This window comes from Bos indicus, chromosome 13, assembly GCF_029378745.1.
Source record: "Bos indicus isolate NIAB-ARS_2022 breed Sahiwal x Tharparkar chromosome 13, NIAB-ARS_B.indTharparkar_mat_pri_1.0, whole genome shotgun sequence".
Lineage (NCBI taxonomy): Eukaryota > Metazoa > Chordata > Mammalia > Artiodactyla > Bovidae > Bos > Bos indicus.
This window is the reverse complement of record NC_091772.1, coordinates 27,812,084-27,873,031: the sequence shown is the minus strand read 5'-3', so window position 1 is coordinate 27,873,031 and position 60,948 is coordinate 27,812,084. Positions and strand designations below refer to the sequence as shown.

At 41.1% G+C, this 60,948-nt stretch overlaps 1 protein-coding gene and 1 long non-coding RNA gene across 6 annotated transcripts; one reads left to right on the top strand and one right to left on the bottom strand.

The window, feature by feature from the left end:
• Positions 1-1,045: 1,045 nt before the first annotated feature.
• OPTN (optineurin) lies at positions 1,046-39,980 on the bottom strand. 5 transcript variants are annotated; one of them, XM_019973052.2, is made up of 14 exons: positions 39,792-39,980; positions 33,166-33,342; positions 31,225-31,427; positions 26,799-26,981; positions 24,486-24,559; positions 22,568-22,702; positions 16,657-16,759; positions 15,384-15,499; positions 14,058-14,207; positions 13,596-13,689; positions 12,629-12,787; positions 9,211-9,341; positions 5,770-5,849; positions 1,046-1,227 (listed from the first exon to the last, which is right to left on the bottom strand). In XM_019973052.2, the coding sequence occupies exons 2-14, from the start codon at positions 33,329-33,331 to the stop codon at positions 1,103-1,105; spliced, it is 1,719 nt and encodes a 572-aa protein (XP_019828611.2). In that variant the 5' UTR covers positions 33,332-33,342; positions 39,792-39,980; the 3' UTR covers positions 1,046-1,102. The 5 variants fall into 5 exon arrangements, with proteins under 5 accessions (XP_019828611.2, XP_019828607.2, XP_019828609.2 ...); XM_019973048.2 differs by having other exon boundaries at positions 5,770-5,852; positions 39,792-39,979; XM_019973050.2 differs by lacking the exon at positions 39,792-39,980 and adding an exon at positions 39,708-39,726 and having other exon boundaries at positions 5,770-5,852.
• LOC139186458 (uncharacterized) lies at positions 26,145-27,640 on the top strand. The gene is made up of 2 exons (XR_011570016.1): positions 26,145-26,421; positions 26,552-27,640. It is a non-coding gene; the product is annotated as an uncharacterized lncRNA (long non-coding RNA).
• Positions 39,981-60,948: the final 20,968 nt, after the last annotated feature.

Below are 60,948 nucleotides of genomic sequence, written 5' to 3'. Positions count from 1 at the left end.
GAGATTTTAAACTTTTCTCTTAAATGTTTTAGTATATAGATACATAAGGACATTAATAACTTCTAAGCATGGCCCAATATTAGCTCATCTTGGTAAACTATATTTATAAAGTATGGCAAAGCCCTATCTTTCCATCTTCCTAGAAAGAACAATTTCTAATTCAAACAACACTTACTGGTCTCTAATAAAGAGATTTTGCTTATATTCATGGAATTAACAAGACAGATCTGAATAAGTATTAAATTTATGTGAAGCTGAATACAGAAAACACATCCTGTGAAATTAGCTAACCATATATGAACAATGTGTAAGACTCATAAGCAAAATTTTGCGGTAACTATTTTTGTGACTATGAATATAGAGCCTGGTCCAGGAAGAAAATTGATAGCCATTCTTTTTAGACATTCATAAACTATCTACTCTATAGTAGATAACATGTACCTTCATCACAAGGGAAGGAAAAGGGGACTTCACACTGTGGATGGTTACATGAAATCCAGTAAACCTACTGTATCTGCTTTGTGTAGGCCAGTAGTTTTTCACTTGTCCTGATGATCAAGTAAAAGCTCACAGGGCTCATCTGAAAAGAGCCACATCATAACTTTGGTGCTGTGCTTGAAATAAAACTGTAAGATATATACACAACCCCAAACAGATCTGTCTTAAATGGATAAAGAAAGATAACAATTTATTTAAAAATACTTCAAAAACACTTTTCTCGACTAAATCTGTGATGACTTCATTTTTCCTGCCTCCTTAGAAGGTTCTAATCAGTGAGGTTCTAATCTAATCTAATCTTACTACCGCCTTTACTCCATCCACAATGTCACACGCTCATTACCTGCATGAACAGTTCAGTGTTCACATCAACTAAATATTAAAAACAACGAGCCTATTAGAAGAGTGGTACGCTAAAGATTCTATTTTGCGAATTAAGGAAATGTGCCCCAAAATGTCCTTTATAGAACATGATTTTTCTTTCTCCTAAAATAAAAATAATGAGCCAAAATAGTTGCATGAAACAAATGACACAAAAGTACAACTCTTGGAGGAAAAAAAAATGAGATTTACCAACAGCTTGGGGGAGGTAAAAGGTCAACACTTAAATGATACAGTCCGTAACATGAATCAGTAGTGTATCTATGTCAGGCAGAACTTCTCCACATTTGGGGCAAGAATGAATTGGAATATTTTGTTGCTGCTGCAGCCAGTTTCTATCCTCGGCTCCTGGGAAGAAGCATTAAATGAAATGTTAATCCATTCCTTCCATAGTGCAAGCAGTTTTTAATAACAGATGGTTAATTTTAATGTTCAGGTAAACTTTGTAATCAATACCTCGTGGGAAAGGAATACAGGTTTTTCAGTCTTTAACTGAAGTAATCTATACACACAGAAAAAAAATCTCCAGAAGCAGTGCCTGCTTCCCTGTGATATTAGGATTTAGCCTCTATTCAAGGTTCTAGGTATATGAAAACATGTGGTTTCAGTTCCAGGTACAGGACAATACATGTTCTAGTGAAAACTAGGATATTTGAGAGAAGAAAAGAGATGAGGATGTAAGCGAAAGGGAAGGAGAGAATGTGGAGAAGACAGCGAGCAGAACGCTGAGAGGGATCCGGGAACAGCAGGTACCTTCTCAGAAGCGGAGACAACAATTAGGGTCAATCAGCAGTTGTGTTTGAGCACCTGGGGCTGGGCCAGAGGGACACAGACATGATGGGGACATCAGGCAAGAAAAGTGAGTGATAGGGGTGGGGTGTGCGAGAAGCGCCATGGTTGGTTTCCTGGGAGGGCAGAGAAGGGCTCAGACTGCTTGATGCAAACAGGCTCCCCTGATGAGATCAATTCCACATGTGAGAGGAGTTTTAAGAATGAAGAGTTATCCAGGCAAAGGAAGTGAGAAGGGACTGAAGAAAGAGTCCTGTCATTTCCCTCAATTTTGGAGTGGGACTGAGGTTCAAGTCTAAATCAAAGAATGCTTGATGTATGACAGAAATCAAAACAATATTGTAAAACAAACATCAACAATTAAAAATAAATAAATATATAAAAAAAGAATGCTTTAAACAAGCCTTGACTGTTGGCAGGTCCCACGTGTGCGAACCATACTCCATGCAGGAAATGATTTCTGGCTCCTAGGACACCTCTTTGATCTGACCTTGCTGCACTGATGCAAACCATTTTTAGCTTTTTAGCACCTCTGCCCAGGTCTCTAGACTTGTTCAGGTCCCCCCAAATGTTTGTTTTTGCAGATTATAGTGGAGGTAACGTTTAACATTATTATCTACTTCTGAGCGTATTATTTGAATTGAATAACACGGGAGACTATTATGGATAGTTTGTGTCCAGCAAACTTTAGAAGCAACTTTGAATAGAAATTGTGATCACAAGGCATGATTTCTGGAGCAGTGGGCTTGCTAATGGTCTCATTGTTTTAGATCAGGGGCAGTAAACTTTTCCTGTAAAGGGCCGGATAATAAGTATTCCAGGCTTTACAGGTCATAAATTTCTGGCATAACTACTCAACTCTGCCATTGTTGCAAGAAAGTAGCCAGACAGTATGTCAACAAGAGAGTATGACTATGTTGCAATAAAACTTTACTTAGTCAAACAGCTGACAGACCAGTTTTGGCCTGTAGGCTGCAGTTTGTCAAAATCTGCTCTAGATGACAACTAGCCACTTATCAGGGACTGTTATTCATCCCTTTAAACTTTATGACATCCGTTGGCCCTTTTCTTTTTGTCCTGAAACCCTGTCTAGGTTTCAAGATGCAGACTTGGGCTGTTGTTATCACACAGCTAATGGTTCCCTCCACCTCCTGGCTTTTCACTGTAAAATAAGCTTAGTCAGTTTTCCTTATTTACACACCACACTCATTTCTGCCTTTGCCCTTTTATTCTCATACAAAAGTTATGGCTTCCAGGTGAAGCTTACAGTCACATCTTTCCAAGGCCTTTCTCAAGCCTCCTGGCCCTTTGGTGTCATCCTTTCCTCTTATTTCCAGCACTATTATTTCTGTCCTTTACTTGTTATATTATGAATTCATCTTGTTACATGCATATCCTGTCTAACTAGACCACAGGCTTTCACGGATCTGACCGTGCTTTATGCTTGCCTGTTCCCTCATGCTCAGCCAAGTGCCCTAGGCCAGAGAAGACACTTACATGGCTGCAGAAGACAACCATGATGAAATAACACTGAGAAGAGTTATACTGTTTAAGGCTGCTATGTTAGGAAACAAACCAAAAATTTTAGGACAATCTCTGTTTGGAATATTGTTACTTATATGACCAAAAACTTATTAGGATAATTATGAATACATTTGTATTTTGTGGCGAGTTTTAGATTATAAATAGAAGTCTTTGTGTTTGGTCAGTTTTTTTTTTTTTTTTTTCCCCTAAGTGTAAATAGATATTTGCCTTATATAGTTATGAGAAAGAAAAATTTTCCCGAGAAATCTAGGTGTAAGAACTGTCCTTTTTTTGAACCAAGACAATCGTGGAGGCACTTATAGATATATGGGTATTCCTAGGATATTTAAATTCAGGTTAGAGAAAAGGCCTGGCAGTGCACTAGTGGGTAGATGCAGCTTTCTCTTCTGATCCTAAAAAATGCCTAAGGCTAAAATTTAGACCAGTCCCTGTGCTCCTTCTGGGTATCTCCCCCCGCACCCCACCCCCCCACCACCAGGTGGTGCTAGTGGTAAAGAACCTGCCTGCCAACTTGGGTTCAATCCTTGGGTTGGGAAGATCCCTTGGAGGAGGAGATGGCAACCCACTCCAGTATTCTTGCCTGGAATATCCCATGGATTGAGGAGCCTGGCGGGCTACAGTCCTTAGGGTCGAAAACAGTGGGACACAACTGAAGTGACTTAGCATACACTGTGCTCCTTCTGCATATGCCCCATGAATACTATATGCACCTTTTTGGAATTTTTTTTTTATGTGTATTTTTAACCTGAATCACTACCTCTAATATTTACTTTAATCTATTTTTTCATGTAAAAGGACTTTGGCAGCGGCATGTTGGCAGAGACAGGTGGTAGAAGGGATGCTCAGAAAAATTTTGCTGTAATTTAACAGTTAACTATAATGGCACCCCACTCCAGTACTCTTGCCTGGAAAATCCCATGGACGGAGGAGCCTGGTGGGCTGCAGTCCATGGGGTCGCTAAGAGTCGGAAACAACTGAGTGACTTCACTTTCACTTTTCACTTTCATGCATTGGAGAAGGAAATGGCAACCCACTCCAGTACTCTTGCCTGGAAAATCTCATGGACGGAGGAGCCTGGTGGGCTGCAGTCCATGGGGTCGCTATGAGCTGGACACGACTGAAGCGACTTAGCAGCAGCATACGTACTATATTGCTTCCTTGCTGTTGATAACAACACTGATAGTTCCTTTTCAATAGTCAGTTGGTATGTGGAAGGGATTCAGACTGATCTAGCATTAAAATATTAAGAATCAGTTTTATGTAAAATTTAGATAACATCTTTTTGATAACATGTAATCAAATCACATAACATCTGATTCTCCTTAGTGGCATTGCTATTAACCTTTCATCTAGTTATGTCAGTCTTTGATCTTTTGACTATTAAGTTTTTTCCTATCTAGACTCAAGAATAATACTTCCCTTTCAGTGACATAATTTACTATAAATGACAGAACATTATTCCTGGAGTATTAAAACCATGTAATAAACACAGCACTATATTTTGTGTAAGTATTATGATCAATTTCACTAGGGAATTAAAATCTGGATATAGAACATAATGACAGGCTTATTACATGTAGTACTGTGTAGTGGCAAAGAGTAAAGATAACCTTGGGCTCCATGTTCAGTTATGCTCCTTAGAAGCCTTGTGATCCTGGGTTATTGAACCTTGTCTTCTGGAAGATGGTGATACAATATACCTGATGGAATTTTGTGAGGATCAGATGAAGTAATTTGCATGAAGGGATCAGCATAGCACCAGCACATAGTAAACTCTCAATAAATGGTAACCTTACTATGTGCATAACACCAGGTATTGGGTGAGGATATCAGCTCTGCAGGAGCTTATTTAATAGAGTACTTACATGCATATTTAGAACACATAAGTAACTATAAAATAGAAGATAAGTACTGGAACAGAAATAAAGTACTTTGGAAATTCAGGAGGGAAAGGTCACATTCTGTGGGATTCATGGGGATGGTATTTGAGATGGGTTTTAAAGATGGGATATTCTTGCCCAGAAAATCCCATGGATGGAGGAACCTGGTAGGCTACAGTCCATGGGGTCGTAAAGAGTCGGACACGACTAAGTGACTTCACTTTCACTTTCACTTTAAAGATGGGGTAGGAGTTCACTGGAAAGAGACTGTAGGAAGAGAGAGATGAATAAGGAAGGGCCTTTATATGAAGGATACCACATAAGCAAGTGCACATAGGTGTATAAGTTCAGGACAAGTTCAAGGAACAGGGAGTGATTCTGTTGGCTAATATCCATAGGGGAACAGAGTGAGAGAAGGCTCAGAATTTTGGCTATGCCAAGTGTTAACTGCCAATGTGAAGAGTCTGGTCTGGATTCAGGAGGGAATGGATGGAGTTTGGGGCACTCTGGAAATAAGCCTGATTTTTGCTGTATTTTTGGTAACTTGACCTGGAATGTATAGAATGTAGTGAGATTTTAGTGTATATAGAATGTAGTGAAATTTTCCTTCAAGCAACTTCTTCACAGGATAGCAAACCCATGGAACCTCTACTACTTGGTATCACACGTGACTCACCTCTTTGAACGAGATAAGCCTGCTGGTCAGCGTCACTTGCTCTCGCCCCGTGACGGCTCTGCATTTCCATCAAGGTCTGCCTGCTGGGATAAAAAGTAACGTTATCTGTGAAACCTTGAAATATGACAACATTAAGCAGGCATTCAACAGAAGTATGAGAAAAAAGAGGTAAACTACAAAGCCAAGGTTCATAGAAACCAGAACTTATGAGTAATTTGAGTTTTAAATATGACTGGCACTAGGACTGCTGCTGCTGCTGCTAAGTTGCTTCAGTTGTGTCCGACTCTGCGACCCCATAGACGGCAGCCCACCAGGCTTCCCCGTCCCTGGGATTCTTCTGGCAAGAACATTGGAGTGGGTTGCCATTTCCTTCTCCAATGCATGAAAGTGAAAAGTGAAAGTGAAGTCGCTCAGTTGTATCCGACTCCTATCGACCCCATGGACTGCAGCCTACCAGGCTCCTCTGTCCATGGGATTTTCCAGGCAAGAGTACTGGAGTGGGGTGCCATTGCCTTCTCCGGCACTAGGACACAATGTAGTAAATATGATTTTTTAAAAATCAGGAAATAAACAGAATGTCAATCGATGGGAAATAGGTTGGAAAAAAGTGGCATATTTCTAAAGCAGGACACAACAGAGCAAACAATGAATTAAATCTGCATATACACACAGATTTATAGATATATATATATATAGTTATATATATATATAAATAGTTCAAAATCAGTTATCTATATAAAACAAGTTGCAGAATAATACCTTTAGTGACAATTTTGTAACCTATGCACCTTGTTCTAAGAAATTAATATTACCTTGTTTTAAGATATTATATAGGTGTGTATATATGCAAAAATACAAAACAGCTGGAGATGCTACACACGAGTTCCAAGCACTGTGGGAGAGGGAGAGAGGATTATACTGAGGGGTAGGGAGAAAGGAGACTGCAACTTCATCTACAGTTCTTTTTCTTCTTTTTATAAAATATACTTTAAGCAAATAAAAGAAATATTAGTAACTGTCAATCCTCGATGGGTAAGTATTGGCTTCCCTGGTGGCTCAAATGGTAAAGAATCCACCTGCTGTGTTCATGGATCGGAAGAATCAATATAGTGAAAATGAGTATACTACCCAAAGCAATCTATAGATTCAATGCAATCTCTATCAAGCTACCAACAGTATTTTTCAGAGAACTAGAACAAATAATTTCACAATTTGTATGGAAATACAAAAAACCTCAAATAGCCAAAGCAATCTTGAGAAAGAAGAATGGAACTGGAGGAATCAACCTGCCTGACTTCAGTCTCTACTACAAAGCCACAGTCATCAAGATAGTATGGTACTGGCACAAAGACAGAAATATAAATCAATGGAACAAAATAGAAAGCCCAGAGATAAATCCACGCACATATGGACACCTTATCTTTGACAAAGGAGGCAAGAATATACAATGGAGAAAAGACAATCTCTTTAACATTTGGTGCTGGGAAAACTGGTCAACCACTTGTAAAATAATGAAACTAGAAAACTTTCTAATACCATACATAAAAATAAACTCAAAATGGACTAAAGATCTAAATTTAAGACCAGAAACTATAAAACTCCTAGAGGAGAACATAGGCAAAACACCCTCCTACATAAACCACAGCAGGATCCTCTATGACCCACCTCCCAGAATATTGGAAATAAAAGCAAAAATAAACAAATGGGACCTAATTAAAATTAAAAGCTTCTGCACAACAAAGGAAACTATAAGCAAGGTGAAAAGACAGCCTTCAGAATGGGAGAAAATAATAGCAAACGAAGCAATGGACAAAGAATTAATCTCAAAAATATACAAGCAACTCCTGCAGCTCAATCCCAGAAGAATAAATGACCCAATCAAAAAGTGGGCCAAAGAACTAAATAGACATTTCTCCAAAGAGGACATACAGATGGCTAACAAACATATGAAAAGATGCTTGACATCACTCATTATCAGAGAAATGTAAATCAAAACCACAGTGAGGTACCATTTCACACCAGTCAGAATGGCTGCTATCCAAAAATCTACAAGCAGTAAATGCTGGAGAGGGTGTGGAGAAAAGGGAACCCTCTTACACTGTTGGTGGGAATGCAAACTAGTATAGCCACTATGGAGAACAGTGTGGAGATTCCTTAAAATACTGGAAATAGAACTGCCATATGACCCAGCAATCCCACTGCTGGGGATACACACCGAGGAAACCAGAATTGAAAGAGACAAAAGTACCCCAGTATTCATCACAGCACTGTTTGTAATAGCCAGGACATGGAAGCAACCTAGATGTCCATCAGCCCACGAATGGATAAGAAAGCTGTTGTACATGTACACAATGGACTATTACTCAGCCATTAAAAAGAATACATTTGAATCAGTTCTAATGAGGTGGATGAAACTGGAGCCTATTATACAGAGTGAAGTAAGCCAGAAAGAAAAACACCAATACAGTGTACTAACGCATATATATGGAATTTAGAAAGATGGTAACGATAACCCTGTATGCAAGACAGCAAAAGAGACACAGATATATAGAACAGTCTTTTTTGGACTCTGTGGGAGAGGACGAGGGCAGGATGATATAGGAGAATGGCATTGAAACATGTAAATTATCACATGTGGAAAAAATCACCAGTCCAGTTTTGATGCACGATACAGGGCGCTCGGGGCTGGTGCACTGGGATGACCCAGAGGGATAGGATGGGGAGGGATGTGGGAGGGGGGTTCAGGATGGGGAACGCATGTACACCCATGGCAGATTCATGTCAATGTATGGCAAAACCAATAAACTATTGTAAAGTAAAATAAATAAAACTGAAAAAAAAAAAAAGAAAAAGAATCCACCTGCAATGCAGGAGACCTGAGTTCAATCCCTGGGTCAGGAAGATCCCCTCAGGGGACCTTGCCTAAGGAAATGGCAACCCACTCCAGTATTCCTGCCTGGAGAATTCCATCAGCAGAGGAGCCTGGTGGGCTACAGTCCATGGGGTTGCAAAGAGTCAAACATGACTGAGCAACTAACATACACACCTTGGTGTGTGTTATTTTATTCTCTGTATTTTTATGTTTCTTACTCCTCTATATTTTGTTCTCAAAGGAAATTTTTAAAGATAGAAGTAATTTTAGCAGTACTTTCTTGTAAAACATATTACAGAATTACTTAAAGTATTAGGAATATTTCATCTATGACAATGACAGGATATGACTGGAACCCAGATTATTATGTTTTTACAATTTATCTAGAAGCAGAAACTCAATCAGGTTCCCACAAGATACTGCCAAGCCTTTTAAAGTAAACCAAGTGTCAGGAACACCGTCAGGCCAGGTGTACTCAAAGCGAGTCTTGTAGCTCAAACAGCTAAAACACTGTGGGTCCCTCTCCCACAACCTGGGTAATCTGTACTCCAAGTCTTTCCCTCATTTACCTGCCTCCATCTTCGAAAGCATTGTTTTCTTTCAGTAGAACTGCCAGCTGCAATGCCAGCTGCTCCTTTTCTTCATGAATCTTCTCTCTTGCTGCTCTTTCAGCATGAAAATCAGAACAATAAACCTCCATCTGTTAGAGGGAAAAAAAAAAGAGAAGTTACTACCCAGACAAATGTGGATTCTCTACAGCCTATCTGCTGATAAGTAGAAGAGGCTGTGCTACATCCTGTGACACGTCTTACAAATATTAATAACAGGTACATGCTCCTGCTAGAAACCAGTGTAATGACCATGACCATGTGAGTGAGCCATCCTGAAAATAGATCTTCAAGTCCATCCTGAGTATAGCCTCATGAGAGACCCTGAGTCAGAATCACCCAGCTAAGCTGCTCCCGGATTTCAGATCCATAGCAACTGAGATAATAAAAGCTTGTTGCTTTAGCTGCTTCATTAGGAGAATAATCTGTTACCTCTAAATAAATAAATATTATGCTATAATATGTAATTTCTTCATTGTTACAAAATTATAAAGTAAAAATGAATGCCTTCATAGTGAACTGAGCATTATTTTAATACCAATTTTTAACTTTCTATATTTTCAATTAGATTTTCCTTTTCAGATTTAGTGGTTCTAGGATATATTTTTTATCCATTATTTTAAAAAGTTAATAAAAATTTAAATATTCTAATCACAATTTTAGTTGCCAGAAAAAGTATGAAACAGATCATTTTAAGGGACTTCCTACCATTTGTGAGTGCTCTAACATTTTATAGTTTTCATTGGTAGATCATGGGCTTTTTTTGAGTCAGACATAAATCTGTGTTAGAATCTCATTTCCATCAAGTCATTAAGTTTGAGCCAGTAAGAACTAGGCCTTTGTTTTGTCCATCTCTATATCGCCAACATTGCTTTTAATTACATAAGCAATGAGGTGGTAGGAAGACTAATTCTGCTGCTGCTGCTGCTGCTAAGTCACTTCAGTTGTGTCCGACTCTGTGCGACCCCATAGATGGCAGCCCATCAGGCCCCCCGTCCCTGGGATTCTCCAGGCAAGAACACTGGAGTGGGTTGCCATTTCCTTCTCCAATGCATGAAAGTGAAAAGTAAAAGTGAAGTCTCTCAAAGACTAACTCTACCAGACATCAAAACATTTGTCAGGCCCAATCAAAGGAAATATCTGAAAAAGCTCAAGTTGAAATTCTATTCCTGAAGAAATAAAACCAAAGCTGTAAAAAGTGAAAGTTGCCAGTCATGTCTGACTCTTTGTGACCCTGTGGACTATACAGGCCATGGAATTCTCAAGGCCAGAATACTGGGAAAGGGTAGGATAGCCCTTCCCTTTTCCAGGGGATCATCCCAACCCAGGGATTGAACCCAGGTCTCCCACATCGCAGGTATATTCTTTACCAGGTAAGACACTAGGGAAACCCCAGAATACTGGAGTGGGTAGCCTATCCCTTCTCCAGCGGATCTTCCCAACCCAGGAATTGAACCAGGGTCTCTTGCATTGCAAGTGGATTCTTTACCAGCTGCGCTACCAGGGAAGCCTATAACTACAGTATCAGGCCCAATCAAACAATCAAAGAAAATAACTAAAAGAGCTCAGGTTGAAATTCTATTCCTATAGAAAAACTAAAGCTGTAAGTCCATTCAACCACTTCTATGCCACTATGGGCAGCAGGTAATGAGTATGTATATAGGGAATAGTAAACTTCTGGTATTGTTACATTGAAAATAATCTGTTTATCAGTTTGGCAAATGTTTAAAAGAGTAATGCAAGGATATAGGGAAATAGGGGCTTTCAGCTACTTTTGGTGAGCAAAAAATTTTGATTAAGCACTTCTGGAAGACAACTTGGAAATAGTTATTTAACTTAAAAACAATCTAACCCAATGACCCAACCATTCCATTTCCGTATCTTACTAGAGATTCCACAAATGCACAAGGATATACATACCAGAATGTTCAGTTCAGCATTGTTGATAAAAAGCAAAAATATTGGTACAAGCTACATGTCCATTAATAGAGGGCTGGTTAAATATATCAGGGTAATGCACACTTTGGACACCATACAACTGTTTTAAAAAGTACATATGGCTGTGAATAATAACATGGAGAGATATCCAAGATAGGTCAGGAATGAAAAAGTAGTACAATATGTATGGCATGATCCCGGTTTTAATTACACAAGCAATGAGGTGGTAGGAAGACTAACTCTACCGACATCAAAACATTTGATTATTTATAATGAGACAGTATGTACCAGACCGACAATGTACAAACAGCCCAATGGAACAGTGTAGAATCCAGAAATAGACCTGCGGGTACATTAACATAATATGTGACAGAGAGGGCAACAGAGTCCTTAAGAAAAGACGACCTTTTAAATAAATGGTGCCAAATGGATATTCATGTAGGAAAAAAAATATGAATCTTTACCCTTACTTCATTGCATATAGAAAAGCTAACTTCAGATATTTTTGTATCTTAATGTAAAAGACAAAACCATAAATCTTTTAGAAGTCAACACAGGAGAATATATTCATAGCCTTGAGGTAATGAAAGCTTTTAAAACAGGACACAGAAGTACTATAATCAAATGAAAAGACTGATAAACTAGACTACGTTAAAATTAAGAATTCTGTTCATCAAAAGACATGCTCATGAGTGGAAAGGCAAATCACAGAGTGAAGAAATCTGCAAAAAGCACTGGAAAGGGCTTATATCTGGACTCTATAAAGAACTCCTATAAAATTAAGAAAAAGCCAGCAAACCAGAAGAAAACTGGGCAAAGACCTGATCAGGCACTTCACAAAAGGAGATCCTTAAAAGGCCAGTAAACATTTCAAAAAGTACACTTTCAAACCAGCAGGGAAATGCAGATTAAATGAGACACCATTATAAACCCACCAGAATGGTTAAAAATTAAAATACTGATAATACAAGTATGGGTCAAGGTGGATGTAGAGCAATAGGAACTCTCTGCTGATGGGAGTGAAACCTGGTAGGTAGATCCACTCTGGAAACCTCTTTGGCATAATCAATGAACACTGAGTAACCTGCCTACTCTAGGAACAAGCAGTTTTGCTCCTAGGTGTGTACCCAAAAGAAATGAGTACACAGATGAATAAAGAGACTTGCGTAAGAATGTCAGAGCAACATTAAACACCAAGCCCCAAGCTGGGAATGATCCAGCTGTCCATCAACTATAGAATGGATAAATTCAATGAGCAGTACACTTAGAAGTGTGGTATGCTTTCCACATGTGATAAACTTCAGTAAAAAGGTTTTTTTGAAAATATATTAGCATAAATAGTGTAAAATCAAAAAAATATATCTTAAGCACCACCACTTTCCTGTTTGAGAATATAATCAAGGTTGGCTTCCCTCAGCTCACTCTTGGGAACGAAGCCTACCTGAGCCCTGAGGACAGCCATGGTCTCCAGGTCCTTCTCCTGCTTGGCAATGGTCTGCTTCATCCCATCCATTTGGAGCTGCTTGGAAGCCAGGGCCTTCTCTGCCAGTTCTAGCTTTCCACTCAGTTCCTGCAGCACCACCTTATCCACTTTTTCTGACTGAAAAAGATAAGCTTATTCTGGACTTGGTTTTGAAATAATTCAACCTATTTTAATAAAATGTAACATGAAGGCTTAAATTAAAAATTTACTAGATCTTTAGAGAGGAACCATATTCTAGGAAAATTAAACAAAAAACAAAGTATATTTCTAAGAATATAAACTCAAAGACCCCTTCTAATTCAAAGCTCCCCTGGTCTTTACTTATTCCCACTTTTGTCAGGTAAAACTGACAAAATTGTAAAATATTTGAAGTGTAAAACGTGATGATTTGATATACATATACACTGTGAAAGGTTCCCCCAATTGGGTTAATTAACTCATCTCTCATTCTGACGTATCTATCCATGGTGTTTAAACTATCACACCATGCTGGGGACATTATTACTAAGTTAAGTTGCAGCCCAAGAAGTCCAGGGTCTCAAGTTCACTGACAGAGGCAAGCTAGCCTTGTGAGACCTCCCAGCAGCAGTCTTACTATACATCCATTACTCATGTAGAAGCCCATACTCGGCTTTCCTGCAAACTCACCCACCATTAGAAATGCTAACAGCTTACTCCATGACCATAAGGCATGCACCCCATCTTTGACTACATGGCACATTATACATATGCGGCAGGAGTTATGAACCCTTAGACACAAGAAATCAATTATAAATGGAAAAAAAAAAGATATAAAAGGAAAAAAAAAAACCTTTGAAACCAGACTTAGTTAAGGAGTAACACAACTACCTCACATATTTACATAAAACGTTCAATAGTTCCATTCACTACTAGGCTATGAAAATAATTTTTTTTCGATGAGTACCTCTCTCCTTTTCAGTTCCTCAATTGTCTTCAGTGCATTATTGTATTCTTGAAGAAGCCTGTTGTGTGTCAACTGTAGAGTGCCTAATCTGGACCTATTTAAAAAGAAATTAAAAAGGAAATCTTGGGGAAAGTACATCGAAACTTAGTCTTGCCTCCCAACTTTCTTCTGAATATTCAAGTAGCAAAATCTCTTCCACCTTTACAATCCCACCACCTACTAGCATATTCTTACTCTCAAAGAAAATGATTTTTCTTCAAATAATCAAGATAGACTACAAATAATTTTCATAATTGTTAAAATAAAACTTAAATTTTATCTCTTCAGAAAAGTCTACTAATTCTCCTTCAAATAAACAAAAGACAAAAAATAAATTTAATTTATTCTCAAATGATTCCAACTGCATAAAACTGCTCTTCTATCTTCTTTCAGCAAGTAGCCATCCAGTCATCGCACACTCACTTTTCATCTTCTGTTTTAGCTTGTTCCATTTTGATTTCTGATCGCATGCTTTCCACTTGGAGCTCTAACTTTTTGTTTTTATAAACCAGCTCTTGTTTTTCATTCAGTTCTGATGGGCTTGCAGAATTTTTCCTTTCAAGGGCCTGACATCTAAGAAAGAGCAAAATTTCATGAGGACAAACAATGTGCCTTCACATTTCTCAGTGGCTTTTAAACAGATTCTCAGATTATGTAGCAAATACAAAGAATTTCATGATGACATTCTTCAAAAATTTAACAGTACAAAATTAAATATTTTATCCTTCCTGCTTTTTTACTAGAAGTATTTCTGAACCGTTATGACTGAATATAAAAATATACAGATTTTTATAGAAGAAGTTTATAGGCTCTGTTAAGTACAAAAAATATGGTTTCTGATAAAGATTCAGGAGGAGAGAAGGAAGTGCTTTAAGTCCTTTTAAAGATCAGACTGAGAATTTCAATGTAATAAGAGCAAAATGAGCCAATGGCTGCTGTGTGTAAGGCATTAATGCAAAAAGCATGTTAAACATTAGCTTACTTAATACAAAATTTGAGTTATGACACACAGTTTACAAATGATAAAACTGAGGCACAGAGAGGTTAAATAAATAACTTGTCCAAGGTAATACCACAAATAAGGGGTAAATCTGTATTTCAACCTGGGTCTGTTTATCCAAAGTCCTTTGCATCAGCTGCTATGCTGTCCGTAATACTGTACAGCCTTGGTCAGTGTAAGTCCACAGAAACATACATTTGTATATTGTGCTGGAAATATGCTTGCCAATTAATCTAAGAGAACAACATCAACTTAGCTTTTCTAAATTTGGGGCAACTCCTCACATCAAGAGAAACAAGCAGATGCAAAATTCTCTCAATTTAGATATTAGCCTTTATAACTGATAGAAAATCAAGTTTTTTTTCCCCCTAAATCTCATTCAGGTTCTTCTTGCCCTTTGTAGTTTTCTTTTATGTTTGTTCACATCAATGCTGTCAGCTTACATAAGTCACAGGAAATCTGAATCACTGTTTTTTCAGGTCCACATATATGCTTAAAATGCCCCCGAAAAGCAGAATCAGAGTCCCCTGGGTCCATTCCCCCAAGGACTTCATGGTTATATATTAACCGGAACATTGGTGTTTTCTGAATTCATATTTCAATTAGGTGTCTTTTTCTTTTACTCAGTAATAACACAGTAACAAAACGATGTTTTTGTATATTTGTATATATACAAATATATTTTAACAAAATATGTTAAACAGTACACTTTTTGAAGGGGGGGGGTAAACATTATCTCTCATTCTTACTTTTCTTGAAGTCTCTTCTTCATTAGCTCAGCTTCACTGAGTTTCGTGTGAGCTTCCTGAAGCTCCTTAAACAGGGTTGTCACCTGAAGGTTCAGTGTTTCCACTTCACTTCCAATCTGTCATCCAGGAAATTCCAAACATGCACTTATTAGAACTTAAATGAACCTCTTTATGAGGAAACAGTGTGAACCAGTGGCGTCTAACTAAGCCTGTGAACTGATTGAACTTTTGGCACTTAATACCCCAAATATCTTGCATGGGAAAAAAAAAAAAAAGCTTTGGATACAACTCTGTTTCCTCATAGAGCATTAACTGATCGATTGGATACTCTTGTGATAATGCCTTTATCATAATCACAATGGACCCTGACCACACTTCAGGGGATCACAGATCACGGTGCTGTCAAAGCACAACCTACTTTACCCAGCTAGCAACTCACGCCCACATTCCCTGACTGTTGTGTGTTTCTAGTTTACTCAGCTGTTTTCACTGTACTGGCTTCTTCCTGGCAGCTCTAGAAGTTTTATCAATGAGTTTTACAGTGCCAGGGAAGTCTCAATACTTCTTTATAATTAGTTGTTCATTAGTTTTGGTCTCTTCATCTCAGTTTTTAACATATTCTCCATTCTCTTGAAAGTAGGGGACTCAGCTCAGAGCGTGGCATACAGCAGGCATCTGATACAGGCTTGTTGAGTAAGTTAGCTAAAGTGAGTGTTTCATGTAAAAGCCACAGTGGGCTACTGTGGGTCTTACAACTTCCTGCCCTCATCACCTTTCCCTAAGCTTTGCACTGTGTTCGCAGGTTACAAGGCATGTTTCTGAGTTGTCACACAAGTGTATATAAATATGTATGTAAACAAATGTCTTTTTTGTTCAAACTATTATATTCAAATGAGTAGTGGGAGAGAACAAAGACCCTTCAATTCTACCTGAAGTTTCTGGATCATATCCTCAAATGATTTCATTATATATTGGACAAAATTCCTTTCTCAATTTGTGGGCCTGTTCACTTAGGAATTCTGGAGAGGAAATCAGTCAGGAAGAGATAAAGGAGTGATTTCCTACAATCACTGGGATAGGAATACATCTCACTGCAATTTATAGTGAATGAAATTCAGATCAGGACAAGGAAACAGGAGAGAAATAGAAAATATTCAACATGACAAATTCTCCTCTATTTCTAAAGCCACAGAGCACACGACCTGGCTGCAGTGCCCTCACTACCCTCCATCCACTGAGAGTGTGGTAACAGTCTTAGACTCTGAGTACCCACAGTTTTGGTGTCTTTCTCCTCTTCTTTCTCTTGTTCTGTGTGCTCCTCTGTCTGGGTCTCAGTCTCAGAATGATCCTTGGCTTTCTTTTCAAAATCAGAAATTCTAAAAAATTACAGAATATAGAAAAGTTACTTTTTCTTTGGCTTCCAGAGGAATACAATTGCAGACGCATTAAAAAGAACATTGTCTAAAATTTGGATAAAGGATGAACGTTTTCAAAATCTCTTCATATGCACTGTATTAGCTGTGGTTTTGCTTTCAACCAGATACTGGCTGGAACCGATTTAAGGGATGAATGCACATGGAGGTATAAGATGGGTATACTTTATCTTGAACACTGAAAGACACTGCCTTTTCCACATCACTGTAATGCACAGAACTGTTTTTTTAATTTGTATTTTTGTGCGTGTATGCACGTGTGCTACATGAGAGTGGGTGCCTCTTTATAAGGATTCAGCAGAGAGGGAATCCTTATACTTGTTATAAGAAGATCCATCTAAGTTTATGAGGTCCTAAAACAAATATAGCAACATTCTGATACTGAATCAAAGTCATATGAAAACCATCTCAATACAAATGGAATAAAAAGAAACCTGTGATTAAAGATGGTAGATTAAATGTATGCATGTAATTTTTCTCCCACCCTGAATGCCACTAAAATGACTTTGAAAGAATGGAAGAAGAACATCCAAAGGAACTGCACCCTCCCTCCACCCCTGCCCAGCAAAAAACAGAAGATGAAAGTTGGTCAGATGTGTCAGAAAGCAGAAAAAGAAAGCAAGAGTGAAGGGTGAGGAGGCAGAGGGAGGAAGAAAGAGATAAGGAAAGAGAGACAAATGGCAAAGAGGAACACCAAGTTAAGAAAATGAGAGGACTGGTTCAGGAGTCCAGTTCAAAGTAATAGTCATTGCTAGAATGAGAGAATAGAGAAAACTGAGGGTAATTAAGTCAAGATCATTTTTCAAGAACTGAAGAATGAATGAGGCCAAGAGTGTCCAGAACAAATGGATGAAAACAGGCCCCTGACCAAAGCACACGTGAGATGTCAGAAAACTTGGGATGGAGCAAAGAACCTTTGGGGGAGAGGACAAACAAAAGAAGTTTTATGCCAAAAGATCAAGAATCAAAATAGCAATGAATTTCTCAGCCTCAACACCAGGAGCCAGAAGACAATCAAGTACTAATGCTTTCAAAATTTGGTGGGAAAATTATATCCAATATATCAAGAGAATTCTGTATCTAGCAAAACTATCTGTTAAGTAAAAAGGTAGAAAGAGAGATTTTCACATACGCAGATTTCAGAAAATAGCCTCCCCATATATTCTTTCTTAGTAAGTTAGTGGAGATATTTAAAGATATTTAGTGAGTAAGATGGAGAAGGCAATGGCACCCCACTCCACTACTCTTGCCTGGAAAATCCCATGGACGGAGGAGCCTGGTGGGCTGCAGTCCATGGGATCGCTAAAAGTCGGACACGACTGAGTGACTTCATTTTCACTTTTCACTCTCATGCATTGGAGAAGGAAATGGCAAGCCACTCCAGTGTTCTTGCCTGGAGAATCCCACGGATGGGGGAGCCTGGTGGGCTGCCATCTATGGGGTTGCACAGAGTTGGACATGACTCAAGCAACTTAGCAGCAGCAGCAGGATATGGGGTAAAGACTTACAATTCATAGCCATCATTCCTTTTCACCTTTGAAAAGAACTGACTATCAAATAAGTCATTGGAAAAACACTGATTTCTTTCAGATAACCCTCATTCTGAATAAATAACTTTTTTTCATATTTTAAGAACAGATTTTCTTATACTTTTTCAACTGCTTCAGTTAGAAAGTGCTATAGTTTTAAGATTAATGAAACATTTATAATGTCTGAGAGAATTATGTATGTATATTATATTTATGTATACTTTAGTATATGCTATATACAGTATACTGCTGCTGCTGCTGCTAAGTCGCTTCAGTTGTGTCAGACTCTGTGTGACCCCATAGACGGCAGCCTACCAGGTTCCCCCGTTCCTGGGATTCTCCAGGCAAGAACACTGAAGTGGCTTGCCATTTCCTTCTCCAATTCAGGAAAGTGGAAAGTGAAAGTGAAGTCACTCAGTTGTGTCAGACTCGTAGCGACACCATGGACTATTTATGACTAAATGTTGCAATCATTGGAACCCTAAAACTGTTTCATTATGCCCCCTTGTCTTATGTGGTTTAGCACTCTGCATTTCTAAGAAGTTCATTCACACATAGAAATTCACTGACTTCACAACTCTATAAGGTAAATAAATTTTATCTCAAAGTGTGTGTGAGTATGTCACATTCTATGAGGTCAGTATTTCTCTCATACCAGAACCAGACAAAGACATCACAAGAAAACTATAGACCAACACCCCTTAGGAACACACATGCAAAACTCTTTACTAAGAAGGCTAGCAATCCAAGCCAGCAATATAAAGCAGATCATATATCATGACCAAGTGTGATTTATCCAGGAATGAAAAGTTAGTTTAACATCAGAAAATCAATCAATATGATACATTAATAGAGGTTTAAAAAAACACACACAATCATCTTCATAGACTCAGCAGAAGCATTAACAAAATGTAAAACCTTTTCATGATAAACACTACAACCAGGAATAGAAAAGAGTGTTTCAACTTGACAAAAGCATCTATAAAAAACAAAGCTAATATCACCAATTTAGTGGTGAAAGACTGAAAGCATTCCCCCCAAGATCAGGAACAAGACAAGGATATCTACTATCTCTACTTTTATTTAACATTGTACTGGGCAATCATGGAAGCAAAAAACAAATAAATAAAAGGAATAGTGGTTGGTAAGGAAGAAGTAATACTATTTCTTTGCAAATGACATGGTCTTGTATAAAGAAAATACTAAGGAATTCACTAAAAAAAAAAGATTAGTGCTAATAAGTGAATTCAGCAAGGTTGCAGGCTACAAGATCAATATACAAAAATCAGTTATATTTCTCTACACTAACAATGGGACAGTAAGGATACCAAACCAGTCAATCCTAAAGGAAATCAACCCTGAATATTCACTGGAAGGACTGATGCTGAGGCTTTAGTACTTTGGCCACCTGGTGTGCAGAGCTGATACTTTGGAAAAGACCCTGATGCTGGGAAAGTTTGAGGGCAAGAGGAGAAGGGGGTGACTGAAGATGAGATGGTTGGATGGCATCACTGACTCAATGGACATGAGTTTGTGCAAACTCAGGGAGATAGTGAAGGACAGAGGCACCTGGCATGCTGCAGTTCATGGGGTTGCAAAGAGTCGGACATGACCTAGCAACTGAACACTAACAATGAAAAATCCAAAAATCAAATCAAGAAAATAATTTCATGTATTATAGCACCAAAAAGACTGGAATACATAGGAATTAATTTTGAATAAGAACTGCAAGACCTATATGCTGAAAACTATAACACATCATTGGAAGAAATTAAGGATGACCTAAGGAAATGGAAAGAAACCCATGTTCATGGATCAGAAGACTTCATATTGTTAAGATGGCAATGTTCCCCAAATTGATCTCCAGATTCAATGCAATCCCTAACAAAATCCCAGCTTAAAAATAACAAACTTATTCTAAGAGTTATATAAGAAAAACAAGGGACCCACCAAAAGAATCTTTTTAAAAGAAGAACAAAATTGGCAGACCTACATTTCAGAATTTCAAATTTTACTACTAAACTAATTAAGACAGTGTAGTATCGCCATTAGGACAGACACTTAGATCAACTGAACAAAACTGAGCATTTAGGAATTAATCTTTACATTTGTTTATGGTCAACTGATTTACACCAGGGGTGTCAGTGAGAAAAAAATTATCTTTTCAACAAATGGTGTCAGGACAAATATGTATCCACATACACAAGAATGAAGTTGGACCTTCACCTTACACCATGCACAAAAATGCACTCTCAACATAGAGACTTAAATGTAAGAGCTAAAACTATAATAAAACAATTAGGAGAAAACACAGGAGTGAATCTTTGTGGGTTAGGCGGTGGTTTCTTAGCTACAATGCCAAAAGCAGAAGTGACCCAAAAACCAAACAGATAAATTGGATTAGAGCAAAATAAAAAAGAATTTTGTGCTACAAATTATACCATCAAAGAAATGAAAAGATTATTCACAGCATGGGAGAGAGTATTTACAAATCATATACCTCACGTCATTCAATAATTAAAAGACAGTCTAAACTTTTTAATGGGCAAAGAAGAAGATGCACATATGGCCAACATGCATATCCATCACTGGGGAAACAGAATCAAAATCACAATGAGACACCACTTGACGTCCACAAGGATGGCCCTAATCAAGAAGTCAAACACCAAGTGTTGGTGTGGATGCTGGTGAGAATGGAAAATGGTGCAGCCACTGTGGAAAACAGCTGGGTTGTTTTTTAAAATATTAGACAGACAGTAACCATGTGACCCAACAATTTAACTCCCAGGTACCCAGCAAATTAAAAAACTATGTCCACACATAAAACTGTGCATGAATGTAGAGAGCAAATATTATTCATAATAGGAAAAAAGTGGAAACAACCCAAATGTTCATCAAATGATGAACAGATAAACAAAATGTTGTCTAGTCACACCATGGAATATTATTCAGCAACAAAAAGGAATGAAGATTGACACATGCCACACCATGGATGAGCTTTGAAAACATTATGCTAAATAAAATAAGCCAGTCACAAAAGACCACATGTTGCATGATTTGATTTGTATGAGAGTCCAGAAAAGGTAAGTCTATGGAGACAGAAAAGTAGATTACCATGAGGAAAGAGGAATGAGTGCTAATAAGGGACTTATTTGGGGGAAAAATGTTCTAAAATTATAATGTGGTAAAGACTACATAACTCTGTGACTATTCTAAAAAAAAAAAATAAAACGTACACTTTAAATGGATGAATTTTATGGCATCTTAATTATATTTCAATAAAGCTTATTTAACTTATATGCAGAGTACATCTTGAGGAACGCTGGGCTGGAGGAAGCACAGCTAGAATCAAGATTGTCGGGAGAAATATCAATAACCTCAGATATGCAGATGACACCACCCTTATGGAAGAAAGTGAAGAGGAACTAAAGACCCTCTTGATGAAAGTGAAAGAGGAGAGTGAAAAAGTTGGCTTAAAACTCAACATTCAGAAAACTAAGATCATGGGATCCAGGCCCATCACTTCATGGCAAATATATGGGGAAACAGTGGAAACAGTGTCAGACTTTATTTTTTGGGGGGCTCCAAAATCACTGCAGATAGTGATAGCAGCCATGAAATTAAAAGACGCTTACTCCTTGGAAGGAAAGTTGTGACCAACCTAGATAGCATATTGAAAAGCAGAGATATTACTTTGCCAACAAAGTTCCGCATAGTCAAGGCTATGGTTTTTCCAGTAGTCATGTATGAATGTGAGAGTTGGACTGTGAAGAAAGCTGAGCACCGAAGAATTGATGCTTTTGAACTGTGGTGTTGGAGAAGACCCTTGAGAGTCCCTTGGACTGCAAGGAGATCCAACCAGTCCATCCTAAAGGAGATCTGTTCTGGGTGTTCACTGGAAGAACTGATGTTGAAGCTGAAACTCCAATACTTTGGCCATCTGATGTGAAGAGCTGACTCATTTGAAAAGACCCTGATGCTGGGAGGGATTGGGGGCAGGAGGAGAAAGGGATGACAGAGGATGAGATGGTTGGATGGCATCACCGACTCAATAGACATGAGTTTGGATAAACTCTGGGAGTTGGGATGGACAGGGCGGCCTGGTGTGCTGCGGTTCAAGGGTTGCAAAGAGTCAGACACGATTGAGCGACTGAACTGAACTGAAAGCCATTAAAAAAGCAATGTATGCATTTTCCATGTTGCTTATTTCCTTCCTTATTACCTTTCTTTGGCTTCCTTGAGGGCAACTTCAAGTCTCTCCACCTTCTGGTTTCCTTCCCTTAGACAATGCAGGAGCTGGCTCACAGTTAATTCCTCAAACTCCACATAATTCCTGGTACCTTCTGCAGATTTGCTCCTGCATCAGGACAGCAGAAAGGTTAAAAGGTTTCAAGAGAATATGAAAATGTCGGAGTCTAAGGATATTACTGGAACTAGTTAAAAAGAACAGCTTTCCAGAACATTCTCCAGTTAATTCTCATTTACAGACCAAACACAGCTGGCCTGGTGACAACCAGCGTCTGGGTCCTCCACGCTGTCCGGGGAAGGAGTGAGGCTGATGAGTTGGCTGACCTTACTCTGCACATGCTCACTCCCTCCACGTGGTCACAGTGTCCACGGCACCAGACCCCAGGACCCACAGAGCCAGTGGAGCAGAGGCAGCCCCGGTTTCGGAGCCCTGCTTTCCTAGAGGACTCATTTCCAAGAAGACCACAGTCACACATGTGCTGCCTGTGGTGACATGCAGACCACTGGTCTTCCTCCAGCTTGACAGAAAACACCATATTCTCAAGTCAGGAGAAGAAAAAGCATTTTTGTTTTTGGTTTCTAATAACTACAGCACAGAAATGTAGGCCCTGTTGGTATGTCGAATATATTTCTTGACTTCAAACTCAGATTAAATCAAGAGGCAGTCAATGATGAAGAAAACCACGGCCATCACTGCAGTAACTAAACATTCTGGAAAGCTACACTGATGCTAATAGCAGCTATGCCTTCAGTAACCTACCCAAGTTCACACATCTAACAAAGAGCCAGGATTCAGGATTCAATCCCAGTTCCCATCACCAAAGCTCAAACTCCAACCCCAGAGATCAATCTCTGACTCCTTAAAATACTTTCAAACAAGGTAAAGAAGCTGTTATTAAAACACAGCTGTGTGGTTTAAAAGAAGAAGTAGTATTCACACAGCTATACATGGAGAGGAAGTGGCTTAGAAATTTCAAACACAGCTTTCTTCCTTCCCACCACTTTCAGGAAAGTCTTCTGATATTAAAAAGGCAATACGGGGGGCAGGGATAGTTATTTCTAACTAAAAAAGGGAGTAACTTTCATTTCTGCCAACTGCCCTGTTTGGTGAAAGAAATCTAATCCTGATATGCTTATAAAAAAAACATTTTTATAAGTCTATTCATCAAATTATAGAAAAAAGATATTAAAAGTCTCTGAAGGAAGAGATGCTTAGGGAAATTTCAGGTAAATCTTCTTAAGCAGATTCATACAGTAGTAACCTGCTTACAAGGGATGAGCTAATAGTACATTCTAGGTCACAGCTACTTGTAAGAGACTCAGGTGCCCAGATCCCCTGTCATCGCCTCCTTAAGGTCCCCCTACAATTTAAGATAGCTGTCTACTAGGCACAAGTCTACTGAAGACTCCCCAGGTAAGATATCTTGGCACTTTCAAAAAACAGCAATCACCCAGAGCAACAACAGTCATTGTGATGGAAGACTATCCTATATTAGTCACTTTGCCTTGTACTTGGGAATGAACAGGGAAGCGAAAAAGGAAACATTGCCCTTATCAGCGGGGCAGCCTGGTCCGGGGCAGACTGCACTCATAAACACATTAGGAAACATGGGTCTCTTAACTGAGGAAAAAGCTCATTTTCACTTCTCACCTGATGGAGAGTGGCGAGGGGTTAGTTAGCCTACCAAGGCACCAAACATAGTTTTTATTCTCTACCAGTGGGCTGCAACAATAAATATGAATAGCATTCAAACTGAACATTCTGGAAAGGCCCCAGTGTAAATCAGTAAGTGGCTTTTTCAGCCCACCATGTTTGGCCTCTCAAGGGTGAGCCCAAAGTGACAAGACTACCCAGCGTGCCTGTCTGACAGCCCGACTCTGTCTTCACGTACGTGTCAACGGAATCAGTTCTTGTGGGCCCAGGACTTGGCTTGATTTCTTTTGCTGCCACAGCTGCTTCGCCCTCCTGTAAAAGCAGAAATGACAGAGGTTTAACATAGCATGCCGGTAAGACAAATTCTCCAGCAAAAGAGAAAAAAGGCGAAAGATCAAGAATTTGGATGACACATAACCCAAGGAATCTACCAAACACAGAAATGTGAGATGCTTCAGTTCAGCCACTCAAATGGAATGGTTTAAGTTTATCCTTCCCTCAACCTGCGTGCCCAGTCAGGATTATAAATATCCAGACGAAGACGAGAAGGCCGGGCTCCTCTCATTCAGCACAGTCATCCTGACCCTGCATACAGGAAAGCTTATCTCCTCTCTCTCTCATTGGCAGTTCCCTTCTCTACAAGTTAAGGTCACACACAGCTAATGACAATTCCACATACTTTTCCCACACACTCCTTCAAAATGCAAAATGTGGGACTTCCCTGGTGGTCTAGTGGTTAAGAATCTACCTGCCAGTGCAGGACACGGGTTCAATCCCCGGTCCGGAAAAATTCCACATGTTGCAGAGCAACTGGGCACAAGTACCACAACCCCTGAGCTCATGCACCTACAGCTTATGATCCTCAACAAGAGAAGCCACGGCAATGAGAAGACTAGCTCCCACTCGCTGCAATTAGAGAAAACCCGTGCACAACCACAAAGACCCAGAGCAACCAGAAATAAACGAATAAATCTTTAAAAATAAAAAAATAAAATGCAAAATGCTAGAACTTGCTGGAGCCGCTTTGGAAAGAAGGCTGTCTTCTGTGGGCAAGGCTCACAGAGCAAAAGGCTGGCTCTCCTTTGAAATTCATCTGCTTTTGGGGCCACTTAGGGAGCAGTGGGGGCTAAGACCACTTCAATGATTTGCAAGACATTTCTAGTCCAGTGAGCTAGTGGAAAAATACAGGGGTGGTTTTAGATAATTCTGTATGCGCACACTGTTCCTAAGTCTTGGGCAGTGTTTTTCTGTTCATAGGAGCAAGGCAAGAAAAACATATTTACACTAGAAATAACTGTCACTCATCAGTGAGGGAGAACATTATGGTAACCATGCACCCCAAAGAAAGAAGCCTCATTTGGAAACTTCTGATACGCTCCTTGGACTTCCTGAATTTTATCAGCTATTTGCAGAAGGTGAAAGCTCTTTGATCAACGTTTCCATAATCTTTGCTCGTGTGCAGAATGAGTGCTCTGACACGGTACTTCCTGATTAGTATTTTCTCTTGACTTCAGCCCCTATTCATCTAAAATTTCTGAGAGGCATGGGTGGCAGGGTTATTAACAGCCATTTTTCACTTCTGTTCATCTTTAGTGCAGCAAATAAATGAGAAAGTAAAGAGAGTCATGCTCATATCCAGAGTCAGACATATCCAGTAGTTGAGCTTTTTGTAAGGTGCACTTCACCCCACCTCACCCCTACTTGTCTACATGTAGGGTTTTCTCTTCTAGAGACACAGTTAAGCTCTCTTCCTGTATCAGACGTGTGCTCTGACGAAGCTGGACCAACTGTACAGTGAAGGACTGGACTTTCCTGTGCTTGTCTCCCTCAATCTGTATTCCATTTTTTTTTTCTAGTAGCAAAGAAGGAGGTTTCCCTTCTAGCAGGACTGCCCACACACCAGCTACCCGCTGACACATGCTTCCCATCAGAACAGGCCAGCCTGTGGTGCCACGCCCAGCTTGCTTCATTTGGGGCTGGACATAAAAGCCAGTCAGACAATGCTGGCTTCAGAATCTGTTCTCGGCGCTTCCCTAGCAGCTGCTGTTGGAGGGGAGGGAGAAGCCGGGTATTCCCTGGGGCTACAACCAGAGCACCTCTGCTCTTGCTTTTCTCCACTTCTTATTTTTAATATTCCTCATAAGACTTTGCCTGAAAAGAGGGTTCTATGATTAGTAAGTGGCGAGCCTTTTGATTTTACTGCATCTGATCATGATTCTGCTTACCTAAGTGAAATGCTGAACACAGCTTTGGAACCTGGGCTGAACAAGTTTATACCCTTTTTTTTTTTTTTTTTAATTTTAGGTCAGCTAAATTATTCAGGATGTACTGGGGAAAAAAAGGACTATCTCTTCAGTCATAAAAGGTAATCAGTATTTTCCATTTCAGCTGTGATAGCCACAAGTATGATGTTTTATATTTATGCTGACTACGCTGAAATTTCCCCACTGTTTGGCTTTCCCATGTTGAAAGGAAGCGGTGATATTTCTAGCAGTTGTCCAGGTGAGGTTTTGTAACTTGCTTAAGACAAAACCAAAACCAATACACTTACAGCCATCCTGATTTCAACAAAGGAGTCTTCGGAGGAGCCGCTTGAGTTCAGCTTGAGTTGCAATTCAGACACGATGCCCAGCAGATCTGCCTTTTCAGCTTGGAGGCGTGCCACCTGGGTCTTCAGCTGTTCCACTTCTTGTTCCACTTCTGCCTTGGGGACCTTGGGGTCCCCAATGATGTCCTGGAAACAATGTGGAGCAAAGTGAACGAATGAATCAAGCCAAGGACTCAGCCATCAGACTCATGTGCCTCTATACCTACTGGTAAGCCAGCTGTGCTTTACAGTAGGGAGTTCTAGTTTTTCCTCGGCAATATATTTTGACATACCATTTAAAATGGAAAAATTTACTTTGTTGTGTGCAAATAATAGGAAGTTAAAATAAACTCAAACTAGGAACGTTTCCTCAACATGCTGAAAGAAATAATCTGATTATCATGAAAATAACCAACCAGACTTTGGCAATGGTTGACTAGTAAACTGCAGCCCCAAATCCCAGAAAATAAAGAACTGCCACAACTCAACCTCTTGCTTTTTTCCTTTTTCTCCTTCTACCCCCTCTCTCCTCATACTTGTCATTTCTCCTTAGAAGCCAAAGCATGAAGGGCATGACAGTACAGTGATAGCAAAACACAATGAAAGGTCCAGAATCCTCCCAGGCATGTAGGTTGGTTGTTACAATATTCTATGCTGGTGCTTTAAGGTTGCTAAAGGTAAATCTGTTGAGAAAGAAGAAAACTGAAAATTCAGAGGCTGGTACCAAGCGTGGAAAATTAATTTTGGCCTCTATAAACATTAATGGGCTTCCCTTGATAAACTAATAAACATTAATATTTTCCTAATATCGAGTACCTGTTGTGTTCATCCTGTTGCAATTACCACATATGACAAAGTCATAAAAGAAAGAGCCTGCTGACATGTGTTGTTTTTACTTGGGAGAAGGGAGAACAGACTCTAGTCTGCACTCTGCTAATCAGAGCATGTGTTGCCTTGAGCAGATTCCCTAAATGTCTTGGCTTCAGTTTTCTTGGATCAGAAAGACTTGGTACCATGTGGTCTCTGTGGTCTCCTCCAGCTGTGACCTTCTTGGCCTCCTGATTTCTTCCCTCACGGTTCTTATGGACATGGCACCACCAGAAATATGTATACTTGAGATTACCAGAGGACTGCAACATTGAAAATTCACCCACCCACTCACACACACACATACATACACACACACACACAAACACCCTCTGACAGATTTCATAAGGAATGGTAAACAGGCCCAAAGGCTCATAGTAGAACCAAAAAATTATCAGAAAGGCATGTGTATAAACCATAAACCAGCTAGTCTGTGAAGTGTTAAGAGAGTGAGGGCTAGGTAGTAACTGGCACATGCAAGTACCCCTCACACCAGTGGAATCGCGCTCTGCCTTCATCTGGACCATCCCCTTGCTAGGAAACTCTCACAGGCTTTAGGAAAAAGCAACTCATAAAACTGAAGAGTTAGGTCTGCAAGGAAAAGTTCAAAGCTTGTGCAATCTCTCCTGATAATGATTCAGACCACAGAAATATACATTTAAAGGCATAAAAATGAAAAAAAGGAAAGGTACTGCCTAGGCTGGAACCAGGAAGCAAGCAGGGAAGGGGAAGACCATGCCCTGTGAGAAACCTTCACATCCACCCTCTTGACCTTCCTGAGGACACTGAGTGGAATGGACTTCTAAAAACCATCTTTCCACAAAGGAAGGAAATAGAGTTTTAAACAAGTGTCTGAGGACCAGGGATATAAGGCCATGACTCTTGAGTCTCAGAAGTCAGGTTAATTTTCTTTTTTCCAATTGTGTGGATCTCTTCTTTATCCTTGGGCTTCCCTGGTGGCTCAGACAGTAAAGAATCTGCCTGCAATGCAGGAGATGTGTATTTGATTCCCATGAATCAATCAGGGATCAGGAAGATCCCCTGGAGAAGGGAATGGCAACCAACTCCAGTATTCTTGGGTGGAGAATTCCATGGAGCCTGGCCAGATAGAGGAGCTTACAGTGCATGGGGTTGCAAAGAGTCGGATACTGCTGAACGACTAACACTTAATTATCCTTGGGAAATTATGGATCTGCAAAACACCTTGTGAGGTGACACTTAAAATTTCTCTTCATTTCACTGTTAAGGCTCTGTCCATCATCTTCCTGGACGAAACTTCCAGGGTTAATGTTCTATGGGATCTCAAGCCCAACTAAATTATTTCTGCCTTTCATCACTTTTTGAGCACTTAGCATTGATTAGCCTTCGGGAAACAACAATTTCCCTTTTTCTGTGCTTCTATTGTCTTGGAAATGTGCCCAGGCTGATATGTCATCTTATAATACAAAACAAGTCTAATGACCTTTGCCTGGCAATCTGTAGTTAACAGTCAAAAAGGATTCTTTAGACATATGTATACCTATTGTGGCTTCCCAGTTGGCACTAGTGATAAAGAACCTGGCTGTCAGTGCAGGAGATGTAAAAGATGTGGCTTCAATCCCTGGGGAAGATCCTCTGGAGAAGGAAATAGCAACCCACTCCAGTACTCTTGCCTACAGAATTCCATGGACAGAGGAGCCTGGCGAGCTACAGTCCACAGGGTTGCAAAGAGTCGGACAGGACTGAAGTGACTTCAGTTCAATTCAGTCGCTCAGTCGTGTCCGACTCGTTGCGACCCCACGGACTGCAGCACATCAGGCTTCCCTGTCCATCACCAACTCCTGGAGCTTGCTCAAACTCATGGCCATCGAGTCGGTGACTTACCACCGCACAAACCTATGGCTGATTCATACTGATGTATGCCAGAAACTAATACAATATTGTAAAGAAATTGTCCTTCAATTAAAAATAAATGGAAAAAAAAAAAAAGGATTCTTTAGGGATCACCATGATGTCTGTGAAAAGTGAAGTCGATCAGTCATTTCCGACTCTTTGCGACCGCATGGACTATAGCCTACCAGGCTTCTCTGTCCATGGGATTTTCCAGGCAAGAGTACCGGCTGCTGCTAAGTCACTTCAGTCATGTCCAACTCTGTGAGACCCCATAGATGGCAGCCCACCAGGCTCCCCCGTTCCTGAGATTCTCCAGGCAAGAACACTGGAGTGGGTTGCCATTTCCTTCTCCAATGCATGAAAGTGAAAAGTGAAAATGAAGGCACTCAGTGGTGTCCGACTCTTAGCGACCCCATGGACTGCAGCCTACCAGGCTCCGCCGTCCATGGGATTTTACAGGCAAGAGTACTGGAGTGGTTGCCATTGCCTTCTCCAGGGGATCTTCCCGACCCAGGGATGGAACCCCGGTCTCCTGCATTGCAGGCAGATGCTTTACCCTCTGAGCCACCAGGTCTGTAATACAGTGAAATCAAGACAGAATCAGTCATATCTCAGCCTCACCCTGAGGATTGAAGGGCAGATCTCAGTGGAAACTCCCTGCTCCCTTCCCTGTGCCTCACAGAACACAGGGGCAACCCTAATGGCTTGAGGGGGTAGGGGAGGGGTGTCTGCAGAAGCAACAGCAAAGACAGGTCAGCGTGAGTGAGTGAGTGAGTGAGAGGTCTTGAGAGCCTCAGTAAATCAGGAAGATGAGAGGCTAAATTACAAATAAACACCTCAAGTGGTCCATGAAACAAAAATTGAAAGAGAGGTGGGAAGGGCAAGTGGGGGCCTGGGAGGCACAGCTTGCGGAGAAAAAAACTGATGACCAAGGGTTTTGAAGAATCCTCAGTGTCTCTTTGTCCCAAGGACTCATTCCTGAGTCCTGCCTATAGTTTGCTTCAGCGGATCTTCTACACTGAAAGAAGCTGTCCAGAGCTCCAGCTTCCGATCTCAACTTCTTCCAATATCGGGACCTTTCTGGAAAACCTACAGGACTTTTCATTCACATCTTTGATACCCGTTCTCAAGGGTATCAAAGCACATTTCTCAGGTTCTTTGAGTTAGTGGAAACGTGGCAACCTTACAGCCTCATATCACACAATAATATTTGTCAAACCATTTTTCAAAAGTAAATGTAAAACACAAAGTAAGGAATCTATTGTAGATGGAGAGAAAGGACAAGGTCAGTAAGTGAAAATTCTGAGCGACAGATTTTAAAAATGTAATTCTATATCAAGGACTAAAGACCAACATTTGAATGGTTCCAGGCAGAGGTCTTTCTGTACTATGTATAATGAATACAAAATATTGATTTATAACCATAACACTCTTTTGACTATAATCAATAAAGTCAAAGTTTGACCCATTTCTTTTCTTCACCAGAGATTACACACGACCCTTAAAATTGCAACCAATCTTCTCATCACTCTTCTTTCAAGATAATGCAAGCATCTAGCCGGAACTGTGAGTTTTGATCTCGAAGTCTAGACAGGTAAGATCCCACTGCAAATATGAACATGATAAAATTACAACTGATCAATCCACTCACCTCGAATGCCCTTTCAGTTTTCCCTGTTAGCGTTCCGAGTTCTTGCTTCAGTTTTTCATTTTCAAGGCTCAGTGCCGTTAAACGCTCTTTGGCTTCTTTGCTCTGAGTCTCAAAATAAAGGCGTTCTTCCTTCTGCTTCTCTGTCCAAGCTGAAAGCTCCTCAAATCGCCCTTTCATAGCTTGATTATTTAGCTTCATGGCTTCTGCATGAGGTTTAGAGGGAGAGTGTTAAAACACCAAGGGACGGAACTTGGGGTCATGAAGAGAACCTCCCCATAGATCACCTCACCACATAGCTATGAACCTCAAAATGCCAGGGTTGGCCTGGGCTCCAGGGTCAGCTGGAAAGACTACATAGCAAAAAAATGAGTAGTTTCTGCTTTCAAACAGGACTAGGAGGTCTAATGTCACCGACTGCCCTCAAGAGTCTCAAGAATATAAAACTGATTTTATTGATTTATTTTAACAAAATGCCTATTAATAACTAGCTAGACTGAGGTCCATACTCCTGGATTCCAACACTGGTTCTGCCAAAAACCATGGCTGGAGATATTAGAATCCTTTCTCTTAAGGTAATATTTAGGACTAATTCTGTAATAATAGCAGCCTTTTTATTTTTCCTTTTAAATTTAGGGCTAAATGTCATTCTGCCATTTCCCAGAAATACATAATTTTATTCTTACCTGTATCCAAAAGTAAACAATAGGAATAGCTTTAGCCTTGCTGTTGTTTAGTCACTAAGTCACGTCCAACTCTTTTGCTACTCAAAGGACTATAGCCTGCCAGGCTTCTCTATCCATGGGATTCTCCAGGCAAGAATACTGGAGTGGGTTGCCATTCCCTTCTCCAGGGGATCGTCCTGACCCGGGGATCAAACCCACGTCTCCTGCATTGGCAGGCGGATTCTTTACCACTGAGCCACCTGGGAAGCAGTTTTAGTCTTACTGAGAGCTAGTCCTGAGAAACGCTGGACTGGAAGAAATACAAGCTGGAATCAAGACTGCCGAAAGAAATATCAATAACCTCAGATATGCAGATGACACCACCCTTATGGCAGAAAGTGAAGAGGAACTAAAGAGCCTCTTGATGAAAGTGAAAGTGGAGAGTGAAAAAGTTGGCTTAAAGCTCAACATTCAGAAAACGAACATCATGGCATCCGGTCCCATCACTTCATGGGAAATAGATGGGGAAACAGTGTCAGACTTTATTTGTTTGGGCTCCAAAATCACTGCAGATGGCGACTGCAGCCATGAAATTAAAAGACGCTTACTCCTTGGAAGGAAAGTTATGACCAACCTAGATAGCACATTCAAAAGCGGAGACATTACTTTGCCAACAAAGGTTCGTCTAGTCAAGGCTATGGTTTTTCCTGTGGTCATGTATGGATGTGAGAGTTGGACTGTGAAGAAGGCTGAGTGCCGAAGAATTGATGCTCTTGAACTGCGGTGTTGGAAAAGACTCTTGAGAGTCCCTTGGACTGCAAGGAGATCCAACCAGTCCATCCTGAAGATCAGCCCTGGGATTTCTTTGGAAGGAATGATGCTAAAGCTGAAACTCCAGTACTTTGGCCACCTCATGTGAAGAGTTGACTCATTGGAAGGGACTCTGATGCTGGGAGGGATTGGGGGCAGGAGGAGAAGGGGATGACAGAGGATGAGATGGCTGGATGGCATCACTGACTTGATGGACAGTCTCAGTGAACTCCGGGAGCTGGTGATGAACAGGAAGGCCGGGCATGCTGTGATTCATGGGGTCGCAAAGAGCTGGACACGACTGAGCGACTGAACTGAACTGAACTGAACTGAAGAGCTAGTCCTGTGCTCTATCTCTCCCCAGGGAACCAGGTGCAGAGAAAGGGATTCACCTACAAGCTATTACCAAAGGACTGTGTTCCCAAAGGCCGCGGGTGAATGGAGAAACATGGGGTTAGGTTTCGCTTACCTTTCAGCTGATGGTTCTCGATTAGAAGCTCTCTCATCTGCTGCAGCAGCTCATGTGGGGTGAACGTGTCCAGGTTTGGGTGAGCCAGATTGGGGGGTCCATTTCCTGTGGTTTCACTGGGGCTGTCCCCCTTCTCAGTCAGGCAGCTAAGTGGTTGGTGGGACATGGTAGCAGTTCCTATAGAAAAATCACAAACTGAAAATATAACCATCTCCCTCTGCATTGGGTCCCCAGGAGTCCACAAACCCATGTGCAAGTCCTAAGAAGTATTCTAGAAGGGGCTGACTTTCTTTCCCATTACATTTTGAGCAAGCTTGATTCTTCCGTTCAAACAAGAAAGATACATCCTTGCTTCAGTCTGTATGTACATGTCTGTGCATAAGAATATATAAAGGAGTACAGTGAGGAGGTGGATGATGGAGGAGGAAGAGATGGGAATAATATCAAGATGGTAAGAAATCCTAATATGAAGTGTTCAAGAGGGTTTCTGTGTATGTATTTGTAGATGTGGGCAAAGTATTATGAAGTTGATTTTTTCCCAGAAAATGTTTTAAGCTCAAATCTCCATATTTTGGGTGAACTGTATGGTATATGAATTATATCTCAATAATTAACTGTTACAGAATCTCCATATTTTATTTCTCATATTTTTGGCTAAGAGGAAGGGGAGAACTAACATATTTCAGATAATTACTATGTGCTCAATCATCACACCAGAGTGTCAAGGTCTAATCCTCACTAAAACTCAACTAGATGGGTATTTCCTGGGTGACAGAACTGAATTCATGGAGCTCATCCAAGGTCACTTAATGAAAGGCACAATCGAGCATTAAGGATGATTCTAAAACCCAGCCCTGTCATACAATGAAGGTACCACTGAATACCTAGGCTTTCATAGTTTACTTTTGCAAATCACGCTAAAAAGACTGAGAAAATCTTGCTTAGTTGTTGCATATTCTGAGACTATTTTAAGCATATAATTTGTAAAGGGGTCACTGTGGCCACAAATAAAATGCAGGGTTGGTTGCTCAGCTGTGTCTGACTCTCTGCGACCCCAGGGACGGTAGCCTGCCAGGCTCCTCTGTCCATGTGATTCTCCAGGCAAGACTACTGGAGTGTGTATGCCCTTCCCATAAATAAGATAGATGGGTATATCCCAACTGTATTTCTGTATGGCCTACCACACTTCAGCAAGCACAGAAATCAAAGACTGTGGGCAAATGTTTTCATTTCCACATTTCACAAAGATGATGATTCGTCTTTTCATGAGGCACTGCAGGGTCACTGGAAGCTGAGGGGAGAGAAGTGCTCTCTCATGTAGCACTGTATCATAACCTCTGGGTGTGTGCTCTAGATGAGCGTGCGAGGCTGCCCCATTCAACTTACCCAAAGTTCAGATTCTACCTCATCCATCCATCCTGCACTACCAGCAATCTTAAACAAATAACTAAGGCTTCCAGAAGCCTTTTTCTTCCTACTTCTTAGCAATGAATTGCTTACAAACAGGTTACTTACTACTAACTTACATTGTCACTGTGTCCCAAGAACCACATCCTTGTAAATAGCTCCCACACGTGCCAAAGGAACCTGGCACTGCTGGTAGGAGGGCCAAGTACAAACGACTGTTTCTCTAAAAGACTACCAGGGACACTTTGGTTATGGTTTTTGTTAAGTTCCTCAATGTGTGAGGGGAGAAGCTGGGGAAAGTACCAGCTATTAGTGCTCGTAAGTGAATGCAACAAACCCTCGGAGGGCAGAGCACTGCTTCTTCCCCACTCTGGCAGGAGGCAATTCCTGGGCTCTCTGGAGCCCTCCCAGAACTGAGAGCCTACTGATCTGCTCTCGGTCTAAAGGCACCTATAGGATTAGAGACAGTGCAAGATACCTGTAGGATTAGAGACAGTGCCACTGCTGAGGGGAGAGCGGGCCCTGGCACTGACGGCCTGCTGACTTCTCTAGAGCAGCCAGCACAGGAAAGGCATCCTTGGAATTCTTTAATGAGGATGGCGATTCTATGAAGTGTTAAACATGGATAAAGCATTCTAAGTCTTTTGAAAGCAGCTGTGTTTTACATATCCTGATTATTAAGAAAGAGGTACACTGCCGAAGTGTGCTGTTTCTTGGCATGAGGTGACCAGAAGAGACTACTTTTGTTTTCCCCAATAAAATTATTTGGGTTATTTTGCATAAAATAATTTGGATGATAATAATTTGGAAAAAGCCAGTTTCTGGCTTTCCATAAAACTCACTTTTTCACAGAACTATGCTGGAGCTGAAATTTCATAAAAATGGGTTTTTACTAAATAAAAAGTGCTCCTATCTATTTTGCAGAGAATTCTAAATACCTGACAAAGGCAAAATCCTTGTAACATGTTTTATTCACTTGTCAATATTAAATTTCCTCAAATTTTCAAGGATTAGACTATACTTTTCAAAAGTAAAAGGAAACATTTAACAGATTAAAAAAAAGTATCTAAAGCAGAGGGAAAGATGAGGGGAGGGGATGCATGAACAGAAGGGAGGAGAGAGGAGGGAAGGGAAGGGGAAGAAGTACGGTTCCTTTAGATACTTTTCATCCTTGACTTTTTGTTATATCTCCACCAAGACTTGAGATACAACCATAACAATTAAAACCAGTTCTGCTTACCAACTTTCTGGTTGCCCAGGTTTTAATAGAGCATGAGGAAAAAAAACAAAACAAAAAACAGAGTTATAATAAGGGAGACAATACAAAAATAAACTGGAAGACACTAACCAGATGTGTGACCTTGAGAAGACCTCCTGCGATGGTTTACTGACTTGTCTAGCAAATGATGATCATTATGGTTGCTTTTGGCTCAAAAGAGCTGTAAAAAGTATTTTTAAGGTTCTATCAAGATCATGGTCTAGTTCCCACTGTTCTACACATATATCCCAGTACCCTCATGGTCATGCTACCCTCTCTCACTAATACAAATGCCTGTCCCAATTATAGTGAATTCTTTGTTATGCAGCATTGCTAGAAAAAAATTATTTGGTTATTTAAACATCATAGCAATAAGAAGTTAGCATAAATGCCAAACATAAGCATATAAATACTGTAACCAAACTTTTGCTAAAAGCAATTTAATTGATTTTTGGTGACTCAAAGTGCATTTTATGACTTTAAATATTTGAGGGGCCATCATTAGAAGCTGTCACAATACAGTGTATATGTGTGATGTCTACTTGTAGAATGCCAGGTAGAGAAAGCTGAGTTCTCTAAATGTTTAGCATCCCCTTGAACTATTTTCAATTGAGAAAATGCAGATAGGATTAAATCCTTAAATCCTTACATACAAACATCCTTAAAGGTAATGGAAACTGGACCTAAGCCATTTACTGCAAGGTTCTGCCTGCTTAGTAACTGAATTTCTCATAAAAACCCAACCAATCTGAATCAGAAATGCATCATTTCTAGGCAGAAGGGTGAATTAATAATTAAGCATGGATATGTCAAGATTTCACCAATGAGGAAGAATGGGAACCACCTGGAAGGTGGAAATCAAAAGCAAAATCTCTAGATTTTATTGCCAGATTCGCTATTTGAATTCCTGATTATAATAATCCTTCTTAATTCCAGAGGTCAAGTAATTATAGCAGTGACTTGGCTTTGTAGGCATGAGCTTGAATTGCATTCCTGAGTCGGTCTTAAAAATGACCCTGCCCAACTTCTTATTTGATGCAAGAATGTCCTGCTGGTTTCCATGGCAGATGGGCATATAGACCAGGCTTGAATGACTTCAACGACAGAAGAAATAGGCACATGACCTTAGCAGGCAACTGCCCATTCTATTCCAGGATGGCTGGTGACTGCCAGAGTCATTTTGTATCCAACAAAAATCTGCCTTATACTGACTTCCACCCACTGGACTTTGGACTAGCAAGAATAATACAGAATAAACCCATGCCCTTACCCTGGTGTGGCTGATTCTCTGAATTTGCTAAGTACTCCCAGGTTTACCCCTCACACGCAAAAATTAGTTTTAAACAGTGAAAACCTATTTCCTGACCGTAGAGAATAGTTGGCTATTGGCAGATTCGGGCTTGGCTTTTCAAGGGGATTGAGTAACATTCTAAGATTGCACCAACAAAATTCTTCACAATCCTGGAAAAAGAACTCAAAGTACACACCCTATTACGGGGCAAAAGAGGCCTTACCTTTTATGCCAGAAATGGCAGTCTGACTTTTGGACATACAGAAAATGGAAAAAGACTTAGCCTCATCTACCAGGGCAGGAGCTACACTTGATGACTCCTATTTCCTCTTCCCGCGAATCTAAAGGGTCACCCAGTCCTGTCACTCCCACTTCCTCTCAATCTCCACCAGCTTAGGTCAGGTTCTCTTGTCTTATCTGGCCTACGGCAATGTTGTCTTCCATAGAGGAAAGGGCTTTTGTCTATTCTGTTCACTGCACTGTCTCTAGCACCCAGAACATTCCTAGAAACATATGGGGGTTCAACAAATAGATGCTGATCAATTTACATAGCTTCCTCCATTGTCTGACTCATCTCTTTCCATTGCAGCCCCAGTACCTCCATGGTTTCTTCCCCAGCATAAGAGCATCCTCCTACTTTTACCCTTCCCATACAGACAGAGCTCCAGCTCCCGAGCAAAGCAAACACGGCTTTTCAGAGTCTGGCCCCCACTTACCCACCAGTACCATCTCCTGTCACCAACACCACTCATGCCTGGGGCACATTAAAGAGTTCACAGTTTCTGGCCTTCTTTTGCTTTTCTATCCTTCCTCGAGATGCCTAGACTTGCTATTACCCTGGCAAACGTCTACTGGACAGTTTAACGTCCAGCTCAAATAGCTGTCTTATGTAAAAAGACCTACACTTTCCTCTGAGTACCCAGTAGTGCTTTATGTATTTCAGTCGCTTGGTTCTTTTATGCAAAGTACTATATTATCCCATGCCAGTCAACTTTCCCATCAAACCTAAGTCAAGGTGTTTATTGTTCCTAGAGACTGACACACCGAGAGCAGGCTCTCAGTAAACATTTGTTGAAATCAAATGAAACTATCAAGTTATGAAGTAAAAGCCTTACACTTGTAAAACACTTTCTGCTCAGTAGGCAACAAATCCAACATAACTAGTATTACGAGTTTTTCCTACAGTTTTTCAATGGCACTCATTTCCAGATTCTTGAACTAAACTTATTTTGAAAATTACTATTTTAAAAACATCACTACAAAGGTATCTGGGCATCATTTCATAACACGTATTTCATCACTCAACCCATATATACATATGTCAAAATGAAAAAGAAAACTTAATTTTTTTTCTGAGTGAAACAGATTTTATTTTCAAAACACAGTTTAATTTCCCTCTTTTCCTTTGAATTTACTATTCCATAAATTCCAAAGAACATACCAAACACTCCAAGTCTTTATAAAATTCAGAAAGAGTGAGGCTAGGAGAAGAGAAGACACCTGTGCCTCTACCTAAGGTGGGGGATCGCATGGGAAGGTAAAACAATGACCAGTTCCTTTCAAAAATACAGTCTGATTTTTTTTTTTTTTGGTGTTTAGTCAGAGTCCACAGCATAATATGCAACTTGTGGTCAATTACCAAAAAAGAAAAAAAAAATACTACACCTGGCCAGTCCCTTCCAAACTGGGCCTATCTTGGAGTTGGGGGAGGTGGCCAGGGCCCCCTTGCTCTTCTCTCCTTCAGTCAAGGAGCAAGCATGAAAGGTTCTTCTGTTAATAATTGTTTAGGATTTCCCAGGCAAGGATACTGGAGTGGGTTACCATTTCCTTCCCCAGAAACCTGCATCTCCTGCATTGCAGGAGGATTCTTTACCACGGAGCCACCACGGAAACCCATTGCTAATAGTGACGCTTGCTTAACCAGATCGATCCTAGGCTTTTGATGTTCAAAGTTTCGGTTTCCCACTTCAACCTTACGCAGTTCTGTGGCACATAATTTCCAACAACAGTTTTCCTGGAGGAGGAAGGAGCCTAGCTGGAACCTGAGTTACATTTTCTCTTAGTGATGCTTACTGCCTACTGCTTACACAACAGAAACAACCCCTCTGAGATTCTCGCCTCAGCAAATATTCATATTCTCTACGTATGTATCTATACCTACACACACACACACACACACAAGCTCCCCCAGACACAACGGTTTATGAAGATTCCTTTCAGCTGTTCAGTAATCCCATCACCTTAGAGAGCGGCCACTGGCTCTTCAGTGTACTGGGTCTTCTCGTGGAGCTAGTTTTTACGTCTCTCGAAGGTGTGTCCTTAACCCCTTCTCTTATAATGAAGAACCGGCTGTATAATCATCCCCAATCTGCGGAAGCATGTCACCCTTAAACCACCTTCATGACCTACAGAGGAAGTCACCTGCGGCCAGCCTGGCGGGTAAAAAAGGGGGAAGGGCACTTTGGGATGGACGCCCCTGCTGCCCTTTGGCACCAGGTCAAGATCGCCAGGGCCTGGAAACCCTCCTAGCAAGCGCCGCCGTCCCACTGGAGGAGACGCCCCACCCCTCGCCACCCATGTCCCTACCGGCTCCGGGTCGCAGGGTAGGGGGCTTCGGAACAGCTTCCAGGGCGGAAAGGGAGACCCTGCCCGCCCCACGCCCTAGCTCACCGGCGCCCGGCTCCGGCCTCCCTCGGGTCACTGCTTCCTCGGCATGATGCCCGCTGGGAGAGGGCTCCGGACCCAGAGGCAGACGCCAAGCAGGAGACCCGCTGGGGCAGCGGCGGGGGTTGGGGAGCTTTAGGTTGATTTGCGGCCTCGCGACCCCGCCCAGCGCTGCTCAGCTGACCGCCGCGCCAGCCTACTCATCTCCACCCGGGAATTTCCCAGGCCCCGCCCATCAGGCCCTGCCCCTCAGGCCCCGCCCTTCGGTAGGCCAACCCCGTAGGCCCCGCCCCAGCGCTCCGCCCCTCCTTTTTCCTCCACCAGCCCGTGGTCAAGGCCCCGAGCCGGGTTAATGCGGACTGCGCCAAGGTGTTAGTGTGACGGCCGTGAAGGACGGGGTTAATTAAAGCAAACTGTTAAGTAAATGAAGTGTGAGCAATCGGTCGTCGTCGAAGAAAGTCCTTTTAGAAGTCGAGCCACAGGGGGTCGCTGCATCCCACAGAAAGAGGGAGATGAACCCTCAGTCTCTTGTTAAAGGGCTTACATTTAGATACAGTTAATTGAGCACGCACTGCTTTCCACCCGATTTTGCCCTTGAAACAGACTTTTAATTAAAAACACAGAGCCAGCAGGATTTTTCTGAGGCTTTTGTTGCCGGGGAACAGGCCAACCGTTGACACTCAGAGGCTTCAAATGCTCCAGACAGGTGGGATTCCTGGATTAACCTGGATTGTATCTGAAAAGCAGTGGTACTGATTTACTGAACTAGAGGAGGGTGGATGCCTCTGGACACGACAGAGTGAAATGGGAGGAAACAAGACACAGAAAGAGGGAGAGCCGCCCTGGTTTGCAAACTAAACACTGCAAGAAGGGATTAGCAAGGGCGCAGACACAGGCGTCTGATCCCAAGGTCAGGGTCTGGGCCAAGCCAGTGCGGCCGGTTCTCCCGGTAATAGGCCCCCGGTGTAAGATAAGAAAACAAAAATTAAGGGAGAGAGGGCCTAGGGGCAGGTTTGTGCCGAAGACCAAGAAGGACATCACAAGAGAGAACTTAATTTATGAATGAAGTGGCTGACGCCGCTTAAATCAGCGGGATACCAAGCACATTGATGCACATCGAAGCTGCTCTCTGGTTAGAAACGAAAAAAAAAAAAAAAAAAACAGACAAAAAAACCCCTACACACAACCCTAATCCAAATAGAAAAAAGGGAAACGCGCCCTCTCCTGGTATCCTGAAGGATTCAACTCCTCTATTTAGAGATTCAACTCCTCTATTTAGACGGCCTGCTCCAGGCCAGCTCTTCTTACCCGGCCCTTAACACCATCCTGAGATTTAACCTCCTGCTCAAGGTAGAAAGAAAGTAAAGTCGCTCCGTCGTGTCAGACTCTTTGAGACCATGTGGACTGTAGCCTACCAGGCCCCTCCGTACATGGGATTCTCCAGGCAAGAATACTAGAGTGGGTTGCTATTCCCGTCTCCAGGGGATCTTTCTGACCCAGGGATTGAACCCAGGTCTCCCACATTGCAGGCAGATGCTTTACCCTCTGAGCTACCAGAGAAGCCCACTCAAGGTAGAGAGGACAAGCAAATCAGGGCCTGCCCCACACGCAGTTCCAGTCCCTCCTGGGCTTGTTAGGGGCAAGTCAACTCTGCTGCCTTACTTCCATTATTTTAAATAGAATCCATCTGCAATGCAGGAATCCCAGGTTTGATCCCTGGGTGAGGAAGATCCCTTGGAGAAGGAAATGGCAACCCACTCCAGTATTCTTGCCAGGAAAATCCATGGACAAAGGAACCTGGTGGGCTACTGTCCATGGGCTCCCCAAAAGTCCACACAACTTGGCAACTAAACCACCAAGGAGAGAGAAAATGAGTATCAGAGAATCTAATACTCATTAGAGGGGCAGGGGGGAGATGGGATGGGTGGGGAATGGCTGGTGGGGGTCGGTGTTATACACAAGACTGTCCCTAGTTGTGGAGTGCGAAGGTTGGGAGTGGATGAGTTTCTGGTAGGAAAACTGATCAGAACCACTTGTTTCAGAAACATTGAGCATTCCCACCACATCATAGTTGTGTGACCCTGGACAAGCTACCTAATCTTGCTGTGCTTCATTCTCTTTATCTGTAAAATGGGGCCTCTAATACAGATCCTAAATTCCAAAGATCTCAGAATTCAATGCCTTCCCCAGTTCTTTTGGTGGCAAAACTGACCCAAACTAATGTAAAGTTACTGTCTATATTTGCACCACTTGATATGATTGTTTCATTGAAGGCACCTTATTTAGTTTATATGAGATCTGTTTTGGAGCCTCTTGGGGAAATTATGTTTTGTAAATTACATGCACCTTATTACCTTGTAAAGTCCAAAAAATTCTGGGTTCAGGAACAGCTTGTGCCAAGGGCTTTAAATAAAGGATTTGGATACACAGAGCTTACTGCCTAATGTCACTGTGAGGATTAAGAGATAATACATGTAAAACACTAAGAACCATGCCTGATGCACAATGTGAGTTGCTATTCTTACTGCTGGGGTTAGAACCAACTCTGTTTCTTAGCCTAAGTAGTTCAGAGGGGTGCCTCCTTCCTCTCTCATGCTTCTGTAAGTAGATAGAATCTAAGTGCAGCTAAGAAAACTGAAATTATGATATGCTTTCCGCTGTTCACTGATGTGGTTTTGTGGTAGGTGAATGCAAAGCAGTGTGGTAGACTATTTAGCGAGATACTCATTTGTTTCATGCTTTCGGTGCCCCTCCTTTTTTTTTTTTTTTGAGAAGGCAGCTAATCACTTTGTGTTTCCTGTCATAGGAGTGTTTGCAAGATCAACCTTTCTCTTGTCTTTAGAGAAAGCCCAACCCCAGTAAATACATCATCTACCCCAGGTGTCCTGGAGGTAGAGTGCAGAGAACCCAGGTGGGGGGGGGGGGCTTTCATGGCAGTTGAGAGGAAGAGTGAGTCCCCCAGAGTGGGAGTTGGGTGGAGGCTGGTCGTCTCCTGAGCATCAAAGAGTGACGCCTCAACCTCTACACTATTAGGACCATAGCCAGCTCTGGGAGTGACACAGCTGATGAGGCATCTGTTGGACCCTGGAAACTGGGTCCACAGTTCACAGTCTGGGTCACAGCTTCAGCTGAAACAGGGTCACAGCTTCAGCAGGCTCTGGAATCCAGGCTTGTTACTGGAAATAACAGAGTGACCTGCCTTCTCCTTAGTAGAAGCTTTATGGTAGATGGTGAGGGTACCAGCATCAATGGGCTGATCAAGTTAACGTGGGCTGAAGAATAACTGGCCTGAACTCCAGTGGATACCAAAAGCCCTCTTGGATTGTTCCATGACCCCATGAAAGGAGAGCCTTCACTCAAGGCCTCCAAGATGTTCAAGAGTGGATTTTCCTACACTCCTATAGGGCCAGGACTGGCTGGAGAGGAAGTAAAGATATATTTTAATGCACATCTGAGCTAGTGGTAGAAAAATATACACACTTGGGAACCAGATCCAAAGACTATCTAAATTATGATCTCCCTATACCGTGATTCCATATATATGAAATGTCAAGAAAGGGGTAGCATAGACACAAAGCAGACTTGTGGTTGCCTGGGGCTGGAAGTAGCTTTGACTGCAAATGAGCTTGAGGAGATTTTGAAGAGTTGATGGAAATATTCTAAAACTGGGTTGATGAATGCAAAGATTGGTAATGAGGATTGCACAGCTCTATTAGAATAAACATGATTGAATTGTACACTTACAATGGGTGAATTTTAAGGCATGTAATCCTAAAGGAAATCAACCCTGAATACTCATTGGAAGGACTGATGCTGAAGCTGAAACTCCAATACTTTGGCCACCTGATGCAAAAAGCCAACTCATTGAAAATACCCTCATGCTGGAAAAGATTGAAGGCAGGAGGAGAAGGGGCGACAGAGGATGAGATGGTTGGATGGCATCATTGACTCAATGAACATGAGTTTGAGCAGACTCTATGAGATAGTGAAGGACAAGGAAGCCTGCTGTGCTGCAGTCCATGGGGTCGCAGAGTCGGACATAAGAGACTGAACAATAACAAGTTATATCTTAACACAGCTGCAAAAATAGCGCCAAGGGAATTCTTTGGTGATCCAGTGGTTAGGACTCTGATTTCACTGCTGAGGGCTTGAGTTGGGTCCCTGGTTGGGGGAACTAAGATCCCACAGCTGTGTGGTGTGGCCAAAAACAAATGAAAAAACAACCCACCGAAAATAATGCCAGAAGTAAATCATCGTGCTGTCTGGTAAAGTGTATACCCCTTCTGCTGTTGGGCCAGCATTGTAATGGCCACATCAGTCATCTACTGTGTAACTGAGCTGAGTCTGCATTTTGTTTGAGCTTTAGTTAGATTCAGTTCACCATTGGCTCCAAATATTCTGAGAATGAGTTCCTCAAAAAGTTCAACAGAATTAGCACGTGACCCAACAATTCCACTCCCAGGTATATACCCTGAAGAACTGGAAACAGGGATTCAAACAAGTGCATGTAAATGCCTCTAATAGATTGCTTTCCTCTTATTGATACCTGGCATTGCAGTGTCTCCCAGGATGAGAAGTGAGGCTTCTGTTCATCAGAGCATCCTCAGACAAGCATCTGGATACTAAGGCCAATGGCTCTGCTTTTGAAGAGCCAGAGCAAGTGTGTGTGTGTGTGGGGTCTACACTTCCTTCCTCTCTTTTGCCTCACAGCTCTAAACTTTGAAATAGTCAACTCCCTGGGAAGAAGCTGAGGGTTTATCTTTTAGATGATCTTCAGTCCTCTGTGAACACTGAATAAGAAGACCATAGTTCAGTTCAGTTCAGTTGCTCAGTCGTGTCTGACTCTTTGCGACCCCATGGACTGCAGCATGCCAGGCTTCTCTGTCCATCATCAACTCCTGGAGCTTGCTCAAACTCGTGTCCATCGAGTTAGTGATGCCATCCAACCATATTGTTCTCTGTTGTCCTCTTTTCCTCCTGCCTTCAATCTTTCCCAGCATCAGGGTCTTTTCCAATGAGTCAGTTCTTCACATGAGGTGGCCAAAGTATTGGAGTTTCAGCTTCAGCATCAGTCTTTCCAATGAATGCTGCTGCTGCTGCTGCTGCTAAGTCACTTTCAGTCGTGTCCAACTCTGTGCGACCCCAGAGACAGCAGCCCAACAGGCTCCCCTGTCTCTGGGATTCTCCAGGCAAGAACACTGGAGTGGGTTGCCATTTCCTTCTCCAATGCATAAAAGTGAAAAGTGAAAGTGAAGTCGCTCAGTTGTGTCCGACTCCTAGCAACCCCACGGACTGCAGCCTACCAGGCTCCTTAGTCCATGGGATTTTCCAGGCAAGAGTACTGGAGTGGGGTGCCATTGCCTTCTCCATTCCAATGAATATTCAGGACTTATTTCCTTTAGGATTGACTGGTTTGATCTCCTTGCAGTCCAAGGGCCTTGAAGAGTCTTCTTCAACACTGATGAAGAAGATCATTGATGTTCAAAATGTTCATCATTGAACATTTTGAACTGTGTTCATCAACATGATGAATCTTGATGCTCAAAAGCATCAATTCTTTGGCACTCAGCTATCTTTATAGTCCAACTCTCACATCCATACATGGGTACTGGAAAAGCCATAGCTTTGACTAGATGGACCTTTGCTGGCAAAGTAATGTCTCTGCTTTTTAATATGCTGTCCTTGTCTAACTCAGTGAAACTATGAGCCATGCTGTGTAGGGCCACCCAAGACAGACTGGTCATAGTGGAGAGTTCTGACAAAACGCGGTCCACTGGAGAAGGGAATGGCAAACCACTTGAGTATTCTTGCTTTGAGAACCCCATGAACAATATGAAAAGGCAGAAAGATATAACACTGAAAGATGAACTCCCCAGGTCAATAGGTGCCCAATATGCTACTGGAGAAAAGTGGAGAAATAACTCCAGAAATAATGAAGAGACAGAGCCAAAGTGAAAACAGCACCCAGTTGTGGATGTGACTGGTGATGGTCTGCTGCTGCAAAGAACAATATTGCATAGGCACCTGGAATGTTAGGTACATGATCATAGTAATACTACTTATTAATTACTTCCTACTTCTTCTCGTTGTGTAAACACAGAAGCTGTCATAGTCCTTGCCATTTGATTTTCAAATTCTTGTTTCTTCATTTTGCTGTAAAGCTGCTAAGAATTCCTGGTGCAAATTTTTCTTGTTAAAGTATTAATTACCCATCACAGTTGATGGGGGCTTCCTTTGTAGCTCAGTCAGTAAAGAATTGGCCTGCAATGCAGGAGCCTGCCTGCAGAATCCACCTGCAATGCAGGAGGCTCCAGTTCAATTCCTGGGTCAGGAGGACCCCCTGGAGAAAGAAATGGCAGCCCACTCCAGTATTCTTGCCTGAGAAATCCCATGGACAGAGAAGCCAGGTAGGCTACAGTTTATGGGGTCACAAGAGTTGGACACAACTTAGCAACTAAACCATTACAGTTGATTTGGGAAAATAGTCACTATGAGATGCCACAATTCTTTGTAGTGGTCTGAAAAGCATTCCTGTTTTCTTTGTCTGCCTTAGTGAGAAATGGCCTTGGTATCTCATTTTCTAGACAGTTTTTTGCTTTTGATTAAGTAATTCATCTGTCAGTATTGAAGGACATGATTTTTCTTGTTCTTATCTCCCTTATTTTTTCCAAAACAACATGTCTTACTTCTCAGAAGAATTGTATGGTGGAGTGAGGGACACAGACCTGGGTGTCAGACTACATATTTTATATTATGTTGTATATCATTGTTATATTCTATATTTATAGTATACATTGCATATTATATATTATACTATATTATATTAATATAATTATGCTATATATTATATAATATGATTATATTATGTTTATAGCATATACTTATATATTACCTATATGTTATATATATATACACATATATATTACAGAGGATGAGATAGTAGAATGGCATCACTGACTCAATGGACATGAGTGTGAGCAAGCTCTGAGAGATGGTGAAGGACAGGGAAGCCTGGTGTGTTGCATCCATGGGGCTGGGCATGACTGAGTGACTGAACAACATTATCCTTATAGTATATATTATATTTATGGTATATACTTATATATTACATATATAAGTCATTTTGATTTTATGATTTGAAATACATATATGTAGAGAGAGAGAGAAAGAGAGGGAGAAATACTGACTTATTATGAATAATTGGCTCATACAATTATGGAGGCTGCTGTTGGTAAGCTGGAGACACATGCAGGCTTGGGTGTGATGGAGAGATAATATTGTGATTCCAGGCCCAAAACTGGCAGTTTTGAGACCCATGAAGTTGTTATTTCAACTTGAACCTGAAGGAAGGAATAAAACTGATGCCCTAGCTCAAGGCAGGCAAACAAGAAGAATTCCTTCTTATTAGGGGGAGAGTCAGCCTCCAGTTCTAGTCAGGCCTTGAATAGATTGGATGGGGCCCACCCACTTTAGAGAGGGCAATATGCTTTTTTTTTTTCAGATCAATTTAAATTTTAAATTGATCCCAAAACTCCTTTATGAAAATACCTAGAATAATGTTTTTCCAAATACCTGACAGAAGAAGGGAAAGGAAGTGGGAGATGGTAGAGCTGAAAGATCATTAGGAATAGGAGACAGAGGGCAAGCTACAGTTTCATTCACACTTGGCGTTGATGGCACAGGTTGTGGTTCCTTGCTGGATTCAATTCTATCTACCCTCCTGAAAAAATGAGCCAGGGATGTCTGGATGATAGCTCTTTTTTTCCTCATCATAGATGACATGGTAACACTGGATTGCATGCAGAACACATGCTCCAACCTTCATCTACCGTTCTATGTTTTTATCCTCTGCCTCAAAAACACAAGCCTTGTTTCTTGTTTGTGGGGTTGCTTGGGATTTTTTTTTTAATCGTGAGATATCAGGAAGGGGCATATTTCCAGTGTGAGTTCAACAACAGCTTAAATGTTGTAAAAGAAAAAAAGATGAGTAGGCAACTTCAGAACCCACTCTAGTGTTCTTGCCTGGAGAATCCCAGGGACGGTGGAGCCTGGTGGGCTGCTGTCTATGGGGTTGCACAGAGTCAGACACGACTGAAGCGACTTAGCAGCAGCAGCAGCAGGCAACTTCAGGGAGAAAAGGTTACTTATGATTCTATAATCTTGTCCCCATAAATGTATGGACTATCACTGTGGCTTCCTTTTTATCCTTGTACTTCAGCACTTTTGGTTGTAATCTCTATGTACATGGAACCCGTTTATATGAGATTTCAGGAATGAATTGTCCTGTATGTGGGAATGCTTAAAGAGTACTTACAAAAAAATTTTCTCCTGATTCTTTTCTCTAAACTATGGAAAATGTTTTTAGGGCTGTCTAACTGTGAAGAAAGCTGAGCGCCGAAGAATTGATGCTTTTGAACTATGGTGTTGGAGAAGACTCTTGAGAGTCCCTTGGACTGCAAAGACATCCAACCAGTCCATCCTAAAGGAGATCAGCCCTGGGATTTCTTTGGAAGGAATGATGCTAAAGCTGAAATTCCAGTACTTTGGCCACCTCATGCAGAGAGTTGACTCATTGGAAAAGACTCTGATGCTGGGAGGGATTGGGGGCAGGAGTGAGAGAGTCAGTTCCTAGGCAGGTTGATAAGGAGTCTAGGGGTCCCCAAGGAAAGAAGGGTCTGGAATTCTCAAGGAGGAAGAAAGGACAAACCTTTTTTTCCTTCTCTACATTCCTTAGGATTATATAACAATAATGTATCCTGCATGAGGATAGTCTCTGGATTAAATTTTCTGGCTAATTCTGTAATCTTAAAATGTAAATTATGGGAGTAGGTCTGGTGAGGTCTTTACAACCTCCAGACGTTCTTTGGATTCATTGGAGAGTATATAACTTCATTGCTAACACTAGCAAGCGGGTACTCTTTCTGCCCCCTTCTGATGCCTATATCAGAAGCTTTCTCTATCTCTTTTATACTTTAATAAAACTTTATTACACAAAAGCTCTGAGCGATCAAGCCTCGTCTCTGGCCTCAGATTGAATTCTTCTCCTCCGGGAACCAAGAATCCCAGTGTCTTCGCGTGATTCAACGACAACCTTTCAGGAGGAAAAGGGGACAACAGAGGATGAGATGGCTGGATGGCATCACTGACTCCATGGATGTGAATTTGAGTGAACTCCGGGAGTTGGTGATGGACAGGGAGGCCTGGCGTGCTGTGATTCATGGGGTCGCAAAGAGTCGGGCATGACTGAGTGACTGAACTGAACTGAACTGAGTGAACAATACAGTGCTGCACTCAATATGCCAGCAAATTTGGAAAACTCAGCAGTGGCCACAGGACTGGAAAAGGGCAGTTTTCATTCCAATCCAAAAGAAAAGCAATGCCAAAGAATGCTCAAACTACCACACAATTGCACTCATCTCACACACTAGTAAAGTAAAGTAAAGCTCAAAATTCTCCAAGCCAAGCTTCAGCAATATGCGAACTGTGAGCTTCCAGATGTTCAAGCTGGTTTTAGAAAAGGCAGAGGAACCAGAGATCAAATTGCCAGCATCCACTGGATCATGGAAAAAGCAAGAGAGTTCCAGAAAAACATCTATTTCTGCTTTATTGACTATGCCAAAGCCTTTGACTGTGTGGATCACAATAAACTGTGGAAAATTCTGAAAGAGATGGGAATACCAGACTACCTGACCTGAGTCTTGAAAAACCTATAAGCAGGTCAGGAAGCAACAGTTAGAACTGGACATGGAACAACAGACTGGTTCCAAATAGGAAAAGGAGTACGTCAAGGCTGTATATTGTCACCCTGCTTATTTAACTTATATGCAGAGTACATCATGAGAAATGCTGGGCTGGAAGAAGCACAAGCTGGAATCAAGATTGCTGGGAGAAACATCAATAACCTCAGATATGCAGATGACACCACCCTTATGGCAGAAAGTGAAGAGGAACTAAAGAGCCTTTGATGAAAGTGAAAGTGGAGAGTGAAAAAGTTGGCTTAAAGCTCAACATTCAGAAAACTAAGATCATGGCATCTGGTCCCATCACTTCATGGGATATAGATGGGGAAACAGTGGAAACAGTGGCTGACTTTATTTTTCTGGGCTCCAAAATCACTACAGATGGTGACTGCAACCATGAAATTAAAAGACGCTTACTCCTTGGAAGCAAGTTATGACCAACCTAGATAGCATATTAAAAAGCAGAGACATTACTTTGCCAACAAAGGTTCATCTAGTCAAGGCTATGGTTTTTCCAGTGGTCATGTATGGATGTGAGAGTTGGACTATGAAGAAAGCTGAGTGCCGAAGAATTGATGCTTTTGAACTGTGGTGTTGGAGAAGACTCTTGAGAGTCCCTTGGACTGCAAGGACATCCAACCAGTCCATTGTAAAGGAGATCAGTCCTGGGTGTTCATTGGAAAGACTGATGGTAAAGCTGAAACTCCAATACTTTGGCCACCTCATGTGAAGAGTTGACTCATTGGAAAAGACTCTGATGTTGGGAGGGATTGGGGGCAGGGGGAGAAGGGGATGACAGAGGATGAGATGGCTGGATGGCATCACCGACTCAATGGACATGAGTTTGGGTGAACTCCGGGAGTTGGTGATGGACAGGGAGGCCTGGCATGCTGTGATTCATGGTGTCGCAAAGAGTTGGACATGACTGAACAACTGAACTGAACTGAACTGAACAATACAGTGCAGTGATTTTTTTTTTTGGTCACAATCCATTTCCAATAAAACAAACGGTACTTTCACTTTTTCTTGCTTGTTCACATGGCATGATATTGTTGTTGTTCAGACTCCAAGTTGTGTCCAACTCTTTGTGACCCCATGGACTGCAGCACACTAGGCTGCCCTGTCCCTCACCATCTCTCAGAGTTTGCCCAAGTTCATGTCCATTGCATTGGTGATGCCACCCAACCATCTCATCCTCTGTCACCCTCTTCTCCTTACGCCTTCAATCTTTCCCAGCATCTGGGTCTTTTCCAATGAGTTGGCTCTTTGCATTAGGTGGCCAAAGTACTGGAGCTTCAGCTTCAGCATCAGTCCTTCCAATGAATATTCAGGATTGAGTTCCTTTAGGACAGACTGGTTTGATTACCTTGCTGTCCAGAGGACTCTCAAGAATCTTCTCCAGCACCACGGTTTGAAAACATCAGATTTCGGCACTCAGCCTTCTTTATGGTCCAGCTGTAATGTACATACATTACTACTGGAAAGACCATAGCCTTGACTATACAGACCGTTGTTGGCAAAGTGATGTCTTTGCTTTTTAATATACTGTCTAGGTTTTTCATAGCTTTCCTTCCAAGAAGCAGTCTCTTTCTAATTTCAAGCCTGCAGTCACACTCTGCAGTGTTTTTAGAGCCCAAGAAGAGGAAATTTGTCACTGCTTCCAACTTTTCCTCTTCTATTTGCCATGAAGTGATGGGGCTAAATGCCTTGATCTTAGGTTTTTTTAATATTGAGTTTTAAGCTGGCTTTTTCACTCTCCTCTTTGTCACCCTCATCAAGAGGCTCTTTAGTTCCTCCTTGCTTTCTGCCATTACAGTGGTACATCTGCATATCTGAGGTCATTATTGTTTCTCCCAGCATGCTATTATTTTTATGTTAATTCAAACAAGACTCTTTAGATAAAGATTTCATGCATTCATTCCTAAGCCTCCCTTCCTTTGGAGCATGCTGACCCTTGACTAGATTGTGGAAATGAATGTTGCATAAATGGTCATAGTGTTTCCTTTGACCTGAATTTGGCCTTTTTATCTTTCTTTTAAACAAAACAGTATACTTAGAGCACTGGTGAATGACCAAACAAATTGAGTTTCCCATCCATAAAAATCTATGTGGTGGTTTTGTAAAGAGTTACATGTTTCTCTACTTAATCTTATCTTCATTAACTCCCCAAATGCTATTTCTGAAAGATTATAAATCTCATATTCTCTTTTCAAAACCATTTCCTTTTCACACACTTAAAAAATCTCTGGCTGATAAAGTAAAACAGCAGCTGCATAATTCACACAAGCAAATCTGCCCTTGGGAATAAAAAAAGAGGTTTATTTTGGCTAAAGTCAAAGTGTTAGTCTCTCTGTCATGTCCAACTCTTTGTGACTCCATGGACTGTAGCCCCTAGTTTCTTCTGTCCATGGAATTCTCCAGGCAAGAATACTGGAGTGGGTATTCCTTTCTCCAGGGTATCTTCCCAACCTAGGGATTGTCAACTAAAAAAAAAATGGACAACTTGAGAGTTGTGAGTTAAGCTTTATGTGGGGCAAAATGAGGACTGCAGCCTGGGAGATAGCTCTGAGAGACTGCTCCAAAGTGGCAATGGGGGAAAGTCAATATACAAGATTTTGGTGAAGAGGGAGTTCAATGCCACGAAGCACTCATTTTACAACAGGCTTTTGTTAGTCATGAGGATCTGATGTCACCATGAAGGGATTTAGTGGTTCTCTAGATATGAGGAGATGCAAGGATTGAGATCATAAAATCTGTTCCTAAAAGCATCTAACTATCTAAAGACTTGTCCCACCAGATTCCCTGGAGCCAGAGTGCCTCACACCACCCTGAACTCCCTCAGGGATTGTTGAAGGGCCACAGCTATAGCGGCATGGGGTTCAGTCTCCAGAGAGGCAGATGGCAAATGCCTTTGTTGTTTGGTTGTTGGCAAAGCTCTTGGTAAGTGCCAATTTGTAGTTGACAGGATTAAACCTGGGTCTCCTGCATTGCAGGCAGATTCTTTCTTTACAGTCTGAACCATCAACAAAGTCCTAAGATGACTTTAATTGGCAGTCTTCATTGAAAAATTTGCAGATGATATACCCCTTTACTGTGTTAGCAGAAAAAAAAAATGAAGAAAACCATTAGTATCAAGAAAGTCATTTGTTTGTAAAAACTCTGCTTTATCTATTTTGTTCTTAGGGTCTAAAAGGCAGTTGTCTTCTTGTCTTCTACTTAAACAGAAACACACAGCATAATTCCCATGTTAGCATTTAGCCTTCCAGTTGTTGCTTAGAGTCATTCTAAGTGTTTTGTTGTGATGTGTGCAAAAACTTCAACTGATCAAAATGGGCTTGGAATCATTGCTGCTAGCGGAGCAGGTTTAATTTTTTTGTTTGTTTATTATCTGTTTGATGCTTCCCGGGCTGCTAGCATTTCAGTTGTCTAGTTTCCAGGCAACCCTCAGCTTCCTCACCCCCCAGCCTACTTTTTCTGTCTCCCACATGTATTTGTCAGTCCATTTGCCAGGAAACAAAGGCTGTGCTTCCTCTCCTCCTTGTCTCCCTAAACATCAGGATAATACAGTGAAATCATACTCTTTGCTCTATTGTTTAGAAAGGAAATCCAGTTCCCAAGTCCAGGCTTTCCTGAGGGAATAGCACACAGGTAGGAGGAGTGGACTTGTGATATAGTGAAATCCCATATGCCCTGGCGGGTGACCCATGGACTGGATAATAATTATATTACAGAGACTCTCCCACAGGAGTGAGAGTTCTGAGCCCCATGTCAGGCTCTCCAGCCTGTGGGTCTAGGACTGGGAAGAGCCCCTGGAACATTGAGCTTTGAAGGCTGGCAGAACTTGACTGCAGGAGCTCCACAAGATGGGGGAAATAGGCGCACACATTCTCGTGTGCACCAGGACCCAAGGAAAAAGCAGTGATTTTATAGGAGCTTTGACTGGACCTAACTGCTGGTCTTGGAGGGTTCCCTGAGGAGGTGGGAGATAGCTATGGCCCACCTTTGGTTCATAGACACTCATGGTGGACATGTCAAGGAACATTCATCTGCTTGAGTTCTCCTGGAGACTGACTTTTTGACATCGAGACCTGGCCCCTACCAACAGCCTGTAGGCTCCAGTGCCGGGATGTTTTAGACCAAACAGAAAACTGGGCAGGGACAGTCCCACGCATCAGCTGACAGGCTGTTTAAAGGCTTCCTGAGCCTACAGTTGCTTCTAGATGTATTTCTTGACATGGCCTTGTCCACCAGAGGGTCAGGACCCAGCTCCACCAGTGGGCAGGCACCAGTCACTTCCATCAGGAAGCCTTCTTTTCTGAAGCTATTTCAAAAATTGCATAGGAAGGAACACTTCTAAACTCATTCTATGAGGCCATCACCACGCTCATACCAAAACCAGACAAAGATATCACAAAAAATAAACTTATAGGTGAATATGACTGAGGAACATAAATGCAAAAATCCTCAACAAAATACTAGCAAACTGACTCCAACAAGACATTAAAATGTCATACACCATGATCAAGTGAGATTTATCCCAGTGATCCAAGGATTGTTCAATATTGGCAAATCAACTGACATGACTATATTAACAAACTGTAGAATAAAAATTATATGATCGTTTCAATAGATGAAGAAAAAGGTTTAGATAAAATTCAAGATCCATTTATGGTAAAAAATCCTTCACAATCAACGTGATACACCACATCAACATATTAAAGAATAAGAACCACCTCAATAGATGCAGAAAAATCTTTCAACAAAATTCAACAACCATATATGATAAAACCTCTCCAGAAAGTGGGCACAGAGAGAATATACCTCAGTATAATAAAGGCCATATATGACAAATCCACAACTAACATCATACTCAATGGTGAGAAGCTGAAAGCATTTCCTCTAAGATCAGGAACAAGACAAGGATGTCCACTCTGGTCACTTTTATTCAACATTGTTTTGGAAGTCTTATCCATAGCAATCAGGGAAGAAAAAGAAATAAAAGGAATCCAAATTGGAAAGGAAAAGGTAAAACTGTCACTGTTTGTAGATGACATGATATATACGGTAGAAAATCCTAAAGACCCTACTAGAAAACTAATAGAGCTTATCAGTGAATTAGGTAAAGTTGCTAGATGCAAAATTAATATATAGAAATGTGCTTCATTTCTATACACTAACAATGAAATATCAAGAAGAGAAATTAAGGAAAAAATCCCATTTACCACTGCATCAAAAAGCATAAAATACCTATGAATAAGACTTAGCTGGCTATTATAAATAGTGCTGCAATGAACACTGGGGTACATGTGTCTTTTGGAATTATGGTTTTTTTAGGGTATATTCCTAGTAATAGAATTGAGGGTTGATATGGTAATTTCATTCCTAGTTTTTAAAGGAATCTCCATACTGTTCTCCATAGTGGTTCTATCAATTTACATTCCCTCCAACAGTGCAAGAGTGTTCCCTTTTCTCCACAGCATCTCCAGCATTTATTGTTTGTAGAATTTTTGTTGATGGTCATTCTGACTGGTGTGAGATGGTATCTCATTGTAGTTTTGATTTGCATTTCTCTATAATGAGTGATGTTGAGCATCTTTTCATGTGTTTGTCTGCTATCTGTAATGTCTTCTTTGGAGAGATGTCTGTTTAGGTCTTTTGCCCATTTTTTGATTAGGTTGTTTGTTTTTCTGAGACTGAGCTGCATGAGCTGCTTGTATATTTTGGAGATTAATTCTTTATCAGCTGCTTTGTTTGCAATAATTTTCTCCCATTCTGAGGGTCTTTTTATCTTATTAATAGTTTCTTTTGCTGTGCAAAAGCTTTCAAGTTTAATTAGGTCCCGTTTGCTTATTTGTTTATTTCCATTACTCTAGGAGGTGGGTCAGAAGTTGTGTTACATATATACAATGGAATATTACTCAGCCATAAAAGGAACAAAGGTGAGTCAGTTGAACTGAGGTGGATGAACCTAGAGCCTGTTATACAGAGTGAAGTAAGTCAGAAAGAGAAAAACAAAAATCATATATTAAACCACATATATGGAATTTAGAAAAATAGAACCTAATTGCAGGACAGGAATAGATATGCAGGTGTAGAGAATGCACTTGTGGACACAGTGGAGGAAGGAGAGGGTGGGATGAACTGAGAGAGTAGCATTGACATGTGTACACTACTACGTGTAAAATAGATAGCTAGTGCAAAGCTGCAGTATACACAGAGAGCCCAGCCTGGCACCAACACAACTTTGTAAGCAATTATCCTCTGACTAAAAAAACAAAACAAAACAAAAAAACTATCCAAGGAAGCAAAAGACTTGTTTTCTGAAAACTGTAAGATGCTGATGAAATAAATTGAAGATGAAAGAAATAGATGCAAAAATATACTGTGTTCTAGGATTGGAAGAATCAGTATTGTTTAAATGACCATGTTATCCAAGGCAAACTACAGGTTCGATGCAATCCCTATAAAGTTGCCAATGACATTTTTCACCCAACTAGAACAAAAATTTTTAAATTTGTATGGAAATACAAAAGATCCTGAATAGTCAAAACAATCTTGAGAAAGAAGAACTGAGCTGAGGAAATTACACTCCCTGATTTCAGATTATAATGCAAGGCTACATTCATAAAAACATTATTGTACCAGCAGGAAAACTGACATATAGATCAATGGAACAGGATCAAAAGCCCAGAAATAAACCTACACCCTTATGGTCAATTAATCTATGACAAAGGAGGCAAGAAAATACAACTGAGAAAAGACAGTCTCTTCAGTAAGTGGTGCTGGGAAAACTGAACAGGTACGTGTGAAAGGATGAAACTAGAACATTCTCTAATACCATGTGTGTGCTATGTGCTCAGTCTCTTCAGTCATGTCTGACTCTTTGTGACCCTGTGGACTATAGCCCACCACTCGAAAATAAACTTAAAATGACTTAAAGACATATGTGTAAGATTAAACTCCTAATGGAAAACATAGGCATAGTACCTTTTGACACAAATCACAGCAATAATTTTTTGGATGTCTCTGAGAGTAATGGAAATAAAAACAAAAATAAACAAATGGGACCTAATTAAACTTCAAAGCTCTTGCACAGCAAATGAAAAGACAACCTACAGACTGGGAGAAAATATTTGCAAATGCTTCTACTAGCAGAGACATTACTTTGCCAACAAAGGTCCGTCTAGCCAAGGCTATGGTTTTTCCAGTAGTCATGTATGAATGTGAGAGTTGGACTGTGAAGAAAGCTGAGCACCAAACAATTGATGCTTTTGACAATTTTTGCTGTGGTGCTGGAGAAGACTCTTGCGAGTCCCTTGGACTGCAAGGACATCCAACCAGTCCATTCTAAAGGAGATCAGCCCTGGGTGTTCTTTGGAAGGAATGATGCTAAAGCTGAAACTCCAGTACTTTGGCCACCTCATGCGAAGAGCTGACTCATTGGAAAAGACTCTGATGCTGGGAAGGATGGGGGCAGGAGGAGAAGGGGATGACAGAGGATGAGATGGCTGGATGGCATCACTGACTCGATGGATGTGAGTCTGAGTGAACTCTGGGAGTTGGTGATGGACAGGGAGGCCTGGCGTGCTGTGATTCATGGGGTCGCAAAGAGTCGGACATGACTGAGTGACTGAACTGAACTGAACTGAACTACTGACAAGGGATTAATTTCCAAAATATACAAACAGCTTATACATCTAATAAGAAAAAGTCCAATCAAAAAAATAGGCAGAAGACCTAAATAGACATTTCTCTGAAGAAGATATACAAACGGCCAACAAGCACATGAAAAGGTGTTCAATATTGCTCATTATTAGAGAAATGCAAATCAAAACTACAATGAGATATCATCTCACACCAGTCAGAATGGCCATCATTAAAAGGTCTATAAGTCATAAATGCTTGAGCAGGTGTGAAGAAAAAGGAACTCTACTGTTGGTGGGAACGTAAGCTGCTGCACCCACTATGGAAAATACTATGGTATTTCTTTAAAATAATAAAGTTACCATATGATCCTGCAAACCACCTCCTTGGCATATATCTGGACAAAATTGTAATTCAAAAAGATACATGTACTTTAGTCAAGACATGGAAGCAACCTAAATATCCGTCAACAGATAAATGGATAAATAAGATCTGGTCTATAAACACAATGAAATATTACTCAGTCATAAAAAGAATGAAATAATGCTATTTGCAGCAACATGGATGGACCTAGGGATTATCACTAATCTCTAGTGATAGTGAAGTCAGTCAGACAGAATGAAGTCAGTCACACGGAGAAAGACAAATATCATAGGCTATCACTTACATGTGGAATCTAAAAAACGGATACAAATGAACTTATTTGCAAGAAATAGACTCTAACAGAGAAAATAAACTTCTGGGTTAGCAAAGGGGATAGCGGCGGAGGGGAGAGAGAGAGTTTGGGATTAGTAGTAATATATACACATGGTGCTTGCTGTGCTTGGTTGTTCAGTTGTGTCTGACTCTTTGTGAACCTTTGGACTGTAGCCTGTCAGGCTCCTCTGTCCATGGGATTTTTCAGGCAAGAATACTGGAGTGGGTTGCCATTTCATCCTCCAGGGGATCTTCCTGACCCAGGGATCTAACCTGGATCTCCTGTGTCTCCTACACTACAGGTGGATTCTACACCTGCTGAACCATCAGAGAAATCCAATATATACACACTACTATATATAAAATAGGTAAACAAGAAGGATCTAAGGTATAGCACAGAGACCTACACTTGCAATATCTTGTAATAACCTATAATGGAAAAGTCTGGAAAAGAATATTTCTAAATCTATATCCATAGCTATATATATATATATAGCTATATATATGTGTGTGTATATATATATATATATATATATATATACATCTAAATCATTTTTCTGTACACCTGAAACTACCACAATGTTGAAAATTGGCTACACTTCAGTAAAAAAAAACCCACATGGAACCAAAACACACGCTTTCTATACTTAATAATTTAAAATATATACATACATAAAATAAGAAAATGATTTCTGAGTCTGTATCCTTGAAAGAAAATGTATTTTCCAGATTTTTTTCTCATTAATATAAAAGAACTCCTTAAACAGGAGTCATTTCTGGTATAGAAAGGATTTATGTGTGTCAAAGATTTCTAATTTATTTTCAAAAGTTATTCTCTCCTTTTTTTCATAAAAACTTGAACACTATTTTTAGCTGACATTATCTTTCAAGTAAGGACTACACTCCACAGCCTCTCTTGCAGCTCAGTGTGGCGGTGAAACTTAAATTTGGGAAGGTTAGTTATGGGCTGAGTTGTTGTGTGTCTGTGATTTTCTGGAGTTGGTAGCTGTGTTTCCTTGCAGCCACATTTAGCCATGAGTAAATGAGCCATATTCTAGCTTCAGTTGGAGGAGTGTGACTCCAGATAACTCATGAAGTGGGGTTGCCATACCAAACCTGGATGGTCAACTTAATGTTTAATTTTATATGAGCAAGAAATATACTAATTTATTGCATTCATTATTATCTTGAGCATTTTCCATCACTCATAAATGAATATTATTCTAAGGAACTGAGGTGGTTACACACCTGTAGTTTATAAGTAAAAGTTGTAGAGGAGTATCAGAAATTATATGTGGATTGTTACCTTGCCAGTCATGAATTAATCAAGGTTTTGTGTTGTTGTTTAGTTGCTAGGTCGTGTCCGACTCTTTGGCAACCCCATGGACTGTGGCCTGCCAGGCTTCTCTGCCCATGGGATTTCCCAGGGAAGAATACTGGAGTAGGTTGCCATTTCCATCTCCAGGGGATCTTCCTAACCCAGGGATCAAACATGTGTCTCCTACTTGGCAGGAGGATTCTTTTTTTAAATTCACTTTTAGTACTTTGAGTATAGTGTTTAATCCATCTTTCTATTTTCTCTTTATCGGATTTGAGAGCAGTAAGTGGGCCTCTGAGCTAAACAAGGAGAGCCCTTTCACTGAGTATGCAGCGTGTCCAGATTCACATCACAGTGCAACATCTGTGCCGTTTGTGACACGATCAGAGAAAATACAAGAGAAAAGCGAAATAAAGATGTTGCTCTCTTGCTGTCTCGTATACAGGGTTATTGTTAACATCTTAGACAGCAAAAGAGACACTGATGTATAGAACAGTCTTATGGACTCTGTGGGAGAGGGAGACGGTGGGAAGATTTGGCAGAAAGGCACTGAAACATGTATACTATCATCTATGAAACGAGTCGCCAGTCCAGGTTCGATGCACGATACTGGATGCTTGGGGCTGGTGCACTGGGACGACCCAGAGGGATGGTATGGGGAGGGAGGAGGGAGGAGGGTTCAGGATGGGGAACACATGTATACCTGTGGCGGATTCATTTTGATATATGGCAAAACCAATACAATATTGTAAAGTTTAAAAATTAAAAAAAAAAAGATGTTGCTCTCAATGCTGACATGAGTATTTCCTTAAATTGAAGTCAACAGGAAAATATAGGTATAAGTTAGAACAGGCAGTCCAAAAACAGTCTTTTAAATGAGGTCACACAAACGATGTGGAAAGTTCTTTTAAAATATTGAACTCTTTAAGACACGGTTGTGTGCGCCTCTGCGTAGCAGGTTTCCTTTCTTGAAGGGTGATGCCTTTCTTATGCATTTCTTCTTTCTCCTTTCTCAGAAGCCCCAGGTGCAAGCAGATGTCTCACAGGAAGGCTTCCGGGGACTGACTAGGTGCTTTTCTCTACTGCTGGTCACCCAGGCGCTGGACCAAGGGACCACTGTGCCCTGGAGATGGCTGGGTTCTCATCTTCCTGTTGAGGGAGGAAGGGGGAAGGCAGGCATGATGAAAATCTTCTTCAAATCACTAAGGAATATATTTAAGATTCAAATAAAAATAAATTGGAGATCTTACAGAAACATGTAGGACTGCACATCAAGCTTATGTCACTTTAAAATATCTAAAGATGTGTACAGACCTATGAATCTACTTTTATCAAAACTATTGCTTTGACTGTCGTGGTTGGCATTATTCTTAAACCACTATCATCTTAGACTTTCAGCCTTCTTCACTTTTAACAGCTCAACACATCTTCCAAGCAGTCCTTGGAATACTTTTCCTGGTTTGATTATTTAGGTGATGTGTATCAGATCAGATCAGATCAGTCGCTCAGTCGTGTCCGACTCTTTGCGACCCCATGAATCGCAGCACGCTGGGCCTCTCTGTCCATCACCAACTCCCGGAGTTCACTCAGACTCATGTCCATCGAGTCAGTGATGCCATCCAGCCATCTCATCCTCTGTCGTCTCCTTCTCCTCTTGCCCCCAATCCGTCCCAGCATCAGAGTCTTTTCCGATGAGTCAACTCTTCGCATGAGGTGGCCAAAGTACTGGAGTTTCAGCTTTAGCATCATTCCTTCCAAAGAAATC

Excerpts from the sequence above, each read along its gene's own strand:
- OPTN (XM_019973048.2), bottom strand. The coding sequence starts at position 33,331 with ATGTCCCACCAACCACTTAGCTGCCTGACTGAGAAGGGGGACAGCCCC. Across the intron at positions 31,428-33,165 it reads CGAGAACCATCAGCTGAAAG|AAGCCATGAAGCTAAATAAT; the intron begins GTAAGCGAAACC and ends AACCTCATGCAG. Across the intron at positions 13,690-14,057 it reads GCTAAAACAGAAGATGAAAA|GTCCAGATTAGGCACTCTAC; the intron begins GTGAGTGTGCGA and ends CTTTTTAAATAG.